Genomic DNA, 72,089 nt, shown 5'->3' on the forward strand with positions numbered 1-72,089 from the left:
CGGGCAAGTACCATGGGTGACGTTAATTCGAACTTTCAATAGTACAGTAATCAATAACACATCAGAACTTAATATCAATAAAGATGTCGAAATATTCAATCAATTCTCGTCCCCGCCCGCCATGTGATTCAAAACTGCATACGTATCTCGTGATATCAAGGTTGAGCAACCAGTACACAACAAGGAGTTATGAGTCCCATTTATACCGGCGCCATTTTGGGCGAGGCCAGGCAGGTCCAGGATATAGTCAAAATGTCTCCACCAACCAGCGGTCGGACCAGAACCCCTTTCGGCAGTCAAAAAAGGTTCAGTTAAATGACAACAGAAGAGATAGGCAACAAGAACCATCAGTCAAAAGAGGGTAGGGCAAGATCTGAAGCCATTGTTCTACAAACTCTGAACCAGCCTTGAATGGAAAAAAATCTGAAGAATGTACAAACTGAAAACCAGTTTTTGTCTGTATAGCATCAGCAGCAACGCTTGAGTCAGCTTTGTGTGAAGCCGCCATTTTGATTCAATCAATAGCGTCCCCCTGCACACATTCAGGGACCTGGTCGTGTCTTCAGGTCAAACGGATTGAGGGACAAGATGCAGAAAGGAAAAGGAAAAAAGTTCCGCCGGACCCCGGGAGCCGGCCGCCTATGTCATGGGCGATCTTTGGCCACACCAGGGCAATAGTGAAGCTGCAGCAGGTGCAAATAACCTTCAGACAGTGTTACAAGCGCTTCTCAGAACTCTCAACTATGACACCACCTCCGTGCCATCCGGATCTTGGCGCCTTTTGCTGGTTCCGGCCTATTCACACATCGGTCCGCTACTGACACCACCTCATAGGCCAACGGGGCACCCCACGCCGACTTTCGGCGCAGCATTGTAGGATGGCCACACCAGTGCGGCAACTTGCTAGACACCACCTCGGTGCCATCCAGATCTCGGCGCGTTGTGCTGCCTTCCGCCTACTGTAGCCGCAAGTGCGGACGCAACTCAGCTGGATAGCGAGTGAAACACCAAGGGGCGCCCCACTGCAGCCGAGGAGCCTCCATCTTGGGGGCGACGCACAGCATCACATTGCTTTCCAATGCAGTCAGATCCTCAAACAGCCCCCACTGACTCACGCGACCTCACAGGCCAACGGGGTGCCCCACGCCGACTTTCGGCGCAGCATTGTAGGATGGCCACACCAGTGCGGCAACTTGCTGAACACCACCTCGGTGCCATCCGGATCTAGGCGCGTTGTGCTGCCTTCGGCCTATTCGCACATCGGTCCGCTTCTGACGCCGCCTCACGTGCCAACGGATTTTCTACGCTTTTTATAGCAGCGCGTAACGTAAGCATAACAGGTCATGTGACTTGTTTATAAAACTTTTCATTGGTTCATTTTACTTTTGGTTTCCTAATGATGGAAGGCTTGATCATATGACCTAAAAATAACACTTTTCATTGGATTAAAACATTTTTTTTTCCCAAACGATGAAAGCCCCACCTTGTTTCTGGATGTTTCAGACTGAAGCTGGCGTCAGCATGAGAGCACCACCATCTCGTGGCTCCGTCGTGGTCATTCCGCGAGCAATCATGGCAGCCGCTCCCCACCCAAAGCCTGCAGGAGTCGGGGGCCCCCAAGACTTTTGTAAAATCTTCAAGGCTCAGGGGACATCCGAGTTCCAAGGTGTCCCAGGGCCATTTTAGTGGACCAGGCCCAAATCCGAAGAGCCGTCCGCCATTTTAAGAGTCCTGTGGCAGCCGCCTATCGCTGCACTGCAAGAGTGGGCACAACTCAACTACATGGTGAGCGAGACGCTGTAGCCGCAAGAGCGGGCGATAAACAGCTGAATGGAGGATGAGGCACAGTGTAGCAAAAGCGGGCGGAATGGCAACTGAAACGGTAAAGGGGCGCCCCAGTACAGCAGATGAGCCTCCACGTGGGGAGGCCCGTTCACGCCGCCTCCCCCCCTCCCCCGGGGCGCCCCACGCCATTTTTCGGAGCAGCATTGTAGAATGCCAAAACCAGTGCGGCAACTTACTGGACATCACCTGGGTGCCATCCACATCTCAGCGCGTTCTGCTGCCTTGGGACTATTCGCACAACAGACCGCTACTGACGAGGCCTCCCCCCGCACCACCCGGGACGCCCCACGCCGTTTTTCAGAGCTGCATTGTAGGATACCAAAAACCAGTGCTGCACCCAGGTAACATCACCTGGGTGCCGTCCAGAACTCAGCACGTTGTGCTGCCTTGGGACTATTCGCACAAAACACAGCTACTGACCATTGTTGCTTCTTTTTTAAAAAAATGTTTAAATGTATTTACTGTTTTTGTTGCGTTGTATATATTTATAAGTTATTAAAATGTTATAATCCTACTACTTTGTTGGAGTGCTATATATTTTTAATGTGACACATAATTGTAAAAACTTTGATGTACAAAGAGGCATCCCTGGAATCTTCCGCTTCAGGCTCGGACCCACACACCCTCACAGTGAGAATCCCCTCCCCAAGCACAATACAGGATGGTTATCAGATAGTAGGAACGCGTGTGGTGTGACGGATCTCATCGGGTGAGGGCCTTGATCTACTGTAACTCCTTTGAAGAGGGGTGATTCTCTACAGCTGGGGCCATAAACTACATCTGCAGGGCTAGGTGATAGCCTGGGACCGGCCTGGACAATCGGACACAGAGGAAGAGGAGTGTCAGAGGGTGCGGTAGTGAATAGGGTGAAAGGGAGGTGTCGGGCGGGCACAGGGTGTGATTCTCAGAGAAGAACAGCGCAGATGGGAGGAGGTTTCTGGCCCATGCATGAGAGAGAGAGCGGGGGTGACCAGTGCGTGGGGGAGATGCTTGCGAGGGTGGGGAGCCATGCTGAGGATCGGCGGCGTGCAGAGAGTGGGTCTGGTCAAGGCATCTAAAATGGCTGCCGTGCTCAACAAAAGTGTGGCATTGCAAAAAAGGCAAGATGGAGCAGACAATGTTTATCAATAAGGATTAATTTATAACAATTATTTTTAACAAAATATTTAATTGCAGTGACAAAATGGCGGTAAACAGTTCCTGATTTCCATCAAATCAAATGTTAACAGACGTCACGCAGCAAAAAAAAAAAAACGCTCACGAACAGCGCAGATGGGAGGAGGTTTCTGGCCCATGCATGAGAGAGAGAGCGGGGGTGACCAGTGCGTGGGGGAGATGCTTGCGAGGGTGGGGAGCCATGCTGGGGATCGGCGGCGTGCAGAGAGTGGGTCTGGTCAAGGCATCTAAAATGGCTGCCGTGCTCAACAAAAGTGTGGCATTGCAAAAAAGGCAAGATGGCGCAGACAATGTTTATCAATAAGGATTAATTTATAACAATTATTTTTAAGAAAATATTTACTCGCAGTGACAAAATGGCGGTCAACAGTTCCTGATTTCCATCGAATCGAACGTTAACAGACGTCACGCAGCAAAAAAAAAAAAAACGCTCACGCACAGCCGCTGGAAGACATGTATCAACATATATGAGCCTCCTCAGCCACCCTCAAAAAACATAAGGGGTCAGGATACGTCTCCCGTACCTCCTTATACCTAGTAATTTAAATAAATCGAAACACAAAATGGCGAATTCACGTTTCGCTACCAGTTTGCGACCCGGTTCGCGAACCGAGAAGCGCTTCTACCACGAAAAATCAAATTTTTTGCGGTAGAAGCGCTTCCCGGTTCGCGAACCGGGTAGCGAAACGGGAATTCGCCATTTTGTGTTTTGTTTTAATTAAATTACAAGATGGAGGAAAAAAAATGTGTGAAGTGGGTATAAGGGGGTACGGGAGAAGTATCCTGACCCCCTATGTTTTCTGAGGGTGGATGAGGATGCTCATATATGTTGATACTTGTCTTCCAGCGGCTGCGCGTGAGCGTTTTTTTTTTTTTTTGCTGCGTGACGTCTGTTAACGTTCGATTCGAAGGAAATCATAAAGTGTTGACCGCCATTTTGACACTGCGAGTAAATATATTGTTAAAAATAATTGTTATAAATTAATCTGTATTGATAAACATTGTCTGCGCCTTCTTGCTTTTTTTCCAATGCCACACATTTGTCGTGCACGGCAGCCATTATAGATGCCTTGACCAGACCCATAAGGATCTCGGCGCGTTGTGCTGCCTTCGGCCTACTGTAGCAGCAAGTGCGGGCGCAAATCTGCTGGACGGCAAGTGAAACGGTAAGGGGCGCCGCACTGCACATCAGGTGCCTCCACCTGGGGAGGCGAGAGGGGCCAGTTTGCGCCACCTCCCCCCCCCCCCCAGGCACCCCACGCCGTCTTTCGGCGCAGCATTGTAGGATGGCCACACCAGTGCGGCAACTTGCTGGACACCACCTCGGTGCCATCCGGATCTCGGCGCGTTGTGCTGCCTTCGGCCTATTCGCACATCGGTCCGCTACTGACGCCGCCTCACAGGCCAACGGATTTTGTAGGCTTTTTATAGCCCAAAGCCGCATAACAGGTCATGTGACTTCTTTATAAAACTTTTCATTGGTTCATTTTACTTGTGGTTTCCTAATGATGAAATGCTTGATCATATGACCTAAAAATAACACTTTTCATTGGATTAAAACATTTTTTTTTCCCAAACGATGAAAGACCCACCTTTTTTTTTCTCACTCGGCAATCCAAAAAGGTTCCGTTACATGACAACAGAGGGGACAGGCAACAAGAATCATCAGTCAAAAGAGGGGAGGGCAAGTTCTTCCCTACCGGGTCACGTTGAGGCTCCACCGGAAGTCATCGAATTGATAGTCTACAGTGTTTCTGGATGTTTCAGACTGAAGCTGGCGTCAGCATGAGAGCACCACCATCTCGTGGCTACGTTGTGGCCATTCTGCAAGCAATCATGGCAGTCGCTCCCCACCAGAAGTTTGCGGGAGTAGGGGGTCCCGGTGGCTGTTGTAGAATCTTCAAGGCTGAGGGGACTCTTTTGGGAATGGGGCCCATGCCCTAGCAGTCAAGCGTCCGAGTTCCACGGTTGCCCAGAGCCATCTTTGCAGGCCAGGCCCAAGTCTGTGGAGTCGACCGCCATTTCGTGAGCTCCGTACCAGCCGCCTGTTGCTGTACCGCAAGATTGGGTGCAATTCCGTTGGATGGCGGGTGAGACGTTGTAATAGCAAGAGCAGGCGCAAGTCAGCTGGTCGAGTGAAGCGCTGGGGTGTAGCTGAGAAACCTCCACCTGGGGAGGTGGGGGAGGCTCGTTCGCGCCGCCTCTCCCTTCTACTGCACCCCACGCCGTCTCCTGGCGCAGGTATATGTGATGGTCGGACAAGGGCACCGCAGGACGTGTCTTCAGGTCAAACGGATTGTGGGACAAGGTGTGGAGCAGGCGCAATTATCTCGGGGGCCTCCGTCAAGCTGTTCAGGGAGGCACCGCATCACATTGTTTTCCAAAGCAGTCAGGTCCACAAACAGCCCCCACTTACTTTGAGAATAGTGAAGCTGCAGAAGGTGCAAATAAGCTTCAGAGAGTGTTACAAGCGCTGCTCCGAACCCTCAACTATGGCACCCAACATCCAGGACTTATGCCATTTGTGCAAGGCAGTGACATCGAAGCATCTCAGGGACCAAGCAACATACCATATCCAGAGTCCTTCCCACAACCTCTGCCTTCCTTCTTACCTAGTTATTGTTCTTTCACTCCCACTCCAGGCTTTTAGTCTGTGGATGGAAAACCATGAACCTACACTCACCTATGAAAATCTTACTATTGATTGTTTTTTTTTAGCCCAAAATACAAAGGCTTGTTTGGATCGATGTTGAGCAGGCTGCCATGTAAATAGTTATTTAATAAAATGTTTTACCCTGTTCCTTTGCTGGTGTGTTGTATATATTTATAATATTTGCATAGGGTTTGTCGTTATTATGGGTGGGGTGGGCGGCGGAGCCGAGCTGTCTTGCAGCCATCATTGTGTTGAGCTCAGTTCCTCTCACTAGTTTCGTATTTGTCATGAGGGTTTGTTCATAATGTTTCTTTTTTAGCGAGGTCAAAAAGAGATCCCATTAGTGGCCTACTGATTTTGCTTCATTCCTTTTGTTTTTAACGATTTTTCACTATCTGCAAAGACAAAACAGAGTATTGCGACTCTGTGCTTGTTTGTAAATAGAGAATGAACAAAAGAGAACCAATTCCAAAACAATAAATGCTAGGATAACAATCAATCAAATGGAGAGGGAAGCAGGCACGATGGATTACAACGGGGGCAAAGGCCCGTGTTACCTACCCTTCACTATCTGCAAAGAGAGAATACTCCTAAAAGAAAAGAGGAGGGGGGGGCAGCGTTCAAAGGACATCAGCGTGCATAAATACGAAAATGTTTTTACCTACCACGTACTTGACATTTTACAGCTTTTGATATTTGCTATTAAAAAAACATTGAAATTCACTGAAAAAACCATAGGTTATAGACCATATATAGTTAGGGATTAGCATTTACAAAACCTTAATTTACTCGCACAAAACCATTGAAATTCGCATATATAATTAGTTGCACTAACTATATATCGCGCACCCGCAATCCACTGCTGATGATGTCACATATTACATCATTCATGACATAGTCAGTGACATCACTGATGACATCACTGATGACATCTCAAATGACATCACTGATGACATCACTGATGACATCTCAAATGACATCACTGATGACATCACTAATGACATCTCAAATGACATCGCTGATGACATCACTGATGACATCTCATTTGACATTACTGATCACATCACTGATGATATCATTCATGTGATAATACGATGAACCTCTTCCGACTATAATATAACCTTAGATACAATCAGTGTAAACAGACACTCACAGACTGTCACTTATCCATGGAGTTACTCACATACCTAGTTAGTCATGCAAAGAATCAATCACACCTCCATTTCCTCAACTATACAGTTATACACACCTTACTTATTCAAACATATACTAACACATATTAACTCTCTTATACAATCCCTGATACAAGTTCACAATGATCCATACAGCCACTCACACATTCACTGGCTCTTATGCACAGTTATTTATATATGTCAACTCTCACATGGACTGTGTTTTACATATGTACTTACTTTGACATGTAGCACTGAGATATCCATTCACTCACCAATACACTCATGCACACAGTCAACTGTCCATACAGCTGTTTCCACCTGCACTTTTGAACCCATACATCTAGTGAATCAACTGCTCACACATCTATGCACAGAGTCATACACCTCCCAGCCACCCACACACATACTCAGTCTCCCATACAAATACTTGGGCAACCATTCAATAACCCATATAGTTACTCATATAGCTACTGATTTAAACATGCAGCAGTTTACAGAACAACATACATAATGATGCACAAATTAAGACAGTTTAGTCACTAACCCATACACTCAGTGAGACACATTTAATCATTCTCTCATACAGTCAGTCATGCACCTACTAAATCCTTCATCCAGACACTTATACATCCACTCATTCTTCAATATGTAAGACATAATTTAACTTTACAGAAACATACAGTCACTGGATGATGTCATCAGTGATGTCATCAGTGATGTCATTTGAGATGTCATCAGTGATGTCATCAGTGATGTCACTGACCATGTCATGAATGATGTAATATGTGACATCATCAGCAGTGGATTGCGGGTGCGCGATATATAGTTAGTGCAACTAACTATATATGCGAATTTCAATGGTTTTGTGCGAGTAAATTAAGGTTTTGTAAATGCTAATCCCTAACTATATATGGTCTATAACCTATGGTTTTTTCAGTGAATTTATATATATATACATACACATACACATTTACATATATATTTTCATGAAGCAGTAGCTGGTGACTTTCCCTTCTTATTAATCCACACTGATTTAGTTAACCTGCAATGGATAGTCTGGACGTATACAGATTGTATCCATTAGCCTGTAAATAATTGATGTACTTATTGATTTGTTCAAATTATTTTAGCAGTTTTTGTGATTTTTGTCTTCGTTCCATCGACTTACTGCAACAAACGGAGTGACATTTTATGATAATCATAAAGGTTTGCCTAAGTGAAAGTATTTCTCATCTCGCACCTTCTGCCCTGCTTCAGACACTTCTGCTTACGTAAGCTATACATCTCTCTTCCCTAAAACATTGATATTCCTGGGCTCTCCTGGTGAATTTAAATTACATTTGAATGCAGAATCTGCTCAAGCCCTACAAGGAGCTCATTTCGAAAGGATCAGCGAACACTTTCAGAAACATAAATCATGGTGGGTGTTTATTCTAAAGCAGTTTCACTTTCCATTCAAATGCAATGCAATGTGGCTGTATATCTGGGACAGCCTGGTACATTGTACTGCACTGTTGATCTTTTATGAAGGATAGGCTTTCTTGAGACAGGAGTTTAGGAAGAGTATACTGTGTCTACATGACATCCGGTTTATTCTGTTGGTGTTTAGTAGCCTTCCCTCGATAAAATATGAATTGCCATCTGTTTGTTGTCGCACATTTTTTAGCACTGTTGACATTCTCTTTGCTCTGCCTCTGCTTCATTTTTTAAGCTTCAAACCTGTGTTTCTCTGGTCAGATGCTTGCAATTCTAAAAGTAGTTAGTAACCTTTTGAATATGTTATCTTGCATATCTTTTCTGATCAAATCATTTCTACTGCTCTGCGCTAGGCGATAGAGAGGAAAGCTGAGAAGGAACAGCCACATTATTTGGAGCTCATGCTACTAAATAAATAGGTCTTCCGGATGTTCTCCTCGTGTCTTTAGGGAAAGCCTTCCAGAAGGTGGGAGCCAATACAGAAAAACATCTACCCTCTTTTCACCTTCTCATGAACTAGTGGCGTTTAGCAGAAAGCCATTAGCTGAGTACAGCTTTCTGAATTCCAGCTATGCTGCCTCAAAAGGGAAAAATGATGCTACCCTAAACAAGACCTGTTAACCAGACAAAGGCCAGGTGTACAAAACTGTCAGAGACTGGAGTGCATCGCCCAAGTAGCTGCGCTGCATCGCATGGGAAGGAGAGATCAAAGGTGATTGTGTGAGGCAAGCACAGGTTTTGTACTGGAAGGGTACTATTCTGGTACAACATACTTTACTAGAAGGATTTGAAAACTCTTCCCACGTTGGATATGTGCTGTACAGTGCAGCATACATGCAAAGTGGGAACAGTTAGAAGAAATAAAGGCATTTCTCCTTTTAAACTCCAGATTTCAAGTGGCATTAACCTTTGGCAAAAAATCCTGTCTACTATTGTTAGTAAACACAAGGACATAATGGACGGGGTGCTAACACCCCATAGACCATATATCGAAATAAAAATGTTTGTTTACATAAATATCTTGTTTTAAATATTGTTTGTTGAAAATATCATGGTATTTCCAATCCAAACAAGCTTTATTCGACAGTCATCACAAAAGCATACATAATTAAAAATACCTTGTTTGGTAAACCTAATTGCATACTAATAATGAATTAATTTCCAGTAAAATATAAACTCAGTATCTACAATAACAATATTTCTTCTAGATTAACGAGCAGGGAAACACAGTTAAAAAAGATTATGACTTGGGTAATTCGACCTAGGGCTAAAGAGAAAACGGAAAATGTTTATTAGGATCTCTATGTCTACATCACTAGGGCAATAAACTAGCTGGATACAATTAGCATATGCATTTCATAGGTTTAAAGCTTTCAATCTTATTGCCCATGAACAACCTAAGAATTTTGCTACTGCTAAGGAAATAGGAAGTAGCGTACTGGTGGACATGATTTTTTCCGCTTCCTCTTACTAGCTAGTGCCCAGTAGCTTGCATATGGGCCTCAACCATACTCTTCGGGGGTCCACATAAGCTGGGCAAACAGATAGCATGTGTGCAATAGATTCTGTGTGGGCCATGCAGTTAGGACACTTTTTATCACTTGTTTTAGACCACCTTGATGTAAACGATCTAATGGGCAAAAAACCCACTGAAAATACCATTTTCTATTGAGTGGTTTAGATATTGCGTTCCAATATGCTTCCAAACTAGGAGTGTATTTAAATTCCAGAAAGATCGCTGTAACTGAAGATGATTCACTAGCTCTCGGAGGATTATATATGACCGTCTCCCAGTATTTCTCTTTAAGAATGTTTTTTGAAGGGTAGCAAGCATTGGTTGTATCCTCCCAAAGTACTGTCATACCAATTTTACCCGGAACTTCTCTAATTCCAGGGGGCCAGCCAATCTTGCTGAAGGTGTCGGATTTTATTACATCCAAAAGGCCTGCAGCATAATTCGCCAATTCAGGTGTTGTCCACAGCCTTTTCCAATCTAACACTGGACGTAGCTTTGCAACATCAGTCAAAGATTTCCTACCAAGGTCATATAATAGGGGGGCTAAATGGTGTGCTTTGGGGGAGAATGGTGATGCTACTTAGGAACCACGTACGCAGAGCAAAACTCCTCACTGTAGGCCCCTCGATGTCTTCTAAATGATCAATGTGTTGTCTGTAAACATTAAAATGGGGCTTTTTTCACCAACTAAAATTGAGGCATTAATATTCACAGATATCATGAAGTCAACTATACCACTGATAAACAATGAAAATAGTGTGGGTGACATTACACAACCCTGGCGCACCCCTCTCTCTATCGGAAATTTGATAATAACATTGCCCTGGGAACCCCACCGGATTTTGGCATAATTATCCTCATGCAATCTCATAATGAGTGTAAGGAGTTCTATGGGCAACCCCATATTCTGCCACATCACCCACGGGCTGGAGCAAGGAACAAGATCAAATGCTGACTTTAAGTCAACAAAGGCGCCATATAAGCTGCCTTTACCAGGAACCACTGTCTCCCAGTGTAATAGAATCAAACAAAACACCTGGTCGATGTTCTGGTGTAAGCTCGAATACCTGCCTGGAGGGAGGATCATATACTATGCTCCTCTATCCACTCCTTGATCTTATTAAGGGTCAACCTCCCCAGAATATTTTGCAGGGAGTCTATCAGGCTAATTGGTCGATAGTTCTCCTGGAATGATGTATCTCCCTTTTTATATATGGGGATTATTTTGTCCCCTTTCCAGGACTCTGGTATTGGGGCACCTTTTGCAACTGTGTTGGATAGTAGGACTATATATCTGCCCCAAGTAGTTTTATTGGGTAAAAACAGGTCAGCAGGGACGCCATCTTGGCCCGGCGCTCTGCCACCCACCACTGTCTTAAGAGCTAGCGTAACATCTTTGCTATTAAAACCCTCTTCCACATAATACATAAAACACATGGCTTGGTACATCCATGCAGATTAAAGTGCTTAACTCAGTCTTCCTGCGAGACAGGGTTTTGTGGCTGTTCAGGTTGCCCTCCTCGATCCCACTTTATGATGCTCCAAAATAATTTGCTATTTTTAAGGGTGCTAACTTCTTTGACTTCCTGCCAATTTTCCTCGAAGGTGACAGGCATCCAAGTGCACCCCCACCCCCCAAACCATGGAGTCCCGCTACAGGCCCCCATAGGCGAAGACTGCATGCCTTTTCATGGCGGCACCCTAGATTAAGGCTGGGGTGAGGGTAGGTAGGTACTGTTCAGGGTTTGTACATTGTGTTTTTGGTTGTTGTGTTGTGAGCTAGGTATATTGTTTTATTTTAGGTATGGTTAGTGCATATTAAATTTAATGTTATGGTGTGGTTTAGAGTGTTACTTATATGTAGAGTTGTTTGTGTTGAGTAGTAATAAGTATGCTTTTGTTTTTGTTGTGGTTACATTTGTTTTCTATATACATAGGTTTGTTATGTATTTTGTTGTGCTTTCAGATTATATCTATACTTTTAGATAGTTTTAAGTTATAAAATATTATGGTTATGAGAAATATGTATTTTTATGAATATATCAATTGACAATATTTTACATTTTATATCCTAAAAATAATTTGAAGGTTTTGTTAGAAATTTAATTTAGACTATGGTGCTTTTTATGTATGTGTGGATGTTTTTAGAGTATGGATTTTGCTATGGATTCTAAGTATTCTGTTCCTTTAGTGTTTGGGAAGAGCCTTACTTTAAGTTATAAATGTGCGTACACTGTTTTAGTTTGTTTTGTTAGTTTGGGACATAGTTGTGTTACATATTGCTCTAGTCTTAGGGCTTTCCAAGCGAATTGCGTTGTACAAGTATGACCGAATGAGCATGTTGCAGATTGTAAGCTGACAGACTTGGTTCGTTAGGGCTCCCACTGAAATCTATGGGAGCCAGTGTACAGATGCATACTCATAACATTTCGGTCGACGCAGACGGGATCTTTGCAACATACTTGGTCATTCGGAGCAGGTGACAACTCACTCAGAAACAAAGGCGTCAAATCAGATTTGCATGTACCGGTACCCATCAGAAGGCTTTCCAAACGAGATCATAATGTGGCCCATATTTGTTGGTAACTTTGTTCATTTTTGGATCGATTCTAGTAATTTATGTAGGGTAGGTTGGGTTCTTCCCATTGTGGCTTAGAATGCATTTTGAATACACAAAAAGAAGCTGCTCCTGATTAAAAAGTAAACAAAACTAAATGTGGCAAAAACTACTTTGTGGACGCTAGCATCTCACAAAAGATTAAGAACTGTCCTCACACACCAACAAGTGTAATGCTTCATCATCAGTAGTCCTTGCTCTCTAAAAACTAGGTTTGATAGAGAGTGTGCCTTCACCTGGAGATAGGGAGGCACTTCTAAAGCTAAGTGGTTGCCCTTGAAATGTGACTAAAGTTGTAAAAGCCAGTATAATTGCCAAATTAACATTTATGCAGAAAGGCAATTATATGGTAATAAAAAACCTGAAACAGTGAATAGAGGGGAATTATTACCCCATCACGTAGTGGCTAAATTTGTCAATATGTTTTTGCCTATATGGTCCCCCGGATCCGCTGCATTCATCAGGTGACACAAATTTATCTGGGCTCCTATCTTACCAAATTTATTCAGTATGAAGTTACCTCTAGGTAGGCTGACCTGTGTCAGTCTACCAACGGAATATTTTCAAAACCCTATGGTGGTTTCCTACACGCCCCATTGGAAGAGAGTGGAAGAGAGACCCCTGTAGTCAAATTTACATCAAGGTGCACCTCTCGCCATGATCCTGAATGTGCCTGCTGGGGACTCCCCAGAGTCGAGCATTATTCCATCCTTCCACTGCATTATTCATTTTTGCATTCTTGTTTAGGGTACTGTTGTACACATTCCACCATGGAATGCTAAACAGGCAAGATCTGCTTTTCCCTGCACTACATGGCAGGCACCTCGCGGGGCCTGTCACATGGTGTGGGGAAATGTAGGGGACGCACTGACCCTGCACATGGGCCCCCAAGTCAATCCCCACCAGCCTTTTCATGGCAAGGAAACCACCATGAAAAGGCTGGTGGGGATCCATCATCTTAATCTGGCCAGCAGTGCCTGCTAGGCATGACACCATTCTGAGGATGCAGGGCGGTCCGAAAGGCAATCATAAAAATTGCCTCTGTCGGACCATCATAATCAGGCCCTTCGTTGTTGTTCATTGTTTTTTTAATATGGGCTTTCACTGAATACATTGTAGTGTGCAGCAACTTCTGTTATTGCGATGTATGCTAGTGCAATTAGTGTTTTTATTTCATATGCAAAGCTGGTGTTAGTTTCATATTCTACACTAATGGCCGATTCCGGCAGGAAATTGTTTTACCCAACACGCACCCATTATTACTTCTGACGGAATCATGCACACACCGTCCGAATGAACATGTACAACGCGAAGTTAAAATTAACCAAAGGATTCGGTCGGAAATAAAGATTAATGGACGAGTCGGTAGGAAAGGAGCCTGACGAGATAGACTCGCAGGATCGGATATAGCTAAGCCTTAACACGACGCCACAGACACTTACGACTCAGTTTACCCAAACACATCCACTACGCGACAGAGTCAGACGTGAACGATGCCACATAGTATTCCATCAGCACAACATAATTGACACGGACGCCACCGATGCCACACGCCCAAGCACAGCCATGGCGCCACAGACTCGGACTCAAACGACTCCATGTAGCCAAGCACATACACAACGCGACAGACTCGGACATGAACGATGCCACACACCCAAGCGCAGCCACGACGCCACAGGCTCGGAAGCGAACAACTCCATGTATCAAAGCACATACACGACGCGACATACTCGGACACGAATGATGCCACACACCCAAGCACAGCCATGACACCACAGACTCAGACGTGAACGCCTCCATGTAGACAAGCACGTACACGACGCAACAGACTCGGATGTGAACAATGCCATACACCCAAGCACATCCACGACGCCACAGACTCAGACGCAAAGGCCTCCATGTAGCCAAGCACATACACAACGCGACAGACTAGGACGCAAACGATCCCATACACCCAAGCACAGCCACGACGCCACAGACTTGGACACAAATGACTCCATGTAATCAAGCACATACATGATGCTACAGACTCAGATGCGAATGATGCCATTCACCCAAGCACAGCCACAACGCCACAGACTCGGACGTGAATGATGCCACATAGTATGCCATCAACACAACATAATAGACACGTACACAAACGATGACACACACCCAAGCGCAGCCACGATGCCACAGACTCAGATGCAAACGACTCCATGTAGCCAAGCACCTACATGACGCAACCGAGTCGTACGCAAAGGACACCATGTAGACAGGCACATCCACGACGTTACAGACTCCGACACGAACGATGCTACATAGCATAGAATGAATAGAACAGACTTGGACCAAACAAATCACTAAAAAACAAGCCACATGTCACGCCAAAACAACTTACATAAGTTAAAGAAACAAAAAAATAGAAACAGAAAAAAGACTACCCAAAAATGCATGTTCATCACAATTAATCTACAAATTTAAATACTATGAAAACCCACAACTCAACCTATATAAAGTGAGCAAATGAACACCAACATCACTTTCTATCTAGACACACATGCACGCAGTCCACACCACACCACACCACACCACACCACAGACAATTCATTTATCCACCACAAACACACACAACTCATCCACAACACAATCCCCACACAAATAGCACCATTGAACCACTCCTCCACTCACACTCACACACCTTCACACACACATACATCTTCAATGCCACCCATCACCGTGTCCCCAAGGAAGAATCCAGCATTCCTAACTGCTGAGTTGGAAGTGATGATAGAGGAAATCATTTGTGTTGAGCAAGGTATTTGGCAGCTTGGCCCAACAGACCTCCCACGCCCAAAGAACCAGGATCTGGAAGAGGATTGTCAACAAAGTGAATGCCCATTAACCTACATTGCTCACAAGGGAGGATATCAGGAACCAGTATTATGAAGTCAACAGGAGGTTCAAGAGGCTCATTGGCTGAGAACATGCCCTGAGCAACAAGATTGACGGTGAACGTCATAAACCAGTGCGTTTAAAAACCTGGGAGGCAAAGGTGCATGACCTCATCCCACAGGAGGCCATAACTGGAATAGCTGGACTACCAGAACCTGGTGAGTACATGTGGAACTATGATAAACATAACTCAGATACACAGCCACATACATCCCCAATTTAACTTTCTACTCACTGACATGGAACCATGGCACATGCTGGCCCATTTATCCTGGGTGGGAGGAGGAGTGAAAGCAATGACTACTGCCACCAGCACACACTAGTCACACACACACACCCCCAACACCACAACAACACACTTGTCATTATGCTGTCCCTGACAGTGAATGTAAATTCCCTGATAAGATGTCTAACACTGGCATCCGGTGTAGGGAACATAAGGCCGGGTTGGCAGACATGTCCAGTATGACTGCAGGGTCCAATGTCACACATCTTGAATTGAACTTTGTACACACTGTTATGTAACCCTGGAACATGCTGTCACATTAGTTCTGGGTGGAAGGAGGAGTGGAAGCAATGCCTACAGCCACCAGCACACACTAGTCACACACATACACACACACACCACCCAACGCCACAACAATGCACCTGTCACTATGCTGTCCTTAATGTCTTTTAATGAAGAACAAGCGCACACCTATGTTAACCTATGTACCGTTTCGAATTGGACAATATCTTGAGCCAACAAGATTGGTCTGACAACCTCATTTTGTCCAAAAGATATATCAACGATATATTCATCCTATGGAAGGGATCCGAACAGGCCTTACTACAAGCTATCACCAGATTGAACTAGATAAACGACAGAATTGGTTTCACTCACACAATACACCAGGAACAAATTACGTTTTTGGATGTTATGATATCAAAAAACAACGATAAACTAGAAACCACAGTGTACACCAAAATCACCGACAGGAACAACCTTCTACATTTCAACAGTTTTCATCAGTATTCACTCAAAAAACATTTACCATATTCTCAATTGTTGAGATTGAAAAGAATATCATCCACAGATGCATCCTTCAATGAAAGCAAACAAAATACCCTCACAAAATTCAGAGAGCGAGGCTACCCCACGGCGATTCTTGAAGAGGCGGCATCCAAAGTACAGAAACTCACACTCGCTTCCTTGTTAAAATCCCAAGTGAAGTCAAAAGAAGACAAGAGAATGGTTTTCATTTCTAAATATTCCACCAAAAGTCAAAACATCAAAAGAGTAATCCTGAAACATTGGCCTTTACTAACCACAGAAGACGATTTCAATGGAGTTTTCTGCAACCCACCCAGGTTCGCCTATCAACGCACCAGAAACATTAAGGAACTAATAAATCAAAAGGATGATCAAACCAATCCCACATACAAGGGTACCTTACCCTGCCATAATTGTAGTAACTGCATCGCTATCATACGGGGAAAAGAGTTTTCACACCCCAATAAAGGAAAAACAATTAAACTAAGAGTGACAGCGACGTGTGACGGTAGTAACCTAATCTACATGATCAAATGCACATGTGGCCTGGCCTACGTGGGCAAAACAGAAAGAAAAATAAAAACAAGGCTTATAGAGCACAAAAGCAACATTCATACCGGAAGTTCAAAATCACCACTGGCCACACACTGCAATATTCACAACCACAACCCAAGCCAATTGTGATTCTTAGTGTTGAAGTTGGAGCAAACGCAAAGATTACCAGGAAGAGACAACACCCAACACTTATTACGCAGGGAAATTTTTTGGATTCATTTTTTGAATACAGTGTACCCAAAGGGACTTAATGATCGTGTGGACCTGAATTGTTTTTTGTAATCAATTCATAACATCAGAATTTTGTATAGACATGACTATGAATGTTTATAATCACCATTATAGCACCTTTTGAATTGTTCTCAAAAGTTCCTGGATATATCTTCGACTGTTACAGCTGTTGTTTTTTTAATCATTTCCACTCATTATTCTTTTATACACTTTATATTTTCAACACACCATACATTTTCTACACGTTTCACGATCGCAATAACCCACACTGCACCGTTTGTTCAACTCACGGGGAGTCTTTTTTCCTTCTCTCATACTGACATCTGTAGTATTTTTTCATTATCGCGTCACGATCACATGACAAGGTTCCGCATACGTAAAAGAGAATGAACTTCCGTGTTTGGATTTCAAACCGGAGCACCCGCGGGGACAGCTTTTGTGCATACAGGGTAAGAAACCCTCTAATGTAGCCGCTTGTGAACAGTTTTTTGTTTATCAGAGAAGTAAAACTTTGTTATATTTACACTTCTCACCGCTTATTGCAGCCCACAAACCTGATCGACCTCATCATGTACACTACGTGAATACACGCTACAGACACCTGTGAGTTTCTGCTTTTCTTTTACTTAGTATGCCAATTATGAAACCTGCTTTGCGCGCATTTTTTACCATGTTTACAGAGGTGTTTATTAACTTTCAGGCTACAAGTTATTTATCAGGATTTAAATCTCAGCCTGTTATATTGACTAAGCACATAAGTCAACAATATGCTACCGTTATGAAACTGGGTGATTATCGGCACATTTAAACTCGCTCCTTACGCATTGCAGGACCACTCGGATTTTAACACCTCGGCCTATTTTTTCATTATTTTTTTTATTCATTTATCTTATTCTCTCATCTTCGAACTACACTATTTGAGAAGGCACATCTTCATTTTTCCTTATACATTCGTCACGCTGTTTGCACACTTTTCATTCTCTTTATGAATCCACCACCCAATGGTCATTACCAGCTTCGATCCACCTAACAACACGTTGGGCAATAAGGTTTTCTCAGTCTAAATGGATACTGTAATCTTGACCAGTAACTTGTTTTATTGTTATGTATGTTCTTTCTTTTGCCAGAAATAACATCCCCTGATGAAGGGCTCAGCCCGAAATGCATTGGGCAAGGTTATGATATTATTGATAAAATGACATTTGTGCCTGAACAAATGAATGATTACGAACCTAAGAAAATTGAAACATTTGAATAAAAGCAAAGAAGAAACACTTACAACCAGTGTCAACGAACTTTATTGAAATTCAAATCCTGTGTGTATTTGGGGACGTTTTCCACGATTAGGATAACGCAATCGCACTATGCTGTCCTTGACAGTGAATGCAAATGCCCTGTCAAGTTGCCCACACTGGTGCATCATATATGAAGCTCAGGAAATTGACGGACAGTCTTGGCCTACTCACACAACGACAGACCATACCTTTAACTGCATGATCCACACTCTGACAGGTAAAGAGCAGTCACATGTGCCCTCACTGTGTATGCATCAAATATTTGTGCAGGACAGGACACAGTCTAATTAGCAGACAAAACTCATAACACAAAACACACACAGATAAACACACATCAGGGACAATGCCCATTGCACAGTAGATGTGAGGTGCAAAGCAAGATGGCTGACACTCTTCCATTGTGTCATGTGCAGAATGTATTTTTGGTGTTTTGCATTATACTCCAACATCAGTCAGTGGTGTCAGCATCCTTGAAAAATACTACCCACATTGTCATTGATCCTCTGACAAGGATGAGTAAGCTGGTCTGTTTGCCATTGGGAATTGGTGTAGAAGTCAACGCAGACAAACTCAAGATATTAACACACAATAGCACACAGCTCTGACCATGAACAGGCAACTGATCATTCTTGGGAGACTCCTCTGTCCATGCAAAACAATTAGATTGTACATGAACTGATCATGTTCAAAAGTATGCAGCGAGAAATTGTACAACTGAAAGATATTTACATGTGTGCAAAGTGATGAAAAACATCTACACCAATATGTCTTCTCAAATTGCACACCTTTACAAAGAATGCTAAAATAACACAGGCAAAACAACAAGCATATTGTGACATTGCAGTACCTCACAATGCAAAACAGCAGACAAATTTGCTGTAGGTGCTGCGCAGGATTACAAACTGATACAATTTACCATTACAAGTCTTGTGAGTGCAACATTAGGGACTGTCAGATCATACAAATAACACATATCACCAATACTCATTTTAGCGACTCACCTACAGAATGTCAAGTTAATGATCTGTGTTTCAATGGACTGCCATGTAACAATGCATGTGTCAGAAGAAACTTGTTGCTATAGCATTTGAGGTTCCAGATGTGATGTCATTGATTGTTCACATTAACACATTCATCCAAGTCAAATCATTAAATTCGGACACATACTCAGGAGAGTGAGAAAACATGTCACCTCCGCAATGTTACAGCCACAAACATTCACAAAGGCTATCACAGATGCCCAATTACTGATAAACATCAGAATTGTTACAGTATATATTTCATAGTCAAAAAACATCATGTGTGAAATAACAACACACATAGGTCATGCACAGTGTGACACTTAACAATCAATTTCTACCAACATTCAAGGATAGCAAATACATGCACATTGATGCACATTGCTGTACATGCTCAGTTAAGCACATCTTTTTCTACTCACAAGTTGACATTAACAAATATCAAATTGTCTGTGACCATTGATGAGTAGAAACAATAAGGATACGCCACATCATCAACAAATTTGTGAAATTTGTCTGTATATGACACCCTAACATCTGAAATAACACCAATAACATTGTGTCTCTCTTTTACTCACAGGCACTCCTGAACGGAGGTCACCAGTTGAAGAGGATTCAGAGTCAGAGACCACCAACAGCTTCTGCACAACGGCGGACACTGAGGCCTCCAGTGGGGATGACTCTCACGCATCCTCGGCTGATGAGAACCAAACTGGCACCTCCAGTGTGTGTCAGTCTGCGGCATCAGTATGATCCACGGCCCCAGCTACCACTCCTGCAACATCCAGGAACATTCAGACGCCCAGCATCCCCAAGGAAACACCCAGCCAAGAAAACCCAGGGAGCACAGCAGGACAGCACACTCTTGAGTTGGCAGGAAATACCAGCCCTGCCAACAATGAGGGAGAACAGGAGCTGCCAGTGCGTGCAATGCCAGGTAATGTCCGTGTGGGTAAGGTAAGGAGTGGTGAGAGGGTGCGTGATGGGAGGACACGTCCCACAGCAGGTGCCGTACTTCATGCTGACCCCGAGTTAGATTGCATTTACAAGGTGTATTGTGAATGCACCAGAGAATATGACCAGGTTGTTGGGATCCTCAGGGACATGAAACAATAGCAGGCTGCATATCATGGCCGGATGGACAATACATGGACAGAATGGACCAACACATGGTCCGTATGGAGTCCAATTGGTCAACATTTGACGATCTGACAGCGGTGCACAGGGACATACTACATGCCTACTCCAGATAACAACCAACATTGCCCCACCTCCCCGTGTGCACTCCACACCTGTTGCCTCAACATCGGCAACTGCCACAGGGAGGGAGTGAGGAGTCTGGCTTAGAGTCCCCTGCACCACGGCAGTCTGCTACTGAGGATTCCCCCCTCCTAAGTAGAGGAGGGTCCTTCCAAGGAAGGATGGCAAGTGAGAGACTGATGGCCATGCATCCCCCCAAGAAGTGGAGAAATGCACAGGATACCTCCATTGTGTGCTAATCATTGACTTTGTTGAAAATCCCTGGACTCTCCCACATGGGATGGAGCGTTTGAGTTGGACTAAATGCCAAATTGACTGTGGTCTTTGCTTGGAATATTTTTCATCTGACACTTCCAACTCATCAATGAACTGTGGATTCTAAAATTAGAAGCACAATCACCTTTAAATGTAATTTTATTTCCTCACATGCACATTGATAATTCACCCAATCACTCTGTCATCTGTTAATTGTACACTTTACCAAATTTAGAACACATGATCAGTATCATCGGGAAAATCATTCCAATGAGGTGCATAAGTTCTGTGGTAGGGATTTGAAACTTACAGAAGTAACACAATATAATAGTTTGTTGTTGAAGGATAGTTGGACATTCTTTGCACATCAGAACACACAATCCAAAAACCTGTGAGTCTCTAAAGCGAATTTAACACGCGCCTACCCTGCCTACTTCGGGACGTAGGTCCTCTAGGCGAGTTATTCTAGTATAGACTGTGTCATCACCTAATACACCGTATTCCGTGATACATTAATGATGGTATATTGTTTTAATTACTGTTTTCGTTTTTCCTTTCATTAGTCTTGCCTAATATCCTTAGGTAAATGTATATTTTTTTCTTTCTTCTTTTTTCTTTATTTAGTATGTATTGTGTTAAGTCTTCTCCTTGGATTGCCGAACATTCGTCCTTACACTTCCTGGTCTAAAACAAATTCTATTGGCTGACTGATCCTCCTCCGATTATTCAGGTGAGCCTTTTTGATCTTCAGGCTCTTGCAGTCCATTTAGACGCCAGTACTCTCTGACATCTAGAAGTAGTATGAGTGCTTTGTGCCTTTTTGTTAAGCCTACTCCTAAATGGTTCTTTAATCTCTGTTTCTGTACATTACCATACAGATATCCCTGAAAGTCCCTCGTGTATCCGATATTGACCATTTCATTTCGTAAGGCTGTTCGTCTATTATTCCTTCGCTCCAGCCTTCTGGGGATTTTACTGTCTGGTATGTAAATTTGTATATATCCCACATTGTCCTTCACGTTTATGAGCTCAGGTTCTCCCACTTTTTAACCCTATGGATTAATCAGAGATTTCGAATTCTTAGATTTGAACACTTGATTTATGTGTTATTTGTGTTTTTCTTTGATGCTTTCACAGTTGTACATTCAATTTTTGGGCTTTTTTATTATTTAACTTTCTCTCCATTGTAAGTATGTTATTGATTGTATGGTTTACAGCTTGACTATATTTTGTTTTACTCCATGCTTGACCAGTTTTCCCTCCCTTTTAAGGTTTTTTTATTCATTGTATACTTTACTCATTATACTCTTTTGACCACAGATATGCTTTTGCTTGCCCAGAAATTTTGAACAGGAACTTACCTGACTGACCTGGATACTTGGAACTCTGTGCCCTTCCTCATTACTGTGATGAATTGAGCCCTGATGAAGGAATTCCCTATTGTGGCACTGTTCTGAAACACGCGTCGGCGCTTTTTCTGACTGGTTGATGAGAGTTTCTAGTTGGTTGAGTCAATATGAATGTATGTGATTGGTAGAATGAGTGAGTGATGTATGTGCCTCTTTTTATTGTTCTTCCTGTTCTTGGCCTGATGTTACATGAATTATATGCAGTCCTCATTCAATGAATTATGTATTTTTTGTATTTTGCACATCTGACAGATTTTTCTATAAATATAAATGACAATAAAATAATTTCAATATAATTAGCTGTTCTGTGGGTATTCTATATTGTTGGTACTGTTTAGCTCTTTACATTATTGGGAACTGCCCTTTCATGTTCTAATTATAATCACACAATCCAAAAAACCACTAACTCTAGTGTCTCATCAGCTCAAAAGATTAAATCCAGATTATACACAAAGATTCTACCACACAGTACACAGTACCATCAAACCCTCACAGTCAATGTAGCAATGCACACATTCATGCTCACTCATCCATGCTCTTTCTGTTGTCCTAAAATGCAGTGTAGGACCTTGCATCAGCAGCATAATACATGATATGCACACAATATACATTTTACATGATACAATTGGATCATTAAGATGTAATGTGTTTACATGAATGTTGAAATCACCACCTTCCCTGTGAAAGTGACATATTTATCAAAGTAATGGTGAATTATGTGCCAATACCGGTGAAACCATCACCTCAGAAACTAGGAGTACTGCTCAGCATATGCACAGCAGAGCTCCTGTGCGTAAGTGGAAAACTTCCATCTGTGTAGATGAATCACCTGTGCTGCAATGTGATGCAAGTATACCACTTATGGTTAGTAAAACATAGTATGACCTGAATAAACTATACGTGCAGATTAGATCTACCTTGACAATGTGTCTTAGATTGGAAACCTTGTGGTGCTGTGCTTGAACATGACCATAATGATATCATGTGGACTCAAATGCATCTTGCACAACAAGCATAGAAAGAATGTGCTAAGACCTCAGACAGACACATGAAATGTAAGCTTGGCTCAGGGTAACTTTGCAGAATCAAGCATGATCATAAGTACCAGTCAAGGTATCATCTGCCATCTTGTGAAGAAATGGCACATCACACATAACAGGGATAGACATGCAAACTCCTCACAAAACACATAGCACATGCAACTATTAAAACATTGCACACACTGTTGTCAAATATAAACAATGAACTGCACAGACAATGAACATTGCTCATGAAATTTAGAACAAGTGAGAAATCATGATTATAAACGATTGTAGCATGTGTGAAAACTGACAATGCAAAAATTCAAGGTGTGGAACAGGTGTATTACTCAGGCACAAGCTCTGCTCAACACAAAACATAAATGATTACAGTTCCAAGTATTCATATGAACTAACTAAAGTCAATCACTGACCAAAAACATTGTCACATTCGGTCCATCACTTGTTGTTTTTGCAATTGCCACCCTAAGTGCGCTGGGGATGCCCAGACGTGGGTCCCAGGCACTCCACACCACTTGGAGTCTAGCTAGCCGGGCTGATGAGAGGTGTTACCTCGAAACCGGTCCGGTCCTCGGATGCTTGATTCCGTTCTGGGAAGGACATGGCTTTTGTAGTTCGGACTGGACTGTTCCCATGGGGCAACAGGGTCAGAGCTGATTTGCATATCGCCATTGTCTAACCCAGGGTGGTGTGGAGTGCAAAAAAACGATGGATTTGGGCCCAGATCTTTTGACTGGGGGAATGTGTGACATTGATCCACATTCGGTCCATCACTTGTTGTTTTTGCAAAAACATTGTCTGTCAGAGAGTACTGTTCCAAAAACCAATTCCATAATGGAACAGCATTATGTGTACCCACACAACATCCAAATGAGCCTGTGAAGAAGAGACATAGTACAATTTGAAATACAACTTGCTATAATAACATATCCAATTATTGACTCACTATTGGCCATTGTAACAACTAAACACAAGCTATGAGTTATGACACAATGTAGTGTTGCCCATCAGAACTTAACATGTAGTGTACAACAACAATGATCCTGTAAATTAGCATACACACACATGTTTCACAACATTTTGTTAGATATACACACATCAAGCTTTGGCTAGACATATTCAAACATCTTGGCATACTTACACTCATGTGAAAAAGTTGATATTGAGATTTTTCCTGACATCCACATCCTCGTCCTCCTCCTCGTCACTGGCAACGTGCCCCAGGGCTGGATCCTCCCATGATGGAGGCCGTTGGTGCCTGTCATTCTGGATGAGCAGGAGTTTATTCCTCACAGCCTTGTTGAGATGCATGCAGCACACTATTATTATCAAATTCGATTCAATTAGTCTTTATTTGATTTGAACAATCATAAAAGACACATAGAATACAGTAATAAGAATCAAAAAATGACTTTGAAAACAATCACATAGTAAAATTCATAAAAGGTCCCATAAAAAACATATCACGTTAAAAAGGCTAAAAAATATCTATCCTTCCCCTAGGGTTTTTCTATAGACGGCACCACACTTCCCTGGTCGATGGGAGGTTATATAGGGATTTTCAGGGTATTTCACATCAGGGTGCTCTCCGGAGAGTAACAGATCATCCCTTCAACTTAAATTTAGCCAACCAATTTGCCCCACTGTCAGGATTAGATGGTTGCAATTGACTACCATCTGCAGTACCATCTGGGTTAGATAGCATTGTTATTCACCTTGATACTGTCCATGGGACGAATTCACACAGTCGGTCGGCAACGGGAAGTGGGCTACTGAGTTCTGAGGATTTGTCAATATTATTATTATCTTGCACACCTTCTCTGGAGAATATTGAAAGGCACCTCCTGTACGGTCCAGGCATCAAAATCTGGTCTTCAGCAGCCCAAATGTGCGCTCAATCACTCCCCTGGTAAGCCCATGTGCCGCATTGTAACGAACATCAACTGGTGTGACCGGGTTCCTGAGTGGTGTCAGCAACCAGGGCATGTTGGGGTATCCAAAGTCACCTACATTCATCAAATAGAAATGATAATGAGCCATAACAGGGTACAACATTCAAGACAATGAACACACCACAGAATCTGACAACATGACTCGTCTACTAGCCAGGCTCGCTCATTCCAGATCTAGGACATCATTTGGGGTATCTGACTCATCCTCATAATATATGCGTTGTATGCAGATCCCGGAAAACGCACACATACATGGGAGATTATCTGGTCAGCAAGGCATATCACAAGGGCATTGATCGAATGGAAGTGCCTACAATTCCTGTAAACCTGTTCCTGGGCTTGCGAGTCAACCAAACCCAGATGTGTCCCATCAATTGATCCAATCACATGTGGCATGTGGACCAGAGCTTAGAAATCCTCTTTAATGGAAAGGAACTGTGGGGTTGTAGGAAACTCTATGTACAGGTCGAGGAACCTCAACATGGCCTCACACACATCCCTCTACTAAACATCTTCTGGGACATGCCACCAGCATTAGCCACAGTACACTGGAAGGATCCTGTGGCAAAAAATTGTAGTGCCGCCATCACCTTCACCTTGGGTGTCAGGGCAAAGGGATATGTGTGTCCAGGTTGCAAATGTGGTAACAACTGGTCTGTTAATTCAGTAATGAATCCCCTCGTGAACCTGTATTTCCTCATGCACTCATGTTCCACCATTGTTGCAAAATCAGGGAAGGGTCTGTGGACATTTGGGCCCCTGCGGAACATGTGACAAAGTATGTACACATATTACTATCCAAAATTAGATTCATGTAACAATGAAAGAACATATCACCTTACAATTGGAATAAAGACACAGTGAAGTCAGATGTGTGATGTTGAGCTAATCATTAATTGACAGCCTTGTGAGCAGAGACATACACTCAATTATGTCATGTACATCTAATAATATAGTGTTGTACTGTGACTAATCACTGTTGTGTGACACTCTCTATGTGCTCAATCATGACAAAAACAACACACACACACACACTAAAGTATCAGACTGAGAGTCATAGCTCAACTAGCACATGTACTGAAGGCACACAGACATGGATAAGGTATTGCAACCTAGTACCAACACTACAAACAGACAGCAGACAGCTTGTGAGCATGCACAACACTGTCCTAATGTGGACAATGTCATGATGTGATGTATGACCTACAGGTCCTATCACAGACACAGAACATTGATGATGTGTAGTACATAGCTATTTTACTATGCATACATGCAATTCAGTGACACAGAGACACTAAAGCAATTCACATGACAAATACAAGATGTGACAAATCCAAATGACTGTGACAAATCTCACCAGTAAGTTTTTGTGTAGTACAAGTGTCACATACTGTGTACACAGTCCAAAGGAATAAACACATTGTACTTAGAATCATGATCAAATGATGGTGTGATTACATGTCGATATATCCTGTGTTAACACAATGATCCCCTGGGGCAGTGGCCAAGCATAGGAGGATGATCTGTAAATTGGTTACTCAGACTTGTCATGATCCTCACAAACAATGCAATTGTTACACTGTAGGCTAGGATCATAATGTGAGTAGTCTTATCTTTTGTCTGAGTCCCATTTTACATGTGCTTAACTCCATCCACACAGGGCATACAGAATGCCATTAATCTTACATGTACTGTCTGACATGATGAGTGGGCATTGCATGGATGCGTGAGACACATCCTGACTGAGCCGGGCTGAGAGATTGCATGCTCAGTACAATGGTGTTAAACGTGGGTGAGTATGGCATGGATGCATAAGACAGATCCTGACCGAGCCGGGCTGACAGATTGCATGCTCAATACAATGGTGTTAGACGCGGGTGAGACAAGCATGGATGCGTGTGACACATCCTGACCGAGCCAGGCTGACAGATTGCATGCGCAATACAATGGTGTTAGAGGCGGGTGAGTATAGTATGCGACGCATATGACACATCCTGACCGAGCCGGGTTGACAGATTGCATGCTCAATACAATGGTATTAGACGCAGGTGAGTATAACATGGATGCGTGAGACACATCCTGATCTAGCTGGTCTGACAGATTGCATGCTCAATACAATGGTGTGAAACAAGCACGGACGCGTGAGAAACATCATGACCGAGCCGGGCTGAAAAAGATGAGGGAACCACAACCAGGACTGAGCGGACATCGCTAACAGCACAACACCAACAACCAGCATCCCTGGTGTTTAACCTATCTTCTATTCCATTGACACTGACCGAAGAAAGTGTATTGAACAAAGTACTTTCCTTTGTTCCCACCATGTGAGTGGATGAATTCCACCTCCGCATAGAGTTAGCAAACTTCTCTCACAAACTCAAATTAAAAGCCTCTTTTGAAAAACAACCACCATTAGATACCATTACAAACATGAATGAAATGGGCCTGAGACCAAAATCAACGTTCATTCCCCCACCATCAGCATCCCGGTTGAAATATCTACCTTTGAACAGTTTACAATGAGGTTGAAAATTTGAAGTAACCCAATACATACAATAACCTCTCACAGAAAAAGAGGGAGGCGGTACAAAGACTACAAGAGAACCACAAAATAACTATAAAGCCCGCGGACAAAGGGGGTGCATAGTGATCCAGAACAAGCAGGATTATACTAATGCCACAGATAACTCAGCAATGAACGCAACTACAAACGTCTGAGAGATGATCCAGCAAACACACTACAGACTACCATCACCTCAATGGTAGAATCTGCAGAGAACCACCAATACATCCCAAAAAAGGAGGAAACACGAAAACCCTAGGGTCCCCTACTTCTACACAGTACCAAAAATCCACAAAGAGACAAGCACACCACCTGGATATCCTATCGTCTCTGGCATCAACACTATACTGGCACCTCTGTCTAGGTACTGTGGCTTCTTCCTAAACCCACTGGTCCAGAAGGCTTCCACCTACATCAGAGACACAAAACACCTACAGTCCATGATTAAGGACACAAACCTCGACCCCACCACACAATTTCTCGTGAGGCTAGACATTGAAAGCCTGTACAGGAGCCTTCCTGAAGATGCCACTCTGAAAATCCTCAATGACATGCTAAATGAGACTCCCTGGGAATATTCCACACTCAGAGAATTCATTCTACGATTGCCCTAATGGAGAATTATTTTGAATTCAAGGGGAAATTCTATATCTAAACGAATGGCACTTCGATGGGCAGCGTCTACGCCCCCAGGGTGGCCGGACTATATGTATATCGATTCGAACAAATACATATTTTACGCGCCACCAACCCACCCATAAACCAACAACATCGGGTTTTGGCGTCAATATATCGACGACATACTCATGATCTGGACCAGCACAGAGGAATCTTTACCACCTTCCTCAACTATTTCAACGAGAGTTACCCATATCTATGATTCACCAGCACAGCAAATGCACAAAGCATAGCCTTTCTTGGCCTCTACATTGAAGCAGAAGCGGGTACTCTAAAAAACTCTAAATACTATAAACCTACTGCCAGAACCTCTTTGCTCTAATTCGAAAGCTTCCACCAACGTTCCCTCAGAGAGAACCTACCGTTTGTACAAGAGTGGAGCCTTCAACACAATTACAGTTTAATTACAGACTACCAAAGACAATCAGCAGACCTCACACTAAAACTCCAGGAATGTGGCTACCCTAACAAAATCATCAAGACCACAAAAAAATGTGCCCGTAAACAGAACAGAGATGCACTCCTGGAGGACAACCTATGGATTGACACACCGGGACCACTGACCTGTGTCACAACCTACAACGGAATATCAAACCAAGTGGCGAAAATAATATGGAAAAACCAGAGAATTGTCAAAAATTCCTGTACATGACTAACACAGTCCTGAATGCATGGGGTCTACCGAATTTGTTCGGCCACCATCCATGTGGTGATTGCAGTGTCTGCCACCTGACACAGCCCAGCAAGACACTAAGTCTAGAACCAGGCAAATCATGGCACAAACTTAAACATATAAACTGTAATTCAATCAACATTATATATCTCATTGACTGCCCATGTAAACTCCTTTACGTGGGCATGACAACCCGGAAAGTGAGGACAAATATTGAAGAGCACCGCAGTACCATGTGATGCAAAAAGACCAAAGGTAAACTAATGGAACACTACCTACAAGAAGGACAAACTCCTAATGATATGTCCTGGACAGTGATTACACATATACCATATCACCCCACCAACAACGACAATCGCCAAAGAACAGCGCTGGATATACCGTCTCTCGACCAACATCCGAGGATTAAATGATAATATATCTTGGACTAATGTCAGTCCCTGAATCTATAACCCACCATATGGACTAACACACACACAATGTGTGGGCTCATGACATAACTGTCCAGACTATATATTCCACTTGGGATCACAACAACACCCACAATGGTACATGAGAAATAACACTGTCCTACTGCATAGCTGTACCAGCCTCCAGTACCATACAATATATACCATCATTAGATACATCGCATCTGTACCTACTTTCCTGCGAAAGATTTTAAAAAAAACATACGTGTTATGTCCGAATGCCATACAGAGCTGCTATGTAACCTCTTACAGTTAGTCTGCCTCCTATCAAGGCTCACACTCCCCATACCAACTGGTCGGGAAATCACGGCCCCAACTGTCCATGATGCTCTAAGGTGGCAAATATATCACTCACTGAAATGAATGAAATAAAATTAAATTTATAAAGCGCATGGCTGCCCTGGAGCATACCAGCACTATAAAACAAGAAACTACTGTATAGGGAAACCGTCACTTAGGAGTCATGGGGAAACAGAAACGTCTTCAGGAGCTTTCGAAGTCTAGAATAACTTGGTTCAGTACGGAGTCTGACATGGAGGGCGTTCCACAAGGTAGCCGCATTAACTGAGAATCGACGTCCCCCTGTTCGAGCCTTCTTGACTCTTGGAATTTTTACTAGATTACCGTGAGCAGAACGGAGAGTCCTAGCGGCCTTGTAAGGGTGAATAAGACTTCCTAAGATAGGGGGCCCCTTCCCCTGTAGTGACTTGTTAACGATGCAGAGGCACTTGAATTTAATTCTCTCACGTATAGGTAGCCAATGAAGGGCTCTGAGGGAGGGCGTGGGCTGAAGTTCCAGGAGACGTGCCAGTGAGCGGCCTAGCTGCCGAGTTCTGAACACGTTGGAGGATATTGATAGTGGCTTCCGGGGTGGCTAAAAAAAGGGCATTGCTAAAATCCAGCCTGGACAGAATTAGACCTTGGACCAACAGCTTCCTAGTATGAGGTGGTAATAAAGGGAGAATCTTCCTGGCAGATCGGAGTAAACCAAAGCAAATACCCGCCGTTTTTTTTGCATGGGTCTTAAATGAGAGGTCTTGCTCAAGCCAGACCCCCAAGCTCTTGAGCTCATTTTTTGGGTTGTGAAGGTCCGCTAAGCAGGCTGGCCAGGTGGACTCGGGTAAAGATGTTAAATGGTGCCCAAGGAGCATCAGCTCTGTCTTCGCTCCGTTCAATGTGAGACGCGATCTGCTCATCCATGAATATATTTCTGTTATGCATGGATAGAGGTTTTCCGTGCAGTGCTTCTCCTGGGATAGTGAGACGACTAGTTGGGTGTCGTCTGCGTAGGTGACCACCCTATTCCCAAACGGAGTAACCACCTCCTCTAGTGGGGACATGTACACATTGAACAGGGTAGGGCTCAGTGAAGAGCCCTGCGGCACCCCACAGTAGAGGGGGGTTGGTTCGGAGCGTACATTGCCTTCCCAGACCTGGAAGGTTCGGTTCCTCAGGAAGGATGTCAACCATAGCAATGCAGGTACCGCTACTCCAAGGTTGGTCAAACGTTGGATTAAGATCTTATGGTCTACCGTGTCAAAGGCTGCACTCAGATCCAGGAGGATCAGCACAGCTGATCCTCCTGAATCCAAGATGCACCTTGCTTCCTCTACCACGGCTATCAGAGCGGTCTCCGTGCCCTGACCTGGGTGAAATCACGTTTGGGAGTTGCGTAAAAGCCTGTTAGATTCCAGATAGGAAGAGAGCTGCTGATTGCTGATTTTTTCAGCGACCTTGCTGATACCTGGTAGTAATGAAATTGGCCAGTTCCAGGGGATCTAGCTCTGTTTTTTTAAGAGCGCCTTTACCATGGCCTGCTTCCAACTAGGGGGAACTATTCCCTGAGCAAATGATGCATTAATTAGATCTGTAGCTATTGGTGTAATAGTAGCTGACACTAATTTCAAGATGTGCATCGGCGCTGGGTCACTGGGGGAGCCACTTTTCAATGAGATCAAGATTTTCTGAAATTCCTCCTTGGAGATTGGGGAAAAAGAATCAAAAAGAGGGGGGGACTGAAATTGTTCAGACACACCGGATCAGATGGTAAATCACTATGCGGTAAGGTGATTAAAATGTTTTGAATTTTATTGTTGATGAAAGCCGCTAGTTGGTTAAATTTTTCCCCTACCTCATCCTTTATGACTGGGGGATTGGGTATTTTCAAAAGATCTTTCATTATCCGGTAGGTTTCTTTGGATGAAATAGAGGAGGTTCTAGTTTTCTCCTCGTAAAATGAAGCTTGGGCAATTTTAAGCGAGGACTTATAATTCCTTATAGCCGCTCAATAGTCTGCTTTAGAGTGAGTGGCCAAGTCTTTTCTCCAAATGCGTTCAAGTTTCTTATAGGTTTTCCTTAGGTCTCTGAGTTCCGGAGTGTACCAGAGGTTTTTAAATACACTGCTCTTCTTTCCTATATTTTTCCTGAGAAGAACATTATCAAGGGAGCTAGTCAGCCAATTAGACAAGTTTTTGTCCACCTCTAATGGATTTGGATCTGAAGGGGGAGCTGTCTGCTCAAGTCTGAGTGTCCAGCTCTCTATTGAGAGTTTGGGCCATGCTCTCTCCAGTGAGCGTGATACCGGGGGGAGGGGAGACTCAGTATTGGTTTGCAATGTCAACGGTACCAGGAAGTGGTCAGACCAGGGTAGCGGTAGGTGGGGTCTTAGTTCTAAATGTAGGATGTTAGAAAAAATAGGGTCTAGAAGGTGCCCCTTAATATGGGAAGCATCTTTGTTCTGTAGGGTCAGCTTGAACGAATTTAAATCAAGCCTAATGTCCATTGCCGCCTTATCATCAGGATCTTCGAAGTGGAAATTTAAATCCCCTAGTAAGATAAAATTAGTTGCTACCGAAGCGAGGGGAATGATGGTCTCTATTAGAGATCCTGGAAACGCCCCTGGGCTGCCCGGAGGGCGATACACTAGTATGCCCGAAACCGATTTGTTTGGGGTAATTTGTAACCTGAACTTTATGCTTTCACACTCAGCAATACCACCCTCTGATATCCTGCAAACAAACCGGTCTCTATATATAATGGCCAGCCCACCACACTTCCCCTGGGATCTATGTTGTCCCTGAAAAAGGAAGCCTTGGGGGAGTGCCTTTACTACATCCGGCTCTGAGTTTGGGAGCAGACATGTCTCCTAGTTATTCTCCCTTATTCAGGAACTGTTGTCAGGAGTACCCTTGCTTTAAAACACAATAAGACCAGCACTTTGACAGTCTGCCATATGGTGGTGCTATTTGTCCTACGTAGAAATGAAGGGACCACAAGATCCATTATAAATTACTACTATCTGCAGCCCAAGCCATTCTTATGGCTTCGAGGACCTGGAATAGTCTGAATTGTCACATTTGTAGGACTGTTTTGGTTAGTATTTGTCTTGGTACTCTCACTGGCAGTGCTGGTAGGACAATGGGTGGAACAACCTGCAGTGCACTGTCCATTAGGATATGCAGGGCACATCTCAGCTCCCTTTGTGTGACTGTCTAGAGTGAATACACAAACAACCCAGCTGTCAGTCTAAACCAGATGGTGATTCCACGGGCAGGCAGAGACACAGATTGGTAAAGCAAGAAAATACCCACTTTCTAATTGTGGAATTTTCAAACACACAATTTAAACAATACCTTCACTAAAAGATGTATTTTCGAATTCTGATTTCAGGGAGCCCAAACTCCAAATCTCTATATCTTCCCACTTGAAAGTTACACTTGTAAGGTGTTACAAGGCAGCTCCAATGATAACCTATAGGAGAGATAGCATTTGCAATACAGAAAAATGAAATAAGCAGTATCAGGAAATATAAAACACACCAGTGCATGTCCTACCTTTCACTTAAACTGCACCCTGCCCATGGGGCTACCTAGTGCCTACCTTAGGGGTGCCTTACAGATAGTAAAAGAAAAAGTACGGCTCAGGCAAATGGGTGCATTTGCCAGGTTGACACAACAGTTTAAACCTGCAATTGCAGACACTGCAATGGGAGGCCTGAGATAGGTTTTCAGGGCTACTCATGTGGGTGGTACAACCAGTGCTGCAGGTACTCTGGCGGCATTTGATTTACAGGCCTTGGGCACACACATTGCACTTAACTAGGAAGTTATTAGTAATCCAAATATGCCAATCATGGATAGCCAATCGTAATCACAATTTACACAGGGAGCACTTGCACTTTAGCACTGATCAGCAGTGGTAAAGTACCCAGAGTACACAAACAAGCAAAAATTAAGTACAGCATACAGTCAAAAATACAGGAGGTAGAGGTAAAAAGACTGGGGAAAAAATGCCAAGGATGCGTGTACTATGTTAATGTTATGTTAAAATGTAATTTATAGAGCGTACGTACACCGGGGAGGTTTCATGGCACTAATCTGGTCGAAATCCATGCTCTAGAGAAAGATTCAAAAGTCTGTCAAAAAAGCCAAGTCTTTAAAAGACTTCTAAAGCCAAGCAGATTAGTGCAGGAATGGATGTCGGAAGGAAGAGAATTCCAAAAAGTGGGGACCAGGATTGAAAACCTGGCACCACCAGTGTGCTATAATCTGAAGCGGGGGGGTAAGTAGAAGATTCTTATGGGCAGAGCGAAGGTGGCACTTTGGAGCATATTTAATTAGCATGTTGTTAACAAACTTCAGGATCCTGCCATGGAGTGCCTTAAAAATAAGGCATCCAATCTTAAAAGCGCACCGCTGGGCAACCGGAAGACAGTGAAGGTTCTTCAGAAGAGGGGTGATATGCTGACACCTGGAAAGGTGACCATTCAGGCGAGCAGCCTGATTTTGTATAATTTGTAATCGTTTGGAAAGACAGAGGGGGATGCCAAAGTGTAAGGAGTTGGCATAGTCAACATGAGACATAACCATGGCCATGATCACCTGAATGCGGGCATCATGAGTGAGGCATCTGCAAAACTTCTTTTTTTTACGGAGTTGAAAGAAACAAGTGGAGATCACTGAGTTAATCTGAGACTTCAAAGTGAGGTCCTGATTGATGACCACTCCGAGGCTTTTGGCCAAGCTAGAACGGAGAGGGGGCTGGCCCCACTCCCTCGGCCAAAAGTGAGGTCCCCAAGGGTTCCTATCAATGCCACCAGTTAAAACCAGCTCCGTCTTGTTCGGATTAAGTTTTAGATGATTCTTGTTCATCCATTCACTGATTAACAGCATGGTGGATTGAAAAGTATGAGCTAATACCAGGGAGTCACTGATGGAAAAAATAAGTTGGAAATCGTCATGCATAATTCATGGTGCAGACATTGCGTTCCTTCAGAGCTTGGACAAGAGGGAGAAGGTAAAGATTGAACAACAGGGGAGAGAGAGAGAGGAGCCCTGGGGGACTCCACATGAAATTTTAACTCTGGGAGCGGTAAACTGAGTAGTGCAAACTGCTTGAGAGCGGTTTCCAAGAAAGAAACTAATCCACCTTAAGGCAAGGCCATTGATTCCCGCCTCTCTCACACGGCCGACCAAAAGGGAGTGATCGACGTTGTCAAAGGCGGCGGAAAGATCGAGCAAAACAAGGACCTGTGAGAAGCCCCTATCAACCTCACTGTGCAAGGTGTCAAGAACTGTGAGGATGACTACCTCAGTGGAATGTGCGGGCGGAATCCCGCCTGATGGGGATCAAGGAATTTCGATTCCTCCAAAAAGTCTGTGAGACAGCCTATGACATGGGCTTCCAAGATCTTTGCTAGATAGGGAGAAGGGAAAAAGGGTGATCATTAGTCAAGGTAAGTGGATCAGATCCCACCTTCTTTAAGAGGGGGATGACGATTGCCTCTTTGAAAGTTGCGGGAACGATACCCTGCAACAAAGACTCATTTAGAAGATTGAGAGCAGGGCTAGGAAAGGGAGTAAAAATGTCCTTCAAAATACGAGGAGGGTAACAATCGGTGGGAGACCCAGATTTGACTTCAGAAAGAAGATTTCTAAAAGTGTGCTCACATATTGCAGGACAATGCGAAAAAGTGCTAAGATTAAAAGTGTGATGAGAACTAAGGTCCTGGATTTGACAAACCAGGATACTGGATTTGATTTTGTGAATTTTTTCAATAAAAAAGAGATTCAGTGCATTACAGAAAGTTTGTGAGGGGGGGTTTACACAGAACTCTGTTGGGATCAGAGAGCTCATTTACAATGTGAAAGATCTCCTTTGAGCAGTTAGTTGCTGACAAAATTTTGGATGAGAAGTGCACCTCTTTAGCCTTTAAAATAGATTTTTTATAAGCTTTCAAAAAATCTAAATAGGTTTTTTTTATCTTCAGGTGTATAGTTGCTGCACCACTTTCTTCCCAATTGCCTTAAGGCGAGTTTTTGATGTTTCAGCTTGTTAGAAAACCATTTCTGGGCATCATGGTGACGTGGATTGTGAACCTTCCTAAGAGGGGCAAACCTGTCACTGGCGGTCAGTAACCAACTGGTCAACTGAGTTTCAGCCAGGTTGATTGAGGAATTGCATGAGGGGAGCGAGCTGGCAAGGGAAGCAAGAAATGAAAGTTTCTCAATCTTATTCCAGTTCCTGCAAGTGCGCCCAGCCAAGCTAGAATGGCAATTCACAAGATTGATTTGAATATTAAATTTGATAATGTAATAATCGGACCAAGTACAAGGTGCGACTAAAATGGGAGACATAAAAAGATTGAGAGTCCAGACCTGATCAAGAATGTGTCCTTTTATATGCGTGGGCGTGGAAACCTGTTGAGTTAGATTCAGTCCAGAAAGGAGCTTGATCAGCTCTGCTGATTATGGGCCGCCAAAGATGTCATTGGCCTTGTAGTTAAAATCCCCAATCAGCAGAACCTTCCCATAATCCGTTACCAAGTGACCTAACTGTACACCCAAGGTGTAGGGAAAGAGAGGCATCCTTTGCGGAGGTCTGTAGAGAAGAATACAAACAAAAAAAGGAGCAGTATCAGATTTAAATACAAATTTGATCACCAGGTTATCCACCTGGGGTGAGTCTAGCGGGGATAGAACCGTAAAATTGCAATCATGTTGCGTGATGATCGCTACCCCTTCGCCGTTTTTTCCCTGGGGGTGATTAGCCTGAGTAATATGATAGTCAGAGGGTAATGCTGCAAGAATATCAGGAGAAGGTTCCTGGGATAACCAGGTCTCAGTAAGCAAAAGGAGATCAGACTGTTCAACTATCAGCAGAAGAAAGATATCCATTTGATGTCTGACCAGTGAACGGGTATTCAGATATATAACAGAAAGCTCTCGTTCGCTGTGGGCATGGCCGTGTTGAAGCTCGGGTGGGCCTTTAATCTGGACACCATTAAATTCCGGGAAGGAAGTTCTGGGTGCCAGGATCACTTGTTCCACCATGCTAGAGTAAGTGAGGGGATTAGGCTTAGTAGAAGCTGCATGAAGTGCCAGCAGCTCACTGCTAGTGTAGCTAATTTTTTTAGCATGATGGTTTGCCCCGGGTCCCGGAAGGGCGCAGACGGGAGCAGACGGGGTTGCCTTTGGTGCTCCCACGCTGCGACCGGCTTGAAGTAGCCGGTGGCAGCCTTAGCTCTGCCCCCCTTCGCACTGATTGACTGTTGAGTGGGCGGGACAACCAGCAGCAGCTGAGCCAGGAAGATGCGTGCGGGTGAGTGAGATTAAAAGTGCTGTATTCCCAAAACAAATAATTCCCAAACAAAATGGTAATTTCATTAAAAAAGAAGCAAGCGGTTCTGTCAGCAAACTCAGCCGAGCGAGGAGATGACACCCAGAATCTCGCTCCCGCGCTGCGACCGGCTTGAAGTAGTACTAACAATAACAAACCTTGGCAAGTATCAATGTCTACATGCTGGCACATAATCAAGTCTACACCCTTCAAAAAGAATCATTTGTTCACATTACAAAGAGCTTATTGGACACTAAAGAAGCTGTCCAAGCTGACAAGGGTTGAGGCAAAAAAAAGTGTTCCAAATGCGAAGAGGAGAGAGCGGATGATGTCCATATGTTCCGAAAGTGCCCACAATTACAAGGTTTTTGGGAAGATGTGGGTAAGATCCTCTCAGAAGTACTACATCTGGAGATAGAGGTAAGCCTGGGGTTAGTCATGTTTGGGGTGAGGAACACTAATGTCAACAGGGAACAACTCAGCTTAAGTAAAAAACAGAACAATTAACTCTTTCTCTTGATATTATTAGCTAGGCGGGAAATATGCATTAAATGGATTTACCATAATCCGCTGACTCTAGCAGAATGGATGGGAACAATTCACAGGACAAATAAACTTGAACGGCTGGTACCCGATGCAAAAGGCAAGAATTTGGGGATATTTTGGAAAGTTATGGGGAAAGTTTCACTGATGAAACATACAGTGACCAGGAAACACCAACAACAAATAAAAAATAAAAAATACAAAAAGAAGGTCCAATGATTATTTAAAGCAGCAATATGAGTAAATGGGAATTGCTGGTGCAGGTATCGCTCCCAAAAAGGCAGATTGGGAAGATGTGCGGAAAGGGTGGCTATGAGGCCAGTAGGACACTCACATATACCAAAATCTTTCAATCAAAGGTGTATGTCTGGGGATAGGGCCTCAGTGGCACAGGATGGAAATTAAGGCCCCCAACCGTAAAAAACCCTGCTATCTGAACTCATCCTGTTTTATTGCACAATGAGGACTAAAAAAACAAAATATAAAAAAACAATATACAAACCTCATGAATGCATACTTATAGGCTATGTAGGATGAGTGTGGTGTGACTTACAAGTTCACCACTCCCTATCACCCTCAGTACAATGGTCATGTGTAGAGATTCAACAAGACCTTAAAAGGGTCGATTATACAGTTGTCTAAGAAACTCTGAAGTAAGTGAGATGTCCTAATCCCAAGCCTTTTTTCTGCCTACAGAGAGGTACCACAAAAGGGAGTATGCTCCAGCCCCTTCTAACTTTATTATGTGTACCCAGTCAGAGGCCTGTTAAGCCTTGTCTGCAGAGTTTGGAAGAAACCTCACAAGGAACCCAAATTGGGTATTGTGAATTGTGTGCTAGGTCTTTCCTGCCGCATGACCAGGTACATGAAGAGGGCTAATACAATCTTGGAGACCAGCCAGGAGCTTATTAGACACTGATGTGATCAAAGCCAATCTTGGTGGAATACCAATGAGGTACAAAAGTGTGGGTTTTGGAGCCTGTGGCTGCCAGGACCCTTAAGGACAAATTGACTGGTCTGTACATGGTACTGGAGAAGAGGAGTCAGGTCACACATCCGCTGCATATTGATACCCCCCTGACAAACCCATGGGTGATCCATGATAACCTTCTTAAGCCAAAATTTAACAGGGCTGACATGACCATGCTCATGGTCATAGATGGAGGAGAAAGAGGAGAGAAAACCTTTCCCACACCTACAATGCCAAGGATAGTTCATTGGAGGGCGTAGTGCTCTTGAATATACTTATTGAGCAGCAGCAAAGAAACTGTCACCAACTGCTTGCACAGTTTCTTGGACTGTTCTCCCTGTCGACTGGACTTACCCATTGGTGTGTTCATGACATTGACACTGCTGGCAGCTTACCTGTCAATAGTAAAATCTACAGGTTGTCAGGTAAAGTTGGGCCAGCATTAAATGTCCTAGAGTGCACTCCTCCTGCCTAAAATATAAAAGCTGGGGCTTAAAAAATGTTTGCCAAATTCTTCTCTGAAGATCAGGTGGGACCCAGGAAGCTGTTGAGCTGAAGTGGTTGACGTCGAATCAACTGTTGGTTTCAACTTGCTGGACTGCCCCGCTGACAGAGACCCGACTTCCAGAAAAGTGGGAATGTAGGGCGGTTTCACCAAGGCTGACGCTGAGTCAAAGCAGAGCAACATCGAAACTCTCCCTGCCTGGACACAGACACTTGCATTCAGTAAGTCAGAAGTTCTTGCTTTCATCAACGACCACACTGGGACCCAACTATTGAGCAACCCACTGTCATCTAGCCCCTACTCAGATCTAGCTTGGAGCTAGTCCTGTGGAAGGTTTGTCAATAACCACCTTTTCTCCAGAAAACATATTAGGTCTGAAGGTAATTCTTTGACTATGACCTACCTGGGCTTCGTATCAGACATGCTTTCCATTGCAGTTTTGGCTCAAACTTTACCCTTGTCCTTGTCTAGTGTTCCCAGTTGCTCACGGTTAGCATTCTTTACTTTTTGGCTGTAAACTTTATTCCAAATTTTAAACTTTTGACATCATTTTGTTCATTAAATAGTCTCTATTTTTGTCAATTTGAGTGGGATTTTATTGTTTTGTGTTTTTGACTCTTAACTGTCTTGATACCTCTAAATGCTTTAAACATTTTCTTACATTAAGCATGTTTGGTTTGTGCCCTAGATACAAGGGGTCAAGCTCATGTGTACATTAGTGAAACCTTTACTGGACCTAACAAGAATAGTAACCTTATTACTTGTGGTTGACCACCAGCCATCCCAGCTAATAATCCACTTTATAACAATGTATATTTGGTAGAATACCCTTGGTCCTGCCAAATTGCTCTCATATCTATGTTTTTCTGTGCTTGTTGATTCTAGGTATGCAGTGTGTGGGCTCCTTTGAGGCCTCATTATCTATTTTCCCCTGTATAATCATTCATTCTCCTCATGTATGAGATGCCACCAACTGAGATTCTCTGGTCCACTGTGCTACTCCTGGGTTGGGATGCTTAAGGTGTTATGTTATGTTATGTTATGTTAAGTGATTATTTGTAGGACGCAGAGCTACGCAATTGAGTGTCCCGGCACTGAAGCAGGATGAAGTCTAAGCCAGGTGGGAAAGCCACGCTCTGGGGTTTACAGCTGAAACAACAACGTTTTTGTAGATTTCCTGAACGCAAGGAGATCCTGAGTTAACCTTAGATCCACTGGTATATTGTTCCACAATTTTGCTGCTTGCACCTGGAAGGAGCGACGCCAGATACAAGCCCGAAGGTATCTGGGGGTCCGAGCCAGTTGCAGTGCTTCAGACCTGAGTACACGGTGTGGATGGTAAAATTGGACTCTCTTTGCGATGTACCCAGCTCCTAAACCGTGGAGAGCCTTAAAAGCCAGGACCATGGCTTTAAAATGAATTCTTTTGCGGACAGGGAGCCAATGTGAGATTTCAGCTGTGAGGTCATGCAGGCTCTGGGACCAAGCATGAGTATGGCTCTTGCTGCGGCATTCTGGGTCACCTGCAGTCTAGTCAATTGATACTCAGGCAGCCCCAGATAGAGTATATTCACGTAGTCCCACCTGGCGATTATTAATGCCTGGACCACCGTTTTTCTGTGGGTGATGGATAGGAGGGCAGGAACTGTTTCAGCATTTTAAGCAAGCCAAAGCACGACCCAGCCACAGATTGGATCTGTGCCTGCATGGCGAGATTTTCATCTAGCTTCACCCCTAGATTTTTCACTGTCTTTACTGGAGACGTGGGGGGGGGGGACGTGTCAGCGGGACATAAACTACGCCAGAGGTTACTGGGGCAATGTCCGAAGAAGATAATCTCCGATTTACCAGGATTGCATTTAAGCTGGTTGTGCTGGAGCCAGGAGAATATTTCTGTTAGACAGCTGTTAATCATGCTTAAGGTGGATGAGCACAACCTGGTCCCTGTCATTGTGTAAAAGCCTGCTTGTAGCTCCCAATCCCGATAGCCCAACAGTCTGCTGAGAGCTCTAGATATATTCCTTGTTGGACACGCTGTCTATCAATGTCAACAAACATTGACGTTCAAAGTGGAAAAGGGACAATGATGTTCTATAAACCCTTCAAATACCAAATATTGCAAAAGTTCAGTTCCAGCGTGGCAAGCATACTACACTGTGGCTGCCTTCTGACAGTCAAGAATGCTTAGGGGTTGGCAGATGCTCACAGGGCATTACTTGTGTTTTTACAACGACAACTTATGACTATCGCCCTGACTTTGTCTGTCCAATTTATTAATTAAGTCGGGTGGTGTTTATCAGAGTCTGACCTTGGCATTGATTCGATTCTGGATCAGGAATCATGATCATTTACTTTGAGTTCATCTAATGACACTCCGTCTTGCCCCTCAGTTGCCCTCCATTTTGTTACCACAGGTATGCATTTCCAGAAGGAAGTTGGTGGTGGGCTCTGATCTACGGGCCTAAATTGTACACCTAGCATTAGTTCAGCCTGGGGGCTTTAAACATAACAAGGGTGTCAGCAATGTACAAAACTCAAGATGTTATGATGCAAATACAGCATTATGCATTGTCTTGTGGAACCTTTCTCAATGAAATCTATTTTGAAACTGAACATATTTATGTTAAGCTTCACCAGAGTTCACACAGTGCATTGTACATACAGATCCTAAAGACATTGAACCAGCGATTTGCCTGCTAATAGCATACTTTGTCATGCTGGTCAAGCCTCTATCAACTACAGGGACGGTAGTCGGTGTTCGGTGAAAATCTGCCTAGATATTTCAGTGGCTACACATCTAAAACATTCAAAAACGAGAATTCTCTTGTATGAAGCATGCTAAGTGTCATTTATATTGGAACATTGCAATGTTGAGAGCTCTAGTGAAGACATAGGAGTAGCTTGAGGCTTCTAATGGCTGGTATTAGCCTGGATCTCCAGCAATCTAATGGTTGTCTTCATGTTTAATTTAGAACATTCTACAACTGTGGCTCGGGCCTATAACTCTGGTTGAGGGCCTTTAAAAACTGGTATATTGGCAAGGGAATACAAGGCTAAATTAGACCATTGGAATGTTGGCGTCTCCAGTGAAGACAATGAAGTGGCTCAGGGCTCGTATTGGCTGGTATAAGCCTTTTGCTTCAACATTCCAATGGTTGCCTTTCTATTTCTGCCTTATCAAGTTAGAACATTCTATCTTTAGAGGGTGAAATGGTGTAATAGACTTATACCCTTTTGGATGGGCTATACCAGGAGATAAAGGTCCTATCACTCTTAATATGCCATAATTCGGGTTCAGGGCCTTTAACAGCCACTACGGTTACAGTATTTTACAGTATTTTTGATGTGCATTACTGCTTATCTGCTTTTTTCTCATCCAAACATATATACTTAACAAACATTGTCTGAATGATAGCTTGCATTTTGTAGTTACCATTTAAAGGATGTATTCACTTGGCAAGCATTAGTAATTATAAATAAACTACAGATGTGATTTGAAATTGTAATATACGAGCATTAATGTCCTAAAAGATAACAGTTCATAATAATATGTGAAATAACACAAATGAAAAACAGTTTGTATACCGTTAGAAGGTCAAAGCATAAAGAATTTGATGGAACATTTGGCAAGACCTAGCAACACCTACCTCCAAACAATTACCTACTATGCAAAAGTGCTGACGTAAAAACAGTCCATGTCGTTGAATTAGTAAAGTTCATATGAGAATCACTTTATAAGTAAGAGTGGATTTTTCTGCTGAAAATACAATAATCTGTTCTTTGTCATTCCTACGTTGGGTATGCCAGCAGGGAGCAATATAATGAAGATGGCAGGCAATCATCTGAAGTAGTCAACATATGCCCTTCAATTTTATAGGAACTTCTGCAAGATGAAAATGTGTTGAAACAAGCATTTCAGAGAGCAATTGTGCTGCAGCCCATCTGTGTCATAAAGCAAGCTCAAGAACTCTCGCTCCATTATTAACATAATGTACTCTGTATTAGGCACTGCACGTTGCTTCCTGTCTCACAATTTGCAGACGGTCGCGTTATATTGCATCATAACACGAAATTAGACAAAACCAGTCGGAATTTGAAGAGCAAGGTGGCTCATGAATGGACTCATATAAAAGCAATTCCCACCAAAGTCACTGTTCATCTCTGTTATTATTGAGCGCAGAATAACAACTCCTTGTCAGAAATGTCATCATATGAAACAGAAAGTGGCCTGCATTACATCTGACGATATATACAGGGAGCACACAAGGTGGTTTAATATTTAAAGGCGCTCAAACGTAAAGCCATTTTGTAAACAATTTACCTTTGGCCATGCAAATATAGGTGTATTGTATATTATTGTATTACTAAGCAATAGTTGTTCTATCATCCAACAAAGACTGGTATCCGAGATACAGATCTTAAAATGTTGGGAAATGCTTCACCTGATAATTCAGCACCAAGTGCTTTCACTAGTTTCATGGTGCGTTTTTATCAGAGTAGATAAAGGGGATCCTGAAATGAGGCCGGAAGGAAGTTGAAAGGTTGAATAAGCCCAACAGAGAATCTTTCCAATGCTCTTCTGTATAGGAGTCCGTGTGCAGGAGGTGTTTGTTTACTGTGCCAGTACTCAGGTGGGTTTTTGACAGAGATATGTTGCTAACCTGACAAGGAGCTGGCTGTAAGTCTTTTGCTGGTATTGGCAAAAACAGTCAGTTCTTCCTTCGATCTTTGATGGTGGACAGCAGCACTGCCAACTTGACATTCCATTTAAAGGCTAGAGCGTATATAAACAGTAGTAAGTCAGGCTGGGATGTAGGTGTGGAAGAATCAAGGGAGCATATTATCAAGGGGGTTTATCTCCGCTTTTTTGGCTTTAAAAGCCAAGAAAGCGGAGATAAAATTATCTCCCTATTACCTAGCTGTCGCTAACACCAGTTAGCGACAGCTAGTAGGAGGTAGCGACCATCTTGGGCCCCACTTTGCATGTCAGTGATATATTTATCACTAATGACATGCAAAGTGGGCGTGCCAAGATGTTAGCGACTGAAAACAGTCGCTAACATCGCTATCTCCTATTACCAACTTTTGGAGATATTCGCACTAAGCGCGAATATCTCCAAAAGCTAAAACCTCCCCTGAGCAGTTCTTAGCCATGTTATCCAATGGGAGGTGGATAACATGGCTAAGAGCATTAGCTCGATAATGCATGAATATTGCTGACTTTTCAGCGATATTCATGCATTTCGGCTGATTTTTATCGCTTAGGAGATAAACCTTGATAATATCAAGGCTCCTAAGCGATAAAAATCGTCTCTACACGGCAATAAAATTATTGCTGCTAAGCCAACCTAGCGATAATTATCGCTAGATGTTGGTAATATGCCCCAATAGGCCTTATTTATGAAGGCCTGCAACACTTTCACAACGCTGTTGTGCCACTGTTTGTGTCGCTGCAGTGGTGTAAATAATACTCCAGGTTGCGCCAAATTTACAAAGTGGCGCATCAAAGCAGATGTGTCACTTTGTAAACCCATACACTACATCATAACTGCAACAGGTGTAATGTATGCAGGGTGGGCGTTGCCCCACAAAAAAGAGTCGTAGAGGTGGCGCAGTGAAATCTTTGAGAATATACTGCGACACTTCTAGGACTCTACTGCGTCAATATCTGACGCCTGCATCACAGCTGGTGTAAGACTGATGCAGACCCTTTCACAGGGGGCTTGCCCCATGTGAAAGGGCACATTGCTGGAGTTGCGTCTGTTTTCAGACACACTCGAGCAATGTGCCCCTTTTGAACTTACAGATACATCAGAGAAACTGACTAATCTGTAACTCCTGGCAACATGGAGTACTGTACATTAAATAGGGCGCATCGATCCTGACACAAGGAGTGCACAGTGAAAACGGTTACATCGCTGTTTTCAAGCAGCGATGCAACAATTTTCATAAATAAGCCCCAACGGGTTTTACTGAGTAGTAATGAGTGCATTGAGACTGACAGTATTAGCTGTAGATCTTGCAACATCTGACAGCACTATCCTTGTGTTATTATATTTTAACAATGCATACACGTCAAGAAAGAAAATTATTATTTTGATGCAAGTTTCAAAATTGATTCGCTTTTAAAAGTTGAACATCAAATAATGCCGGATGAACTGACAATACCTCTACGCAGAAACTATCATGAAAAACTTAGCTGCAATTCCAAGAAAGCAATACATCAGTGAGTGAGGGAGCATCATGCTTTTTGATTTTAGAGTACTGGGTCAGAACGAAAGTGTGCTGCAAAAAGCTAAAAGGGCATTTGCATAGTAGGAAAAAGTGGGCTTCTGGTTGGGGTGGATGGTATTCTTTTTAGGTTCTGTAAAGGTTTCAGTAATTTAAACGTGAGCTTAACCTTCGGTAGCCATGGCACAAAGCACACAATCCCAACTTAAGAAAATGTATAAAGCCATTCAAAGTACCAAACCAGTTAAAAAGTTGAAACCACAACACCATAAAAATTCCACTCCAATTGATTTTTTTATATAGGATAACTTAAAGAACAAAATAACACCAAACAACATAAATCTAAAAAGGGGAACTGGAGATATGAATTTTTAAAGTTTTAAAATTAATAGCTCCATCCATGGGCATGTGGTTGTGACTGACTGGGAACTAAACTTTATTTAAGTCTGACAGCAATGAAGCATGAGTCAGATACCGAAACCAGGTTCGACTTGTTTGGAAGGTTACCTTGTGGAAAGGAAATCAATAACCTTCAGTGCAGCAATGCAGCAGGCTGTGGCCAAGAAGGGTTGAACGGGGCTTAATATCCATTAGACGAGGTTCCGGTCAAGCCATTGGCTTTTGGTGGGAAAGCTCAGAACCGGAGAAATTCAAATTTTGCACCCCAGTAAGTTACCTCGCTAGACTGATGCTTTTGTGCCTCTGCCCATTTTCTTTATTTCAAACTGTTTTATTTAATTTTCAAGGAAAGATCAAATAGATAATGATGAACACAATAATAAGATGATAAACAATGGCAGAAAGAAATAATACCAACAAATCATAAGAATTACAAAGTAAAAGAACACAGGTTACTCAAGTGCCATACCGTGGGAGTCACAGTGAAGTTGGAGAGACATACAAGTGGTCAATCAAGCACAGTTTTCACAAGTATAATAGTAGAAAATACAATACAGTACAGGTATATCAATCAAGCACATGTTTCACAATTGTAATAGTAGAAAATACAATACAGCACTTTACCCATTTTCTAATTCCGAATGTAGTCACTTTTCTGGAGCTCAGTTTCCTTTAGGGCCAGGGCTACAAGCTGTACTGAACAGGGCTCTATGAGGTAGGAAGGCACTTTCTGCGACATCTCTCTAAAACAGATATCCTGCTGTGGTAAATCTCCGAGCTGGAGCACATCTTCATCGGATTGACTTAGCATGTTTGTTGTGGTCATATGGAGGTCTTTGGAGTAAAAAATCTTCTAAGTCTCAGGTTTTTCAGAATATTAGGAGGATTAACCCTTTGCACAAGCAAGGGTTCCAGGACCTTAGGAACAGCATTTGGGGGACAAGACTCACTCCAGAAGAAGCCATCAGCAGGTTTAGTTGGAACAAGTCAGCTGGGCTCAAAAGGAAACAGGGCTTTTGCAACTTTTGCAGCCCTGTACCTTAACAGGAGGTTGGCTAGTTGACCTCTGGAGTCCCCTTCTTTGTCCTAGATAATAACAATAAGAGGCTCAACCTTTCAGGTATCCTCACAGGCTCAAAAGTAGGCACAGTCCTACTTCTGTTTTCCACAGGCTCACTAGGGCTCTGAAGAAGGTTCTCAGGGGTTCCATATTTAAACATGGCACTATTATGTGAGTGAGAAAGATTCCTGGCGCCGTGCTACCCGTCAGGAAAAAAGTTTCCAGGGGTAACCCTACTCACTTTTGCGGCCAGATCCTGTTCACTGTACAGTAAACAATCCCACACTGCACCTTTATACCTAATCCAACATGGCAGAACCCTGTTAAGAGTTGTGTACCCACCCCAAAGTGTGGTCATGATAATGAGCAACCTTCTCCTCCTCCTAGGTCATACTAATATAGTTCTGGGCTTATCCCCGCCACTGGGATTAGTGGGACCCTGACTAAGTGGACAAAGTAAACAAAGGAAGATACTGACCTAAGTGTTAGCTATGTCTGCCTGTGACAGGGTAAGCCTCTTTGAAGTTAATAATGTTCCCTGGAAACAGCCCAACAGCCATGCTTTCAAGGGTACAATAACACCGCCCTCCACTCAATGTCTTTGCCTCAGCTCTGGAAGCCAGTTCATACCTTATCAATGAGGCTATTTGATCCTGGGTGACAAATGGTGCTCATGCAAATGGGCTTCCAGAGGCTTTAGGCATAATAAAGGTAACTTTCTAAAAGTCATTTATCATGAGTCTTTATAACAATTTTTTTTACATTACATTAAATTTGAAATAACTTCTAGAAAGAGTCTTTGAATTATATTTCTTGATATTTCCTACCCAGAATTAGCATTATTAAATTGTAATAATTTAATACAATGATTACCCGTGAAACAATCAACCTTGCAATAGTGAAAATGGCTATTGGGACTTTTTATTATAATAACATGTAAAACATTACGGTCCAAATTTATCACAGACTTCCATCACTCTTGCACCATGCAATCGGGTGTAAGAGTGATGCAACACTTAAGTTAGATTTATCGAGCCGCACCAAGCAACGTCGCGTGGCTTGATAAATCTAGAGTAACGTAAGACAGCACAAGTCGCTGTGCTGTGTTACCATGCCCCAAGGAGGCATCCTATGAGTGGAGCATGGGTGTTCCCACACATCCACCCATGGATTTTGCTGCATTCCCAGATTTACCATTTCTGCAGCACACATAGAAAGAGAAAAATGCCTCTCAGGATTGTTTTGTGGAGAAGGTGTCCCTTCCTGCACAAAATAATCCTGTTTACAACGGAGGCGGCCTTGCACCATGAGGGAAGGGTGCCTGCATTGGCTCTAGGCAGCACATTGTACACCGGCGCAGATAAAAGACAACAATAAGCTATATAATGTTAGATACGGCACATTCCTACCCTTTCCTCATCATAAAGTGACTTGTTGTGTTGCATGATTTTTTAAATATATATATTTCCCTAGTTTTTCTACAAGTCTTACTTTTAAATTCCATGACCCTTGCTCAGGGCTTATAAGACCTGCATTGACATTAATAATTAGATGAAAGGTTTTGGCCTGTCAAAAGCGGTTGCGGGTTGAATTGCAGTTTTGAAACTGCCGCAACCAGGCTATAGTGGTAGGCCGGGAGCCATGTTTCACACTGTCACTGTAGTGTTGGTACAATAGGTGGCAGAATCCACTATTAACATTTATCCTGCAGGCCCTGGGTACACTTCTACCATAGACTAGGGACTTATAGGCAAGTTACGTAAGCTAATTAGGAGTTTAAACAATTTGTACATGTTTTTGGGGTCATAGCACATGCACTAGGGCCTGGTTAGCAGAGTTCCACTGCACAGAGAAAAAAAATCAGGAATAATAGGCCACAAAAAGGGTAGGTGACCATGCAAAAAGAGGAAATTTCCTACATATATAAAATGTGCAAGTTGTCCGGGAGATACTGGAGCACAGCCTGCGGATGTTTGCGTTAATTTAGAGGTGGCCCAACCTAGCTAGGATGGAGCAGAATTGTTAGGATTGTTGTGAAATCCTCCATCCAGCTATAGATGAAGTTTGCAAAGTTTCAACTTTTTCTTTTAAACTTTTTACCTGCAACTCTGTTAAATGGGTTTCCTCCTGGAAATATGAAGTCCCAAACCTTTTCTTGTCCTCATATTAATAATGACCGATATGAGGTTTTTTATCTCCTCGATAGATATTGAAGCCCCTGGCTAAATTCTAGAATTCCTACAGTTCTTCCTTTTTTTAAACTAAGGTCCATCATCCTATTGAGAGCAGTATATCCTCATACAAATGCATACATACTTTTTATTGTTTGTTCTCCAGCAGAATGAATATAGAATTGTTTGGAAGGCAGTATATCCAGGGCTGGATGCTTGGCTGTCTGTTACAAGTCTCTTGTTACCTTTACATATTATTACTGAATAGTGTTTGTCAATTTTAACAACCAATATTAACAACCACAACAGATTTGTTGACAGATCCCACAATGCGAACTAGATTGGTTTTGGTGAGTCATGAGTATTTCTGGTCAGCCGAAATTTGTTGGATGCAGCGCTGGGGCAGAGCTTGGTTGAACTGAAACAACCCGGTGCAGAGCGATAGTAGTATATTGGAAGAAAATGTATGTCCAAGTGGACTGGAGAGCACAGGGGACGCAGTATTGAAAGTGTCTATTTAGTTTGTGTTTATTGGATATGATTTTATTTTATCACCTGTTTTGATGGGCAACTCAAGATCTTCATAGCATTTTCCTCTGACTGTATTTTGTTTTTCATCTCTTAAAAGGCAGGGAAAATAACAAGAATCCATGACACATAAAACACTGTGCAGATAACAAACTACAAATATTTTTATAAACTTAAAAGTTTTTTTTTTTCAATAACACAGATATACAACGCTTTCTCATGCAACACATCAGCAATACAAATGAGCTATAGACACCACATTTAGTCATGTGTGTTACAGAACCTCATGTACCCAGAACTATCATATTTACAGATACAGATTCATATGTGATTGAAAAGCCTTGAATGTCAGATACAGTCTCATGCCCCAGACGTATGTACAAGACTAGGCAAAACAATATATGTGCGGAGGCAGCCTCATATTTCACGCCATGTTTAATGCTCATATAGCCAGATCCAGTTTCCCAGGCCTAGGCTCAACTTTGCATGTCCAGACCCAGCTTCATATATCTAGACACATTCACGTATGCTCAGTAAGTGCCTCCTCTACTCAAAACAGTGCTGTATACTCAAGAGTAGCCACACATACTCAGGTAGAGCCTTCCAAGCAGGGCCGTAGACATGAGGGATATTTGAGGCCCGGGCCAGTGCATATGAATCGTTGGCCTCCTCGAATGACCCGAGCAGCTGGCACTGCATTTACCAGCAAATTGGTTTATCGAGACAAACTGCATTATTACAATTTATTCTTAAAATACACTATTGGCAGAATAACCATGCTGGAGTTGAGAAGGTGAATGTGTAAAAAAATGACTTTAAATGTTGTTGGGCTTTTAAAGACAGAGGTCACACGATAGGCTATGTATTCTGACCCATAGCTGCTTAATCTTTTAACGTGGAGATGTTTAGTTCTCTTTTTCTGCAAAGTGAGATCATTTTGTAAAGTGAACTATGTGGCAGTCTCACTGGAGTAAAGAGAGTTGAAAAGAAAGACTGCAAGATCTGAATTGTTGTCTAATACACACAAAGAAATCTGTATTTATTTCTACAAACATATCAAAATATATCAGTAGTTATATATAGTGTAAATGAAAAACATTTTGTTTGCCAATTCTGTAGTGTGATGGAATCAAAGATTTTAATGGGCTCCAAACAAATCTTCGAGATTCACAAATGATAAATATTGTAGTGTAGTATTGTACTGCAGCATTTGCATATTGCTTACTGTCTCTATATGGGACACTGAAGGTGCTTGCCTACATGGGCAGCAAACTCCGCCACATAGGATGTGTTGTTTTTTCTTTGTGATCCTTTGTGGGAAGTATTTCAATGCTGTGCGTGATGACCACCATGTTATGGACTGGAGCACGTAGCAGTGTGATGGATGATGATGTATGACAGACACAGATGTGTAGTATAGGTTTTTTAAGAAGGGAGACAACTGTGAACAACTCTGCAGGACCCTTTATTGTATTTGTCATGGTAATGTAGAAGCTCAATATTTAACTGCGAAAATAGAAAGATCAATGACAACAGTAAAATAAACAATTCGCTCTCAGCACGTTTAGCTTTGCAAGATTTATTGGGAACATACGTGCAACATACGTGCAGCACGGAGACCTCAGCAAAGCTTACTGAGTGCCCAATTGGTATGACAGTGCAGAGAAATGTTATAGATATAAGCCCCCACAGGATGGGCATCAACGCATACGTAATCTGGATCAGGCTATGACCTGCTGGACCAATCAGTGAAGTGCACATGTGGTGTGATACCCTTTTAAGGCTCGAAGTGTACCTATACCCTGATGTTGCTGCCCACGTGTCATCTACAAGAGCAGATTTGGGTTTTCCCCTAAGGGTGAAATCTGCGTTTCTAGTGTACGTGTATTTGGCAGGTACTTGACCGGCTAGGGCAGGTCATGTCGACATCATTTACTGAAGATATGATGTTTAGCAATAGCAAGCTGAAAGCTGGAAGCTGGCATGTTTGTTCTCGGAAGCCTTGCGTTGCTTTGCACGTTGCAGCTGACTGAGACTGACTTGACACACAAAATGGAGCGTGCGACCATTTTGTGGATTTCTGCTGGTGTCTTTCTTTAGTAGTTCAAAGGAGACTATATGCCTGAAAACATATGTATTTTGTATCATATAAATGTCTGCTTCGTCATCCCCAAATCTGATACTAAATCATATGTTAATTAGAAGTAATCCATCTTTGTCATCTCCTGTCCCTCATCCTCATCCTTATGAGTGTGGTGTGGTGAACCACCTTTCCTGATTATGCAGTTGGCACAGGAACTGAAAATTGCTGCACAACAAGATGGGCATATTTTTATCAGGAGGCACAGTGTCAAAAGGGCTGCTACCACTGTTATAACTGCCCCAAGAATCCATGAGCCCCAGCCTGTGAACCAGTTCATCACATCTTCCCATAGGCTACCTGTGTGTATACCGTGGGCCTCATCCCTTATATCTTTAATTTTTTTATGGCTTTTATTATATTCCCACTGTTATCCGGAATGAATACACAACATTGGCTCTGAGCCAGGGAAGATGCTGGGGAAGATGCCTCATGGAGGACGGAACAGACTCCTCCCTCCTTGGCCAGAATCATATCGAGAGCAATCCTGTTTTGAATTCCGACAGCCCTCATGGAGGTGAGCTTTTCTGTTATATTTCCTAAGGCATCAGTGGTAGAGTCCGCTAGATCCTCAATCATCCTGGATAACTGGTGTATCCGTTCTGAGGTATAGATATTGCCTAGTATTGGAACCATTGCCCCAACACCTGTTAACACATCGTCTACCCAAGCGGCCGTTCTCTTGGCCCTAACCAGTGTCAATTCTGTCTTTTCTGCTGGCACTAGTTTTCTGAAGTGGGTCATCTGTGGGATGATGGATGCTAGGTAGCAACTTCCATACCATCTTGGGGGCAGGTGGAAGTATGCCCATGGACCACAAACAAAGAAAAGGCCCTTGTAACCTACCAGACCTGGTGACGGCTCATCACGACTCCTAACTCGAGTTAGTCTGGTTGTGTGGTTACAGCTGCTCATTCCCATGTAAATCTGGGGAACTGCCTTTGTGGGTATTATGCCTTTTATCTTCTTTATCCTGTCCTCACAATCAAATAAACCTTGCTCTCCTTGAGCAACCTCCTCGAAGGTGCATCTAAATGAAATGCATTCCTTCCAGTTGTCTTTGGACAGCAGTTCCGAAAAAGTGCATGTTCTAGTAGCTCCTTTCGGAAAAACTGGCACTCTTTTGGGTGTTACTACTTCTTCCTTGAGGATGCAGGAGGGGGCTGGAACTTCCCCCACCCTGAACCTTGGTATTTTCAAGTGGCCTGTTTCCATGTCATTCCAGCCTGCTCGGCCTTTCCATTCTTCATTTCTAGAAGCCCTGTCAAATCCTTTTAGCATCTCTAAGTCTCCCTTAGTTGGCTGCATATTCATACAAGGGATCCTCTTAGGTCTGAGATGGGGGTCTGTTGTCCTTCTGCTATAGCTGTAGCCATTGATACCACTGGGATCAACAGTCAGTATTTCAGATGAGGGTGTACCTATCGATACTGACACAGACATGCTGTGTTGACTTTGTAACATGTCTTGCAACAGAACACAGCCTACATATTTGGATACTGGCAGTACGTTGTACTTCAAACTATGTGTGGCGTCTGTGGGCAGGTGTGTACATACATAGCAGTCAGATATATTCAAAATTGTCACATACACTTTAAGCATTTCAACGTACTGGTTCCCTTCGTATGTATCCCATAATCCTTCTTGGTCCCCTTTATTCACATCCACCCCCACATTAGTAATGTTCATTGTCATATTTTGTTCATAGTCTCTTGGTGTTTTTGTTGGCTCAGTTCCATCACTACCATCCCCCACCGTTCCATTAAAATGTGGTATTTCAAGCTCAGCAGAATACACTATTATTATTGCCGTTACTATAATTGCTGGAACTGGTAACAATATTGCAAGAATCACCGCTCTCCAGTTACATGTGTGTCTTTCAGTGGACTGCATGACTCTGTACAAACCTTTCCCTTCCCTATGCTATGCAATCTTCTTGTGAATAGGCCCTAAATTTATTCTTGGTCCACTCGAGCTTGTGAATAGGCCCTGATTTTGATCTTCTTCCTCTTGGCGCTAGGCTAGCTGACCCTTAGAGTCAAGCATTTAACCACTGCTCTTCCCTTAATTTTTTAATATCTCGAACAGGTCTAGGACCAGTGACTTCTGTTGCAAAAGCGGCACAATGGATGATGTTCAAGGTTTTGAATAATGCTAGCACCAGTACTCTCTATCGCAAAAATAGAACTATTAAGAATGTCAAAACGTAGGTCTGTTAATTCTTGCTCAGGGACTTTTTGCTCTGGGCCAGTTGGAAAGGCAATGTCATTAAAAATTAATCGTATTAACTAACTGAGCAATAGTGGCCTCGGTACAAGCAATGTCAGAACTACAGTTATGTCTCTTCCTGGGCACAAAATGGTTAATTGTATCCTGGACCGTTGTCCGCAGGCTTGTATTGACACAGATCGAAGTCTATTTGTCAGGAGCATTTGCATTTAGCCAGCAGTCCGTTTATAATTAACCAGTGTGTTCATGTCACTGTTTGCTGTGAGAGCGAAGGTGGTATCCTCGGCTGGGTTCTGCTGCTGATATCTGAATCAGTGGCGTCCTTTCTCCGTCCGTTACTTTTTTCGTGTGGGACGCGTGAATCCATGAAGTTATGCCGTCACATTTAACAGCTGTGGCCGTCGTTAGAATGACCTGTCTTGGCCCCTTCCATCTTGGCTGCAAGCAATTCCTCTGTGTGTGGGCCTTGACCCGAATCCAGTCCCCAGCTTTCAGATCGTGGGCTGGCGGCGTCGCGGCCTCTGGAAGGGACTTCAGCACCTGACAGTGGAGGTAACGTAAAACATTGGTTAACTGTTTACAGTAACACAACAATAAGTCGTCCATTACTGACAGGGGGGCTGTTGACATATGGCCTGGTATTTGCATTGGCCTGCCAAATAGAATTTCATGGGGGCTTAACTTTGTTACTCTGTCTGGTGTACATCTCATTGCTAGAAGCGCTAAAGGTAGCGCATCTACCCATGAGAGGTCAGTTGACGCACAAATCTTTGCAATTTTATTTTTTAGAACTCCATTTCTCCGTTCGACAGCCCCTGCTGCCGGCGGGTGATAAGTGCAATGTAGCCTTTGTTTTATGGCCAATCCCTTGCACAGTCCCTTTATGACATTGGAAATGAATGCAGGCCCATTGTCGGATGCCAGGAGGGAGGGTACCCCAAATCTTGGCAATAGCTCCTTAAGTAGACACTTGGCCACGCTCTGTGCATCACAATGTTTGGTGGGGTAGGCCTCTGTCCATTTGCTAAACATACAGATGATGACTAAAACAAATCTATATGACTGGGTGGGGGGCATGTCTATAAAATCAAGCTGAAGGCTTTCAAATGGTCCATGGGGGGGTGGGAAGTGGCCAGGCGCAGTTTGGGTACCTTTTCCTGTGTTGCACCGCGCACAGACAGAACACTGCTTGCACAGCCTTTCTGCTGTCTGGCGGAATTTTGGGTTATACCAACACTGGCAGAATAACCTTACCATACCATCACGCCCCACATGTGAGGGTCCATGGACCAACCTGCTCATTGAAGGGAGCATGGTGGAAGGCAAGTATATCCTGCCATTAAGTCCTACCCATAGTCCCTCTTTTGTTTGTGTGCATCCCTGTTGCTCCCACTCCTCTTTTTCATTGTCAGCTGCATTCCTCTGAATACGTATTGGATCAAAATGTAGTGAACCATTATCCTCTTTTGTGTCTGTCCTGTTGTCTACTAATTGTACCATGGCTCGCTCGCAGCCTGTAAGCGCTATTCTCTTTGCCTCTTGGTCAATGAAAGCATTGCCTCTGGAGATGGGGTCTTTTGATGAAGTGTGGGCAGCACATTTTATTATGGCCACCTTGAAAGGTAGTAGCAGCGCTTGGAGGAGGTCACAAATCATTTGTGCATGCTGTATCTGCTGGCCTGCTGATGTAAGGAACCCCCTCATTGACCATAACTGGCCAAAATCGTGGACCACCCCGAAGGCATACTGACTGTCCGTGTATATATTCACTTTCTTCCCTTTAGCCCATGCACATGCTCTGGTAAGTGCCACAAGTTCGGCCGCTTGTGCACTTTTTGCTGCTGTCAGTTTCCCTCCTTCCAATAATTTAGTAGCTGTGCCCACGGCATAGGATGCTTGTAATAGTCCTGTGTCATCCCTTAAACATGACCCATCTACAAATAGATCTCCTTGAGCATCTGGGAGTGGTGTGTCTTTAAGGTCTGGGCGTATCTTAGTATGCCTGTCTATGGCCAAGGCACAATCATGATAGGAATCATCTGAATAAAAATCCTCCAGCTCATGTTCCGTGGGTAGCAAGCATGCAGGGTTCAAAGTGGTACACCTCTTGATGATAATGTGTGGTGTCAGGAGTACCAACTCATACCTGGTGAGGCGTGCATTGGTGAGGTGCTGTGTCTTAGTGGATGTCAGAAGTGTGTCCACGGAGTGTGGCACATGTAGCACTAGTGTGTGTCCTAACACTAAGTTGTCTGACTGTTCCACGGCAAGTGCTGCGGCTGCTACTGCTTTCAGACACGGTGGGAGCCCTACAGCCACTGGGTCTAGTGTGGCAGAATAGTATGCCACGGGGCGGTAGAAAGCTCCATGTTTCTGAGCCAAGACCCCCATTGAGCACCCCCCCCCTTCTCGTTGCAAAACAAGTGAAAATCTTTTCCATAATCTGGTATGCCTAGCGCTGGTGCTCCCTCCAATCCTCTTTTTAGCGCATTGAAGGCTGTCTCGCATTCTTGTGACCAGGGTACAGTGTCAGGTATGCCTTTGTGTGTCAGTGCCTGCAGGGGTTTTGCAATGAGAGAGAAATTTGGTATCCAGTGACGACAATATCCTGCAACTCCTAAGAATGCCCTAACTTCCTTCTGAGAGCGGGGTCTGGGAAAATGGGTTATTGTCGAGATTCTGTCTGGCAACAGTTTTCTTGTTCCTTCTGTTAACTCATGGCCTAAGTATTTCACAGAGGTGAGGCAAAACTGTAACTTCTTTGGGGAGACTTTGTATCCCTTTAATGTTAAGTGGCATAGGACAGCGATGGTGTCCTTTACACAAGCCTCCTTTGAAGGCGAGGCCAATAGCAAATCGTCAATATACTGGATAAGTGTGGACCCCTCCTTTAGTACCAGGGAGTCTAAATCTGTTTTTAAGGCATGTGTGACCATGGGTGGTGACTCTGTATAGCCCTGCACCAGCCTTGTCCAACAAAACCTCTTTTGTCTAAAACTAAAGGCGAAGAAATGTTGGCTGTCAGGGTGCAAGGGGATGGTGAAGAAGGCGGAGCTAAGATCCATCACGGTGAAAGTGGTAGCCGACACAGGTATATTAGATAATATTGTTGCTGGGTTTGGGACCACTGGGAAAGATGGCAAGACTATTTTGTTCAATTCTCTCAGGTCTTGAGTGAATCTGTAGACAGGGGCCCCATTTGGGCCCTTGGAGGCCTTCTTCACAGGAATAATAGGGGTGTTACATTGACTGTATTGAATCTCTTTAAAAATTCCTTGCTTCAGGAGGTCTTTTATCACTGGTGCGATGCCCTCCTCCCCCTCTTTTGAGATCTTGTATTGTGGCACTCTTGGGAGAACTGCCCCTGGCTTCAGTTTTATCTGTACCGGTGGGTAGTTCAATACCCGCCCTACGTCACTGACACTTGTTGCTCAGACCTCCGGCGGCACACAATGGCGTAATTCTAGTGGTATTTGGAGGTCGGTGCATGCCATAAAGGCTTGTATCATTAAACCGTTTGCCTTGCTCTCTAAAAAGACCCCTGTTGGTGAGCAGTGTATGGTGCATTGTAATTTGCATAACAGATCTCTCCCCAGCAAATTCACGGGGCAAAATCTGCTAAGAATAAATTGGTGGTGCACTGTTATCGTGCCTACTACAAACTGTAGTGGCTCAGTAAGGTATTCTGTAATAGGTTGGCCAGTCATGCCTACTGCGGTTATCGTAGTCCTAGAAAGTGGAGCTTCAGGCGTTGTTAGTGCCTTCAGCATTGATCTTTGAGCCCCTGTGTCAATTAGAAATGGAACAACCCTGCCCAATATCTCTCCCTCTACATATGGTCCGGATTGATCTACTGCTATTGCTGGTGCTGCTATCACGCAGTTACCAACTTTCAGGCATCCCTAGAATGATGCTGGGGGTGAGGGTGGAGGCCAGTCATTTATTACTGGAGTCCACCCCTCCCCCCCTGCCCATTGCTGCTGGGACTCATTTTCATGTGGCGTGTTGTCTCGGTACCCTGTGTGCTGAGTGTAGTTGGCGTGCTGGTGTCTGCCCTCTTGCCCGCTGTTCTGTTTGTACCTACTGTCCTCATTTCTTTTCTTTAATATTGGACAATCTGCTTTCCAATGATTAGGGTCCTTGCAATAGAAGCATGCTGTTCCTTGTGGTGGCAGGGAGGTTGATCTGCAGGGTAAGGAAGATGTCCTACCGGTCTGCTGTCTTCCTATGCCTCGTCCCCCCCTCTGCTCCTTTCCCTACCTCTGTTATTGCTATAAAAATGTTTGTGTGCTACCATTAACCTCACTTTTTCTTTCTTTAATTTTTCTGTCTCCATCGCCTGCACACTGGACTGGAAATCTGTGCAGTACTTGGCTGCCGAAAGGACTTTCTATATTGACTCTTGTTGCCAGCAGACAAAAGAAGTCTGCAAGTGTGTTCTGATGGGTGGTGTAAGGCCTTGTACAAATGTAGTTACCAGAGCTGGCATGGCATCTCCCATAGGATCTTTTAATCCACTGTTCTGCCTATATACTTACAGGAGGCGGTCAAAGTATGCATTCACACTTTCATCTTTCTCCTGTTTGGTACCTGTAATTTTGCTCCAATTCAACCCTATCTTCAGATACCTTCTCCTTCAAGTGTTCCACTACTTTTTTGTATAACTCCCCTACTTCTGGGCCTGGCGTCCCTCCTTTCCCCCGTTTTGGTTCAACATCTGGCCACTCAATCTTTCTTTTACAATCTACCCAAAGATCTTTTGGGATGATGATGTTGAATAGCGTGTCGAGGTCTCTCCACAGCAAACCTCCTAATGCTGTCATTCTGCTAAGCTCTTCATACCATCTCCTTGGTTTGTCTCTTAGGCCGGGAAAATCTTTGCTGAACGTGCTAATGTCCTGCCTTGACCATGGGACATAAACATATGCTAAATCATTTGGCGCTTTGCCAAGTGGTGGCGGTATCTCTCGTAGGGGCATGATAAGTGATGGGACCTCTGTTGTCGTAGAGTTGCCTGTTGTGTTGGCTGTGGTGATGGAGTGGGCCAGAGAGTGAGCTACGTCAATTACTGCACATGTGTGTATTAGCTGCTTCCATTGTTGTAATTTATCTATAGCATATTTAAGCGTGTCCTGCAACTTAGACTCCTCCCATGTTATTAAATCTGGGTCTGTGAATCCGAACTTCCCTACCTCCCAATCATATTTTTCTGGAAGTTGGGCACGACAACCTGTGGTCGTCTGGGCGTCGGCTTGCTTAGTATATGCTAAGTGGGCCTGGGGTGCTTTGTTCATTAACTCTGCTCGTGCTAAGGACAGTGTTTTCTCTAAGTACCTCCTATGCTGTGATTGTATAAAGGAGTCCACAGTTAGTGAGCCCTCAACGAGCCGCTGTAGTAGCGCTTGACAATTTAAAGAATCACTTTTTAACATCAGTTTTGGTGAATTTGGATTTGACACCAAAGCTCCTCCCACCATTCCCCCCAAACTGCCACTTCTTTTGTTCTCTGGAGCTGACTCTGTTCCTGTCAAACACTGCTCTAGTGTTAAAATGTCGTGTTCTGTGTGATGGACATATGTAAATGCATCCCACATTAGCGAGTGCCATTGTTGCTTGCTGAATGAGTCATCCTGTGATTCATCCTCAAATAATTGCTGCCACGGTCTGTCTATTAGTTTAGGTATTTTAACCTGTTTCTTAACACATTCTTTGAGAATACTGTGTTTCTTCACGTTGTAGTCTGAAGCGGCTTTGACCACTATCTCTCTCATTAGTTTCAGCGTACCCAGGTCTTGGATAGACTCCAATTCCGGTCTCGCAACCTTATCTTGCAATGCTCTGTGTACAAAGGTTATGGCTGCCTTTTGTTCCCCGAGAGCTACCTCAGTGTGTTCTGACTCAGGTGCATGCAGCGGTGAATCACCACCCAGGCATCCCAAGAGAATATCTTCTAAGACTTGGTCTTCTGCCCCTGCCCCACCTTCTACATCCTCTTCTTCTTTAACTTGTACGCATGGGAATGCGCCTACTGTGTCTAATTGGTCTTTTCTCCATCTGCCCTCCAGTTTTGCCTGTAATATTTTTTTTATTAATTTCCATAAGTTCGCTGTGGACCTTATATTTGACTGCGCTTGTTGAACGCATATCGCTTAACACCAAGTCCCATTTATGGTACGCCTCCCATTCTAAACTTCTAATCTTCTTTCCCTTTATATTTAGCATCTGGCGCAAGTATGATAGTTTGGCCATGTCATATGTGCCATTGCATGGGAACTGGAGGTCCTTGTTTTTAGATGTCAGATCATGCCACTTATGTGTGTACATAATTGAGCTTAAGCCTCTCTTTATAGCTACATTATATGCAGGTGAGTTCTTGGGTGGGGCTGGCTGAGCCGTATATAAATTCTTTTTACTATTGAGGTTTCCCATGGTTGAGTCGTGTGTAGCAGCTAGTCCTAAACGCCTTACAAATAACTGTTCAAATATACCGGACAGATGGGTTGCAGGGTAGACTTCAATAGAGTAACATGTGACACAATAGGTTGACAGAAATACTTCACTTATATTTCAGCCGCACAGTATTTGCAAGAGGGCAACAAGAAAGCCATACATCAATCACCCCCAACAGGTCATGTAGTGCCAATTCACCAAAGCATTTTCACAAGAGAAAAAAGAAGCCAGATCCTAGTTTGTTTGTTTGGGCCTTGACGGCTCGTGAAACAGGTAAGATAGGAAAACAGACCCTGTCTGTGGCTGTGCCACAGGGTGCTGGCATTCAACAATAGAGCAATAGTGGTGAATTGTTTAGTTCAGTTCAGTCAATCACATAAAACATCTAGGACAAATACGGGGATCCTACGCGGCAGCGCTGTGGAAAAAACCTTCTGTGCAGAGAATGTGTGTGGGCCTGCTGTACTTAGTCCCAAAGGAGTGAGGGGAATATCATAAATTCTATCAAATTTTCAATTTTAGACAGGTGCACTTTAATCGGTCTTTCCAGCCAGTCCCTTCCAGAGGCCAGGGTGTATTATGGGCGGGAGTACTTATTTGGCAACATTGGTAACTGGGCGTGTGAGGTGGACGTTTTCTACCAGATCTCCTTAAGTAACGTTCTAGTATCCATATTGAATGAATAAGCTGGCAAAGATAACCTAGAACCTAGCACTAGGCAAACATACTCCACCTGCCTAGCAATATTTGGCCACTACATAGGCCAAGCACATCACAAGTACACAATATAAAAATGAAATGAAACCTATAATGATTGAGAAAAGAAACACTGGTGTACCAGGCGTCACACCCCCCTCTTTGTGCCGAGGAGATCGCCTAGGCACGAACCTAGAACCACTCTGGCCCCTAGGTGGACGTCTCCAGGGGGAGGGTGGAGGCGGAACCCAGGCAGGGCGACGGGCGTCAGCCAAAGAGCCAGGAGCGCCTGGGGCGTTCCTCATAAATGCCAAAATATTAGGCCAGTTGAGCGTGGGCGATGGTGCTGGACCCAGGCCAGAGCTCATGAGAACAAATAAAATCACGATCAACAAGCACACAGTAGAAACAAAATCTAGTAGCCAACCTGGGCACTGGTATCGCAATACCTAACAGGCACAAACACTATGTGCCTATCTGGGGAGCGAAACTGCCATGCCCTAAAACGGCGAGCTACCTGCTACCACCCACAGGGGAGCAAAAACTGCCACAGCTCACAATGAGGGGCCAACTGCTACAACCCAATACCGGAGGGTTAAAATCCCCGCCAAGTGTACTCACCGGGCTTCATCCAGTCTGTTAGAGCATACCGACGTCCGCTGCTCCCAATGGAAATGGTCTGGCGAGGATATCCCGCATCCCAGCAGCCGGTGACTCTCTGCGGCGGGGGGTGCAGACCTTCGCCCTCAATGGCTGGCCAAGGGCCCACTGATCCGAAATCACCAAAGAGTTACTGCCAGCCAGGAATCCTGCAGAAGCTTGCCGTCACCAGCCAGCCAGGGAACGCAGGGGACCAAGGCCAGACCCTATAGGATAAAAAAAAAAGGTATGTGAGAAAAGGCAGTGGACAGAGATGAAAACACGCCCGTGGCACAGAAAGTAAGAAAGGTCAACAGCACCAAGAGCGGGAGAAGGAGAGAGAGAGAGAGAGCTAGAGGGGAGTTACCTCCTGGGCCGTGTGGTGACACAAACAAACATAAACCATCAGAGCCAGGAACAGCAAAATGAAGAAAGTGATCAGAAAAGGAACCACGAAAGACATGCAGTCCGAACAAGCCGTGTAAATATCCCCAGGACACAGGCACACCTGGTCAGACATAGAGAGTCAAGAATAAGAAGAGTCAGGAGCAGAAGCACAACACATGCGTGCCGAGAGCGAAAAGAGCAGGACAACACCAAAGACAACAGAGAGGCCACAAACAGACCATCCACCGGATCCGACCCCCTCCAGCAACCAACCAGGCCGGGGAGAGATAAACAAACAGAACGTTATCACCTCAAATGCCCGCCCTCAGAAGGGTGCCAAAGGGTCCGGTCACCAGTGCCCGCTCCGTCGGTGTAGCCAGTCAGTTGTAATGGGTCCGCATTCTCTCCACATAATGTAGAAGCTCAATATTTAACTGCGAAAATAGAAAGATCAATGATAACAGTAAAATAAGCAATTTGCTCTCAGCACGTTTAGGTTTGCAAGATTTATTGGGAACCCAATCAGAATGTAATCACAATGCAATATACGTGCAGCACGGAGACCTCAGCAAAGCTTACTGAGTGCCCAATTGGTATGACAGTGCAGAGACATTTTATAGGTATAAGCCAACACAGGATGGGCATCATAGCATACGTAATCTGGATCAGGCTATGACCTGCTGGACCAATCAGTGAAGTGCACATGTGGTGTGATACCCTTTTAAGGTTCGAAGTGTGCCTATACCCTGATGTTGCTTCCCACGTGTCATCTACAAGAGCAGATTTGGGTTTTCCCCTAAGGGTGAAATCTGCGTTTCTAGTGTACGTGGATTTGGCACGTACTTGACCGGCTAGGAGAGGTCATGTCGACATCATTTACTGAAGATATGATGTTTAGCAATAGCAAGCTGAAAGCTGGAAGCTGGCGTGTTTGTTCTCGGAAGCCTTGCGTTGCTTTGCACGTTGCAGCTGACTGGGACTGACTTGACACACAAAATGGAGCGTGCAACCATTTTGTGTATTTCTGCTGGTGTCTTTCTTTAGTAGTTCAAAGAAGACTATAGGCCTGAAAACATATGTATTTGGTATCATATAAATGTCTGCTTCGTCACTGGGTGGCTCAATCAGGAATGTGGTGCATAGTTGAAGACCCGAGCTGGCATGGTTGAGAGAAGTGGAGACATCTACTGGGATGGGCAGCATTTTTACTCTCATCCCATATCCGAGTGTCATTGTGAGATTTAAAGAAGCGGCTAGAATCAGGGCCATAGTCATTATTACCAATGTAACATTTAAATAGAGTAGTATGCATCTCAACAATGATCATCAACCTTTGTATAGTGCCCCCACTGCGTGGCAATATGGGTCACTGCAAATTTAGTCACTTTTGATCTTTTTGAACTAGAAACAAATGTTTTTTGTTAAAATCTGCAGATTATCCAGTAGATGATGGAATACATGGCAAATGCCCCAAATCCATATTCATGTGGAAAAACACTGTGGCCTCAGAATTGCAGAATTCTAGTGGCCTTGGCCATAGTGTAAAACTATTTTGTACCTGTAGTGGTGGACTAAATTAAAGTTATCTGATTGACTAACGGTGTGTGATAAATCTCTTCAGTTATTCCTTGTATGTCAATTTGGTGATGTCTGGTTTATTGGTGAAGGTTAACACCTGTAGCAGAAATGTCTTATGTGAATGTAAGAGGTGTAAGTTACAGTTGAATTAGAATTTGATGAGTGCTATGGTATTCATATTTATGTGGGCCATAGATGTTATAATTGAAATTACACACACATATATAATACCCTGGAGAAGCATAGGTCAGACACCCTTCTCTCACCTGCCTAAAGAAAGTAGTTGCTGATTAGGTTGCTTGCAATCTGTGGATTGTAATCCGAAGACTGTGCCTGTTTTTCCGGGTTCTGTTGTTGGTATGTGGGGTGGTATAGTTGTACTGGAAATAGCTAAGTTTTCAACTGTCTTCTGAAGTGTATATGCTCCTGAATACTGTAAATACTGGCTCGTAGCAAGAAAGCAGTACCTCCTATGGCTTTCTTATGATAAGGTAATATGAGGATGAGTAGTGCAAGCCTAGAGCTGAGTGTCACATTTTGTTTGTATTTCTTAAATTTAACTTGAATGTCTAGCTGTCCTTTTTCTAATGAGACTCTTTGGACAATGCTAAGTGTCTTGAACATTGGGTTTCCAGCTATGGGTAGTCATTGGAGTGCTTACAAGACTGGAGTCATGTGTTCTTTTGGATGAAGGCAGATAAGAAGTTTTGAGGCAGAATTTTGTATTAGCTCTATTTTGCACATGATGCATGCAGGTGTGCCAGGGTATACTCTGTTTTCATAATCAAGCTTGTAGATGTTGAATGTGAGGATTGCTTGCAGTTTACTTTGGTATCCAAAGTATGGTAGCATGCAACATAGTGTTTAGATTGTGGAAATCACTCTGTGTGAAACTGTTAAGATGAGCTATCAAGTATTGGTCTGAATCCAAGACTACTGATTTATCTTGATATTGTTGGAGGGGTGTAGGAGAGTAGGATCTGCTCTTTTGGTTACCCCCACATGTTGCCGATGTTTCACTGTTTTTCGACTTTAGTCTGGATGGGGCCCTGCTGACCAGGACCCCAGCCTAGCTGCTTCCTCTCTAAATTGATTCTGTGTACTATAGGTACACTCCTGTTTGGTTACTGGGGTACCCTTATGAGTCCCTAGTATATGGTACCTTAGGTACCTAGGGCATTGGTACCCCAGAGGCCTACCAGGGGCTGCAGCATGTATTATGCCACCTCTGAGAAGCCTTCCAAAGTGACACCACAGGACTGCTACTGCAGCCTGGGTAAGGTGGTGCATGCACCCCTTACTTAGATGTAGGTTACCTATATATATACCTATATAGTGGAGAAGTGTGGCTCAATGGTTAGAGCGGCAGACCCTGATGCAGAGATCTGGCCCGGAACCAAGGTTCAATTCCCGCCTCGGCGACTCTTGGACTCAATCTCCCCGGACCTGATAATTCTCGCCTCAGTGCCTAGTCTAATCATGGGTCCCACTCTGTGACTCTGGGCAATAGCTTGCTTAATCTCCACAACGGTCCCAGCAGCGCTTGGATGCCTGGCTTCACCTTGGGGGTGCCCAGGAGTCGACATCTCACAGGAAAGCCAGGAAGGGTTCCACAGCGGTATGAATACAGCGCTACGAGACCTCAGGGTAGAAGTGCGCTATATAAATACAAACACATTTACATTTTTATATCTACCTTTAATCATTGCACATAGAAACCTATTTGTCACCCCTATGGCAGGCCTTATCAATCCTGAAGTCAGGTTGCTTGATTTTGTGTGAGAGGGTGCCCATGCATGAGTAGGGCCTCTCTGCAGCCTTCAGAACCTATTCTCTGGGGCTATTCAGGGATGCAGCCAGACCATATACTCTTAAGTGCATTATAACCTCGCTGCAAATGCTAACTTTGGAATGGCTGCACGGAAACATGTCATGTTTGGTGTCAAACACTTTGGACTCCTACCTCCCCACCAGTCCTGGAGGCGGGGGTAGAATTCCACCCTTCTAGAGGGAGAGACATGTTCACACCGGTATACCCGGTATCAGTTTAAAAGAGCACTGGCATCACAAAATGGATGCTGCAGCCACAGACAAGAGTCTGGTCTCCTGCTGCTGGACGAAACTCCAGCAGGGGAGGCCTGGACAATAGGTTTCCTGTCACAGTGAGGCGTGACCACTTCCCAGACAAGCTTTAGTGTATTGGGGCTCGGTGGGTGCACTCTGAGAGTGCTTTGAAGTCTGTACTGGGGGTACATTTGGTTTCCCTGTGCATTGCCCAGTTCAAACCGGTTGCAGAGGCTACCAGCCCCTGCTCTGGTTTAAAACTGGACAAAGAAAATTGGTGTAGCCACCCCTCTTTCCAAACTCTCCCATAGGTGGGTCCCCAGAGTATGTCCAACCCCTTCCTTGGGTACAAGAAAGGAACCCCTGAATACAGGATTTTAGAATACACCTGGATGAAACTCTGCCTCAGAAATCCTGGAACTTCGACGATCTACACGACTAGATGCCCGAAGAATCTCCCTTGGACTAAAGGAGTTACTCCGCTGCTTGTCCGGCACCAACAAAGCAATTGCTGGTCTGCATCTCCGAAGCTCCCAATGGACTCCGAAGTATTTGCAGCCCAAGAGGTGGATTTCCAGACTTCTCAGAGGCGGACCCGAGTCCCCAGCAAAGCTGAAACCTGCAGCCCTCGTGATTGACGTGGAACCGGAACTCTTGGTCACTGTGCACATTTGCAAGTGCATCAGCTTCTCGATGTCTCTTGAGGCTGTGCATTGGATTATTTGTAGCCCCAAGCACTTTTTCCATCAAATATTGCTGGCCTACACTCCACGAGCGTTCCGTGAGGCGGCACTTCGTGTTTGTGCTCGAGGCACCTTCCTGATCCCTGGCCAATTGATTGGTGGGTCCCTGAGAAGGCAACTTTAACTTTCATTGGGTTTTCCTGGTTGCTCCAGACGTGCCCTGACTCTCCACCACTTGGTGAGTCCCTCAGACCTTGCTGGCCGAAGCATTTCCTCACTTTCTGCGTGGGTTGCTGTTGCCAAGGCTTGTTGGGTCTAATCCAGTCACCGACGCCGCAGCCCTCAAAATCCTTCGTGGGACAGCTCAAATCCAGCTCCTGGCTGTCATCAATGCCTCCTGGTTCTCGTGGCTGCAGAGTCAAGCTTCACCTCTTCAACCTGAAATTACCTGACATCGGTGGGCATTCATCTATCGTGCCCCCTGGTCACTGGCAAGTGACCCAGACTCTGTCCCCTCTGCTTTCAGGTTCTTCTCATCTTCAATCCAGGCTTGGATCACCCCAGACACTTTCCACTTAGACGGCAGCAGCACTTTGCAGCAGATCGCCATTGAAATCAACGACGATTCCCATCACCAAAAGACACCTATGTACCTGGCTTCCCTGGGTGAGGTAACTTTAGTACTCCAGTGCTCCTGTGGGTGTTGGCCCTAGAACCCTTTAAGTCTAAAGGGGTTTGCTCAAAGTCCTCTTCTAAGTGTCCTTAATCTATAAATTTCCAACAGTGACTTTCCCCATAGAAGCTAACTGTGATTCGCGGCTGTGTTCTCACACTGCATGCGTCCCCCGTGGGTCCCCTGTGTCACTACATTGGGTGGATCCTTGTGGGCCCAGCGATTCTACGGGCTCTAGGCCTTGTGTCTAGTTAAGTCATGGTTCTTATACCTCTTTCTTAATATATGGTTTGGTACGACCCTAGGGCTCAACGTATATTGTGCTAATTTAGTGTGTGATATTAAGTGTAACATATGTGCTTTCTTTGACCTCTTGCCTCATAAAGAGACTACTAGGGTGTGTTTAGAATAAATACATATACTTTATATATACCTGGTGTGGTTTTCCTTTCATTTGGTCATTCAAGAGATTATAGACTGATAAAACAAACTGCTTTACATTCCTTCAAGACTTAGTCTGAAGGCTGCTCTCCATTGCTACCACTAGGATAGTGTTCAATAAAGGTTGTCTTTACCTATCATCTCTAAGGGGTTGTCTAGACTGGTGCAAGGTGCCCACTATAACTAGTGGACAGCATATGCCTGGCCAACTTCTCACAAGGGGCCTCATATTATTTAGATCATTTGGCAGTGAGATAGTGTTTTTGCCATTGCCTACCTGTCATATTCTCTGTTTTTGTGGTATAGAGGTTTAGATGGCTATTAATCATTAATTTTCTATGGCCCGCAGACAGTTATCAAGTTAAAAATTGTAGCTTTTTTCCCTACCATCTATTTTAAAACTGATCTACACATGAGTAATGGGTGAGGTTGAATGGCATAATCAAGTTTGGTAGGGGGTAGGTAGATGTTGAGTGATAGAGGGGAACTGATGGACCTCTGAAGGACCCCACAATGTTATATGTGAGGAGTTGATGTGAAATGTGGTACCAACACTAGTTTGCAGTCACAGATTCGATTCCAAGAATTCAATGGGCATTAGTTGAATTCCCTTCTCACATTTTACATATGGTGTGTCACACAAGAATTTGCTGTGTGAAAAGATTGAACTTTGTAGGGCATCAAGCCATGTTGTTCTTAGCAAGTTTCACAACATTTCCTATTCCTGATGCTTAAAATACCCTACCTAGCAGTAGTGTGAATCTGAAATGACCCAATATTGCCTGCAATGTGACAAAGGGCTTCTTAATAGATTAGCTATCTTTCAAAAATGGGCAACACGCTGAGTGAGAATAAATCTCCTTCAACCAAATATTGTGGAAATCATAATCAGGCCATCTGTGGCTGAAAGTATTTGTATCATAATTGACCTCTCTAGGCATATCTGCACTACATGGGCTAACATTTTCTCATTTTAATATATTGCAACCTCAGAGGTGTTTGGTGTGAATATGCATTTTTAAATGTATTGATTCTATTGAAATTCTGCTTTATCTTTATCTAATTTATTGTCAAAGCAAATAAATTGCTGTTATGGGGTCCTATGTAATTAATGTACGAAATGCAAATGGTTGATGAACATTTTGGATACAGTTTTTATTGGAACAAGTCTAGGAAGACTATGTGGTAGGAATATAAAGAACCCTCAAAGATTCCAGAATTGTTCTTCACAGAAATATGAGGAAAATCTGTGATTTAGACATAGTTTGGTGTTTACCAGGCAGTTTGGGTAAGAAAAAATGGTTGAGGATCCACACATACAACACAACTTGGACTACTCTATGTGCCTTTTGCCCTTTATGGGTCCAGATGGCCCTATAAAGAAGATGAGGAACCATTTAGGTGAGCAGGAAGTCCAGTCTGAAAGGGACGGGGCTAAAAGACAAATTTCTTCAACCTTGCTTTCTAGTGCTGAGATTTCCTTGTAGATCAGTGCCGGAGTAGCAAAGATCGATCTGATTCTGGGTGACCGCTGAAGGAACAGGGCTGGTGCATTGTGTTGGTGCGTAGCTTTGTGAACTGAAGGAGGGACAGTGTGCAGCACTGCTGCTCGGGAGTTCTGTGTTTTTGGGGCTCTCTGGGAGGGGTAGCAGGCTGTGGGTTAGATGTGGGGTGCTGCAGGTTATAAGGGAGATGCTTCTTTCCTCTCAAGGGCACTTGTGTGTGTCTGTATATTGTTGGTCTGAAGTTGAGGCATACGGAAAAGAGGTGCAAAGTCTTGACTCTTTTTAGGGGGGCGAAGAGGTTTGCCCACATTTTTCCATCCTGTGGGGTTCTTCAGCGCCTACTGAAGCAGAGAATTGCCGAGGCGGGGAGGGGTGTGGGTCCCCACAAACACAACTTCCCCTGCCCTGAGCTTTCACTGCCCCCTTGCACGCCCGAAGGCTCCTGAAAGCCGGGAGTCTAGTGAAAGCGCCCCAGAGTGTAGCAAGGAGCACAAAGCCTGGGAGGGCAGAGAGAAAGGGATTAGCAGCGAGAAGCAGCTTTAAAAAAACTGTTAAAGCCACATTGGCGGACGGAGAGTCGGCTTAAGAGAAGATGGTGCTGGGGGGATCACAGTCCCCGTCCAGGTCTGCTCCCAGAGAGAGAGGCATGCAGGTGATGTGCACCCCCTCCCTCCCCAAAAGAGATTTTTAAATATCTTCTAAATGCTGTGGGCAGACCTAATCTTCGCAAATCCCATCTATGTGTGTGTGTGTATTGAGGACAGAAGGGGGTGTGGCCAATCCCCTAACCCCAGTAGATAGGTTTATTCAATACACAAGCACAGTATGGTGTTTTACAGGGAAACACACAAAGCGGGGCAACAACAACACAACCAAACAGTATCAAGACAAAGGAAGAGCAGGCTCTGACGTGTACAGAGCCGAGGCGCCGCTGTTGTGCTGCCTATAAGAGCAGGCTCTGCTGTGTACAGAGCTGCGGCGCTGCTGTCTCACACACCCACACCCTCACACACCCTCACCCTCACAACCCCTCACACCCTCAACCTCACCCTCACACCCCCTCACCCTCACACCCCCTCACCTTCACCCCCTTACCTTCAAACCCCCTCATCCTCACACACTCACACCCCTCACCCTCACACCCCCTTACCATCACCCTCCCTCACCCTCACACACCCTCACCCTCAAACCCCCTGACCCTCACACCCTCACTCTAATACCACTGCACCCTCACACTCCCTCAACCTCACCCACCCCCTCCCCCTCATACCCCCTCACCCTCACACCCCCTCACACTAACACAATCTCACCCTCACACACCCTCACCCTCACAACCCCTCACCCTCACCCCCCTCACCCTCACACCCCCTCACCCTCATACCCACTCACCCTCACCCTCACACCCCGTCACCCTCACACCCCCTCACCCTCACACACCCTCACCCTCACACACCCTCACACCCGCACCCTCACGCCCCCTCACCCTCACACACCCTCACACACCCTCTCACCCCATCACCCTCACACACCTTCACTCACCCTCTCACACACTCTCACACCCTCACTCACCATCTCACCCTCACCCACCCTCACACGCCCTCTCACCCTCACCTTCACACACCCTCACTCACCCTCACACACCCTAACTCACCCTCGCACACCCTCACCCTAACACCCCCTCACCCTCAACCCCCCTTACCCTCACACCCCCTCACCCTCTAACCCTCACTCATCCTCTCAACCTCACACCCCTTCACCCTCACACCCCCTCACCCTCACACCCACTCACCCTCACACACCCTCACACTCACCCTCACACGCCCTAACACACTCTCACCCACAGACCCTCACACACCATCCCACCCCTCACCCTCACACCCTCACAGCCCTCACCCTCACCCAACCTCACCCTCACACACACTCTCACACCCTCACCTTCACATCTCTCACCCTCAAAACCTTACCCTCACACACCCTCACACCCTCTCAGCCTCACACTCTCAGCCTCTCACCCTCACACATCCTAACTCACCCTCACACACCCTCTCACCCTCACTCACCCTTTCACCCTCACACACACTCTCACACCCTGTCACTCACCCTCACACACCCTCACACACCCTCACTACTCACCCACCCTCACACCCCCTCACCCTCACATCCCTCAGCCTCACACACCCTCTCCCTCACACACCCTCAAAGACGCTCACCCTCACCCTCACACCCTCATACAACCTCTCACCCTCACACACTCTCACACCCCCTCACCCTCTCACCCTCACACACCCTCACCCTCACACCTCCTCACTCTCACACCCTCACTCCCTCACCTTCACCCTCTCACCCTGACCCTGATACCCCTTCACCCTCATACACCCTCACCCATCCTTACCCTCACTCACCCTCACACCTCCTCACCCTCAAAAACCCTCACCCTTGGACACCCTCACACCCTTTTACCCTCACACACCCTCACACCCTCTCACCCACCCTCATTCACCCTCACACCCTCACTCTTACATCCACTCACCCTCACACCCCCTCACCCTCACACACCCTCACCCTCAACCCCACAGACCCTCACTCACCCTCACACCCTCACCCCCACAACCTTCTCACCCTCACACACCGTCACTCATGCTCACACCCTCACCCACACACCCCCACCCTCACCCTCACAAACCCTCTCACCCTCACCCTCATACACCCTCACACAACCTCACTCACCCTCACACACCCTTACACACCCTCACAC

Source organism: Lissotriton vulgaris, chromosome 1_1 (genome assembly GCF_964263255.1).
Source record: "Lissotriton vulgaris chromosome 1_1, aLisVul1.2, whole genome shotgun sequence".
In the NCBI taxonomy this organism is placed as follows: Eukaryota; Metazoa; Chordata; class Amphibia; order Caudata; family Salamandridae; genus Lissotriton; species Lissotriton vulgaris.